At 32.6% G+C, this 72,089-nt stretch overlaps 2 protein-coding genes and 2 long non-coding RNA genes across 5 annotated transcripts in view; 2 read left to right on the plus strand and 2 right to left on the minus strand.

Moving 5' to 3' along the window:
- Positions 1-1,114: 1,114 nt before the first annotated feature.
- Positions 1,115-8,045, plus strand: LOC143081968 (uncharacterized). The gene is made up of 3 exons (XR_012980183.1): positions 1,115-1,197; positions 5,809-5,874; positions 6,274-8,045. It is a non-coding gene; the product is annotated as an uncharacterized LOC143081968 (long non-coding RNA).
- Positions 8,046-10,417: 2,372 nt separating this feature from the next.
- LOC143083685 (DNA-directed RNA polymerase II subunit RPB4-like) lies at positions 10,418-16,903 on the minus strand. The gene is made up of 5 exons (XM_076259966.1): positions 16,774-16,903; positions 14,341-14,398; positions 13,178-13,300; positions 12,600-12,695; positions 10,418-11,338 (listed from the first exon to the last, which is right to left on the minus strand). The coding sequence occupies exons 1-5, from the start codon at positions 16,853-16,855 to the stop codon at positions 11,260-11,262; spliced, it is 438 nt and encodes a 145-aa protein (XP_076116081.1). The 5' UTR covers positions 16,856-16,903; the 3' UTR covers positions 10,418-11,259.
- A 4,926-nt stretch (positions 16,904-21,829) lies between these two features.
- LOC143083686 (uncharacterized) lies at positions 21,830-40,746 on the plus strand. 2 transcript variants are annotated; one of them, XM_076259967.1, is made up of 7 exons: positions 21,830-22,031; positions 24,294-24,389; positions 33,679-33,795; positions 34,994-35,097; positions 36,254-36,866; positions 37,660-37,691; positions 38,555-40,746. In XM_076259967.1, exons 2-7 carry the CDS (start codon positions 24,295-24,297, stop codon positions 38,854-38,856), a joined length of 1,263 nt encoding a protein of 420 aa, XP_076116082.1. In that variant the 5' UTR covers positions 21,830-22,031; position 24,294; the 3' UTR covers positions 38,857-40,746. The 2 variants fall into 2 exon arrangements, with proteins under 2 accessions (XP_076116082.1, XP_076116083.1); XM_076259968.1 differs by having other exon boundaries at positions 36,254-36,862; positions 37,659-37,691.
- A 23,688-nt stretch (positions 40,747-64,434) lies between these two features.
- The window catches only part of LOC143083690 (uncharacterized), a 25,182-nt gene continuing 17,527 nt past the window's right edge, over positions 64,435-72,089 (minus strand). Inside the window, exons 2-3 of the long non-coding RNA XR_012980837.1 lie at positions 68,922-69,005; positions 64,435-66,362 (exon numbers count right to left, since the gene is read on the minus strand). This is a non-coding gene — a long non-coding RNA (uncharacterized LOC143083690). The remainder of the gene's footprint in view (positions 66,363-68,921; positions 69,006-72,089) is intronic.

Consider the following 72,089-nt stretch of genomic DNA (forward strand, 5'->3'; position numbering starts at 1 on the left):
CTACTGTGAGCGTCACTGATAAGTCTTGTGAAGACGAAACGCGCGTCTCGCGTATTAAATTATAAGCCTGGTACCTTTGATTACTATCTATATCAAAAGGCCGACACAACAACTTGTGAAAGTTTATTTCCCTGGTGCAATAAGAGCCCTGTTTCCTGCAATTTTGGTTATTTATGATGCGCTTATTTTCTTTGCATTTTTGGCAAATAAAATGTAAAAATATTCAAAAAGCTAAAATATTCTACTTCAGTGAGTCATTAACCTAAATGGTCGTAAATTTAGGCTTATCTTCATCATGTTCAACGTCAAAATAATTTAGACTTCTAATTTGGTTTTCCGGGAATAACTGATGCTAACACAAGCTTTTAATGTATTGAATGATAAGCTTGGTAGCTTTTATGATTATTAGTAGAAGTAATAAGCAAGCGAATGAGATGCAAGCTTACTACCAATGAACTCTCATTTACTTTCGTACAGTTAAAATAAGTACGTGTTGATGAATTGCGCTCGATTACTTTGATTCACCTTTATTATATTGGTAAATAATATGTGTAGTACAATTAACTATTGGCCCAATTCAAATTTAAAGTTATTTTTGAAAATTGTCGTTAAATATCTATTTACGTTTATCACAGAAACATGAAAAAGGTGCTAACAAACGTTTATACTTTTCCTCCTATGTCTTTTTCTTGAAGTTCAAAGTTCATCTATTTTTAGCACATCACTTCACCAATAAACTTAAATATAATTCAGGAGTGTGTTTTTTGATGGTTTTTTTCCTTCATCATGTAAAACGTCAAAAGAAATTTCAACGGATATATTAAATATGAATGGTTTGTTCAAGGTTTTCTTAATAGTTATCACGTATTTCGCATAAACAGTTGAAATGACTCAAGGGTAAAGCAACTATAGGGTCAAGGGTTTGTATGTAAATACATGTTAAATTTTGTGTTACTTTGATGCCTTTAATTGTCAGTACGTCTTTTTATATTGTGAAAGGTTTTGTCTGTACTTATCCAGAAAAAAATGTTCTTGGATCTTAAATCAAAGAAACACTAAAGTTAAAAACTATCATTTCATTTCGATCATTTATAAAATGTGCTGATTAAATTGTCATGTGACAATATGATATCTCAATCCAAACTGGATTCCTCCTAATATTTGTCATTGAAAGATAAAGAGTCGGAAAGATTTTAGGTTTGTGTGCTATCCTTTGTTTTCCTTTAATTTTCACATCTTTTGTTTAATGTGACATGTTTTATCCATTTGTATTTATTGAACGAACGCTAATGTATAATTTTGATAAAAAAAAAAAAGCCAAACGTGGTATTGCAGTCCTGTGTAGTTCTCATGCAACAACCTTCAGAAGACATGACACCCCAGTATGAAGGGAAAGATAATGTTTTATCAGTAGCGTTCTTATGTTATAAAGTAATTGTCTCTCTGTTTTGTTCAGGTCAACCCTATCAATGCAATTCAAATGGACTAAAAGTACAAAACATATTCTATCATCAAGTATTAGTATATGTAGAATTTCTACTACAGCAAACGTTTATGAATTGTTTAATATGATTTCATATGTTGCATATTAAATGATAATAACATTACAATTTATAGGATTTAATAAATGGTCCAAGAACTCATTTATTGTCCTTTGATTTTTGTTATCTGTAAAATTAAGTCACAAGTGCGGTTGGTATATAATTTACAGATTATTTTCAAACACCTTCCATTTCTTTCATAATTCTTTATATTTTATGCATATAATGTTAAGTGAGGAGTACAAATTTCCCGATAAACGAATTTGTGTTATGAATTTCAAGGTAAAGAAGTGATTTTGTCCACTTCAAATAGTTGAACAATTAGTATGTCTGAAACTGTCAAACTGAATAATATGCCCTCCTTGACACACAATTCTTCTGCCAGATATGAAATTTGAGCATTCAATACTGTACAGTTTGTCAATTTCCTTTGGTGACTAGAATGAAATTGAGAATGGTAATGGAAAATGTGTCAAAGGGACAATAACCCGACCAAATAGCCGAAAGCCACTAATTCGTCTTTAACACTGTAATTAATGCGTTTCCGCCTCCGGATAAATTGTGAACTGGTTCAGGGAAAATGGACGTCTCACTAAACTCGAATACACATACATGAACTAAAAATAAAATACTTTAAAGATTTACAAACGCCAGAGGCTCCTGGCCTGAAACAGGCACAACAATTCGGAGGGTTTAATCATATTTGGTGAGATATCAACCCTCCTTTTATACCTGTAGCCAATGTAGAATAACAAACAAAAAACAGCGATACGAAAAGTAAACCCCAATTTTATAAAAGTCCGAGTTCCATGTCAGTAAAGGTAACAATTTAAAGAAACTAAGCAAATAGACAATTACATATCAATTTAATTAAGAAAGGACTACAAGCAGTTACTGACATGCCAGCTCAAGACCTCAATTAAACTGATTGAAAGTTATGTCTTCATCATATGAAAATCAAGCACAATCCCTCCAAGAAAGGTTCTAGCACCATGCTATAAAAACATATTACAGAAGAACATAACTGTATCATGCCAACAACTGATTTTTATAATAAATTTGTTGATTTCCGATGCAGAGACCCCATGAGTTAATCAATACTTATACCAAAGTATGCCATCTTAAATTACCTGCAAACAGTATCGTAACTTAGCCTTTTTGTATAAATCGTCTAGGTTTGTTTTAATAACCATTTGGTTAGCTTTTGAGGTGAATGCCGACAAATTTGTACGTTGTATAGAAATCTACCAGCAGCTGTATCGGCCAAGTGCAAAAATGAATTTAGACCTTTCTGAGGTAAATTCGTGTAATGAGATGGTCAATAAAAATAGGCAATAATGACCATTTGAAAAAGTAACACGATACGGAAATTGTAAATGACAAAAAAACTATTGTAAAACTATGTCATTGAAACCAGACACCTACATGGCAGTTTATCTTATTTGATCCATTTAAACTTATTAAAGTAGAGTCCATTTGCTTATCGAAGATCTGAATACTTAACCTATTTTCAAGTCATATCTTATGCGAAATGGTCTATATTTTCTGTTGTCTATCTCTTACGTTCATTTTATATCCGCGCCATATATAATAAAGCTATTTTCTTTCCTAGCTGCGTTAATTTTTAAGATACGTTTTTCTATCTTTTTGTTTATGTTTTTTTTTTATAATTACTCTCAACAAGATTCAAAGGGGGTGTAGTGACAAGATAATCCCTAACCTGCATGTTCCCATTCATAATAAGCGTCAGTCTGGAATTTCGTCAGCACTTGGCAATAATCAAATTAATGTCTTTTCCTCTTGTTCATTTAACAGTTTCTATTATATTAATTTACTATTTTTAACACTCCGAATGATTTGGAGATACACAAACTTGACTGATTACAGACCTTGAGGTCAAACTGTCTTTGATATTTAATGTCCGAAGATGCAATTTTATTGACATGCATATACTGCAAATCTCTTGTATTATTGTTTTTATTTAAAAAATTATGGCATTGTTATTTCTACTTAACAAATGACTTACTTTGTCAGTAACAACACCTTCAATTGTTTCTATATTCAGATTCCTGTGCATCTAACAACCAGATGCTCCGCAGGGCGTAGCTTTATACGACCGCAGAGGTTGAACCCGGAACGGTTAGGGCAAGTATGGACACAACATTCAAGCTGGATTCAGCTCTAAATTTGGATTGTGATTAAATAGTTGACACAGCATAGGTTTCTGACACAGAATGAATGTGTTCTAATGAACTTAAAATTTTTGTTTCTCTTAGAGCAATTCACTATGCTGTTGAATATTAATCCTCTCAAAAAAATGTTTGAAGAAATTTTCTTTTTTATTTATGAAATTTCAAATGAGAAAAATTGAACCCAATTTTTTTAATCACATCCCCCTTTCCCTTATTCCAAAACTAATCTCAATTAAAATTTCTAATGGAGTTTGCAACAATAACTACTCATTTAAATACATCATAAAATATTAAGATGTAAAAAACTGCTTGTTATCACTGAATGGTAAAGATTATTTTAATTTATCAGTTGGTAGTAAAAAGTGAATATACATTGTATATTGTATATAACAAATTTTTAAGTTGATTCTGGACAAAGAAAGATAACTCCAATTAAAAAAAAATCTTGCTATTGCACAATATTTTGCAATTAGATATTTCTTGCTTACTATTCTGGACAAAGAAAGATAACTCTAATTAAATTTTTTTTTTATATTTCACAATATTGTGCAATTAGATATTTCTTGCCATTGCGCAATACTGTGCAATTGAAAAGACTTGCTATTGCACAATACTTAATATAATAATTTTAGATCCTGATTTGGACCAACTTGAAAACTGGGCCCATAATAAAAAATCTAAGTACATTTTTGAATTCAGCATATCAAAGAACTTCAAGATTTCAATTTTTGTTAAAATCAGACTAAGTTTAATTTTGGACCCTTTGGACTTTAGTGTAGACCAATTTGAAAACAGGACCAAAAATGAAGAATCTACAAACACAGTTAGATTTGGTATATCAAAGAACCCCATTTATTCAATTTTTGATGAAATCAAACAAAGTTTAATTTTGGACCCCGATTTGGACCAACTTGAAAACTGGGCCAATAATCAAGAATCTAAGTACATTTTTAGATTCAGCATATCAAAGAACCTAACTGATTCATTTTTTGTCAAAATCAAACTAAGTTTAATTTTGGACCCTTTGGACCTTAATGTAGACCAATTTGAAAACGGGACCAAAAGTTAAGAATCTACATACACAGTCATGACAGTTAGATTCAGCATATCAAAGAACCCCAATTATTCAATTTTGATGAAATCAAACAAAAGTTTAATTTTGGACCCTTTGGGCCCCTTATTATGTTGGGACCAAAACTCCCAAAATCAAACCCAACCTTTCTTTGATGGTCATAAACCTTGTGTTTAAATTTCATAGATTTCTATTTACTTATACTAACGTTATGGTGCGAAAACCAAGAAAAATGCTTATTTGGGTCCCTTTTTGGCCCCTAATTCATAAACTGTTGGGACCTAAACTCCCAAAATCAATACCAACCTTCCTTTTGTAGTCATTAACATTGTGTTTAAATTTCATTGATTTCTATTTACTTAAACTAATGTTATTGTGCGAAAACCAAGAATAATGCTTATTTGGGCCCTTTTTTGGCCCCTAATTCCTAAACTGTTGAGACCAAAACTCCCAAAATCAATCCCAACCGTTCTTTTGTGGTCATAAACCTTGTGTCAAAATTTCATAGATTTCTATACACTTAAACTAAAGTTATAGTGCGAAAACCAAGAAAATGCTTATTTGGGCCCTTTTTGGCCCCTAATTCCTAAAATGTTGGGACCAAAACTCCCAAAATCAATACCAACCTTCCTTTTGTGGTCATAAGCCTTGTGTTAAAATTTCATAGATTTCCATTCACTTTTACTAAAGTTAGAGTGCGAAAACTAAAAGTATTCGGACGCCGGACGACGACGACGACGACGCCGACGCCAACGTGATAGCAAAATACGACGAAAATTTTTTCAAAATTTGCGGTCGTATAAAAAGATGTTGTATTTATGTGTTATCTCATCAATATTACCGTAAGCGATAGAAGATGACATGTTGGTTCGATCTAAATAATCGAAATTACCATTGATAAGCAATAATTATACGCTCAAGGTCATTTTTATCGAAATTGTATTGATACTGGTATATACAAGTAGTTCGTAACAATGATATGTGTAGGTTTTTTTTATTTCAGTTTACCAGTAAATGATTTCAAATGAATTCTTGCAAAACCAAAGAGAAACGGTAGACAGTAAAACCGGTAGGTACTTTTTATGTAAATTAGGCATGCGGTATGATTGACAATGAGACAACTCTATACCAAAGTTTAGATGAAGTGGATATGGCAATCAAAGGCTACCCTACCGTATAGTCGGCTATAAAAGGCCGATGTGAAAATATGAATCACTTCAATCGAGATAGCTTACGTTCAAATTTCTAACCAAAAAGGACAGAAATGAACCAACAACAACCCCATCAATTCATTTAACTAAATTCAGAAGTGTAAAATATAAAACAAATAAATTATATATCCTTCAGTAGTTAAGCCTTGAACGTAAATATCAGATTATATTCCGCATTTCTTGAATTTTTCAGTTGCTTGCTTCTATCAAATTTCTAATCAAACTTTAAGATGACATATTTGATTTACTTTTAACAGCAAGATGGCTACAAATACATCTAAATGTGTTATGTGTGACCAACAACATAAAACGCCATTGTCCGAATACTGGTGTATGGAATGTAAGGAGTCACTATGTTCTAGTTGTAAAGAACGCCACAGTCTATCAAAGGAACGATTTGTTCACACCATCGCACCTTTATCACAATTCGTACCTACTATCGTATCTGATTTACACTCTTTTTGTATCGATCACAATGAAAACTACCAACATTATTGTATAAAACACGAATGTCTTATCTGTTACAAATGCATTACGAAACACGGAAAATGCGATCAGGTTATCCCCCTCGAAGAAGTTGTAAGCAATGTTAAAACTTCTGAGCTGTTTCGAGATTTAGAACAAAGTTTAAAAGATGCACTTGAAAACATAAAACGCATTCGTGAAGGTAGAGAGAGCAACTTCAAATCTTTTCAAACCCAGAAGAGAAAGATTTCAATGGAAATCAAAAAAATCAAAGCGCAGATCAATCAACATCTCGACAAATTAGAAGAGGATTTCATAAAAGAACTGAAAAAAGCACATCATAATACTAATGATGAGATTCAGTTAGTTATCGTTTCTTTGAAAGACCAAGAAAAAGAGATGGAACATTGCGACAGGTCTTTACGGTACATGACGAGGTATGCCTCCGATCTCACAACCTTCCTCGGTATGAGGGAAATTCAGTCAAAGGTCACTGATACTGAAACAAGTCTCAGGTCAATGATTGCAAATGAAAGTTTAGACAATGTCAGCATGAAAGTTAAAATCGATGATAAGATACATGACATTCTTTTATCTGTAAAGACATTCGGTTCAATTTCGATTACGAAAAGTCCATCTGCTGAAACCAATATGTTTAATAAAAAGACAAGACAAGCTCAGATATCAGTACCTTACAGAATGCAATCAATTAAGAACCTTTCAGTTGATTTCAAACAGACGTTAGACACGTCATGTGAATGGCTTCGAGGATGCTCTATAACTCAAAAGGGTGTTTTTCTTTTCACGAATTACTTTAATTCCTACAAAAAGTTTATAGCAGTTAACACTCAAGGCAAAACTGAATATACCATCCAGCTATCCGATCCATACAATGCTTTTGATGTAGAATGTATTGATGAGAATACAGTGGCAGTGACAACTGGCAAGTCATACAAATTAAGCCAACTCACTGGCATCAGTATTGTTGATCTTACCAAAAGAAAAGTAATAAAGTTCATTGACTTACCTGGTTTCCCCTATGGTATAACATACGACGGTAAATCATTCATATGCTGTGTAGAAGACAAAGATTTACATGTGATATCACGTTCAGACTACAGCATTACAACAATACCAAATACTACACTACCTCGAAATTCTTACGTCTCATCACGTTCAGGCATGATTTTTTTTACAAATCCGGATTCAAATAAAATATCTTGCTGTTTATATGATGGAACTGCCGTTTGGGAGTTTGATAGAGGAAACTTTCTGCACACACCACGTGGAATCACTGTTGACGACAAGGGAAATGTTTTTGTTGTTGGACAGGACTCGTGTAATTGCATTGTCATATCGCCTGATAGAAAACAGTACAAAGAAATTCTAACCAGGAAAAGTGGTCTCAGTTCACCCAGTTCAATTTTCTTTGACAGGATAAAGAAACAACTTTTAGTGACAAATAATTCGTCCCTGGCAAATGTTTATAACATTTCATATTTTTAAAAACGTTATCAACTTAATAAAGCCATCAGGTAAAATTCACAATAAATGGATTGGGTTATTCAATGTTGGTCTCTTGGAGTGTTTAATTTTGGTATTTGGGCGCTTTGGATGTACGAAAATTTTGAAATTATTTCGATCATTCTATATATTCTTAGAAATAAAGTTTGGTTTTACTACAAAAGAGGGACGAAAGATACCAAAGGGATAGTCAAACTCATAAATCTAAAACAAACTGACAACGCCATGGCTAAAAATGAAAAAAGACAAACAAACAACAGCACACATGACACAACATAGAAAACTAAAGAATAAACAACACGAAACCCACCAAAAAACTAGGGGTGATCTCAGGTGCTCCGGAAGGGTAAGCAGATCCTGATCCACATGTGGCATCCGTCGTGTTGCTTATGTGATAACAAATCCGGTAAATAGCCTAATTCGGTAGGTCACATTCATGAAAGGGAAGGGGATTGTAGTTACGACGTAAGGAACATATCCGATATCATTTGTGAAACGGTTATTCCATAACGGTCAACCTACTCGTGATGGCGTCCGTAAAATTTACGATGGGATGCTTTCAACTTCACCATTTGGAACTCTTGGTTTAATAGCTTCCTTGTGAGCAGCAACCCTCTATCAAGAAAATCATGATAGGAAATGCAAGCACGGGAATATAGTATCAATTGGGAGATATATACCCCGTATGCAGGTGCTGCTGGAATATTGCTACTTAAAAGGAAAGTTCACAATTGGAAAGCTGAAATCATCTCTTTTGTCGTAAAGTTTTGTTTTCAACCGACCTTCATTGTCAATTTCTAGATGTAAGTCAAGATATGAGGCCGACATAACTGTATCTGTAGTATCCTTTATCTCTAGCTCGATGGGATAGATGCGTTCCACATAGTCACCAAATTTTTAATTATTTAGTGAAAGAACATAATCTATATAGCGGAAAGAAGAGTTAAAGGATATTGCTAACTTCTTATCTTTCTTTCTAAGAAGTTCCTGAATTACAAAAGAGGCAGAAAATATCAATTTCATCTTTATAGTCGCGATGACAAGCCGTTGAAAAAACGAAACAAGTCCAGAATACACTACACAGTCAGTAACAATTAAACAACAAATACCCCACTTATAAAAATTTGTTCATAACAGGTTAGGAATTCCTGTTATACTTGTGATACCAATCGTGATGAAAAATCAAAACATGATAACTTTTCAGTTATTTGTAAACGAGTACTTTCTGCATTGAAATTGCATGTAAATGTTGACTTAATCGAATGCATATCTGAATTCAGAATCCTTCAGTTTCTGTACATTCTTGAGTTTTAAATCCTGCCATGAAAATATCATGGTTTTTGTATATAAAAATGAATATGTTGTATGATTGACAATATGACAACTCTTCAGAAGAGACCAAATGAAACATTACAAAAGAGTGTAGCATCTTATAATACGTGAGGTTTTTTTCTCATTGTTCAAGACTGTATATTGAATGTAAGTTGCTTACATCCATGTCATTTGGTTTCTGATTAAGAGTGGTCTCCTTGGTTTTTGGTTTATTTTTCATATTTGCGATTTTTGTCTTATTACCGGTAAAACTTTCATAATATAAAAAAGAAGATGTGGTATGATTGCCAATGAGACAACTGTCCACAAGAGACCAATATGACACAGACATTAACAACTATAGGTCACTGTACGGCCTTCAACAATGAGCAAAGCCCATACCGCATAAGACTACCAGACAACATATGCCTACCATCAATAGGTGATGATGGTGCATGGGCGTTTTTTTAATAAAATAAATTGACTGGTGGCAAGTTAAATGCATGCATACCCCTACTTTTTTAAAGTTGGGATATAATTATTTGAACAAGAAATATGCACTCTGTTAGAATAGGAGATATCAGACATAACAAGAAACCATTGCAACAAGAATTCTATAATAAATTGTTGTGCTATAACACCTCTGTCCACGGTAAAGTGGAGTTTAGGTGACCACAAACATGATTAACTCTGCCTTCTATGTGTGCCTGTCCAAATTCAGGAGTCTGTAATTAAGGGTAAGTCGTTTGTTGCTGTTTTTCATATTTGTTTTTGTGTTTTGGCACATAAATCAGACCGTAAGTTTTTAAGTATAAGTTGATAAACATTTATTCTTTCCGGGTATTTTACATTTGTATTGGTATGTAGTAATGGTTTAGTTCATTGTTGAAGGCCTTACTATGACCTAAAATTGCTTACTTCTTGGTCAATAAGTCTCTGGTGGAGAGTTGACACATTGGTAATCAAACCACATCATTCTTTTTATTTCATAAATTCCATAATGATTATATAAAATGCCATTATAAAACATGATTTTTGTCAGATACAAGCCTCATTAGAGTTTAGGCATAACAAACAGCATGCAAAGTATCAAGTCATATATGATTCTTATACATTTATTTGCAAATTTTACAACAATAGTTTTATAATATTAACATTATGACCTAGATGAGTACAGAAATGATTTTCTTCATTAACACTTTTTATTAAATCATTAGACTGAATAAAAGTTCAAATGTGTTGTCTTTATCTTATGATTAGTTAGATGGTCTTATCTACATATCTGTAGACAAAAGAATAATAGTAAATCCTTGTGGTGACCAAGAAAAAAAATGTACATTTTAAAATAACATAAAAAAAGAGTGCAAAACATGAAAAATGACTGCAAAATATGAAACATTTTTTAACTAATAATCAGAAATAATTAGAAACTATACAAAGTCTTTCTCATATGAAATAATCCCCAGAATCAGTGATTGGAAATCATGACAATTAAAAACATTAATAAATCCTGCACTGGGCACAATATTACACAAAATTACTGTCTTTTTGGGTGACCATTTCAACAAGATATAATTGCCCTTTACATAGTAAGACGTAATTACTAAGGAGTGTAGGAAAGTTTACCAAATTGGAAAGGATCAAAAAAAATTAAATAAGCATTCACTATGACTTTGCATAGTAAGGTTCTTTTAAGTTTAGATTTCATCATTTAACTTTTGCAAGACCCCTTAAAACATTTGCCCATAAGGATTAGGATTGGGGGTCTTTATTTCTGTATTATTAAAATTTATAGCCTCTTTTCTCTATTTTTTTTTTCTCATAATGCAACGGAAATATTTAAAATAAAAAAATAAAGATCTATATACATACAAAAATGACATAAAAAGAAATTTTCTCTGATGTTTCTTTTCAATGAACACAATGAAAAAAACATATATACATTAATATTGAAAGCTCCTTTTAGTCTGAATATCTTCTAGTATGTGTTGTAGTTCTTCATCTTCAAACCTACCCTCCAAACTAAAATAGAAATAGAAAGCTTATATAGTACTGTACATACATATAATAAGATGTGGTATGAGTGCAAATGAGATGACTCTCCATCAAAGTCAGTTTATGAAAGTAAATCATTATAAGTCAAAGTACAGTCTTCATAGAGTCTTAGCTCACACCAAACAGCAAGCTATAAAGGGCCCCAAAAATGACTAGTGTAAAACCATTCAAACAGGAAAACCAACGGACTAATCTATATAAAAAACAAGAAACTAGAAACACTTATAAACCACATCAACAAAGGACAACTACTGAACATTAGATTCCTGAGTTAGGACAGGTGCAAATAATTGCAGCATGTTTTAACATTTTACTAGGTACCAACCTTCACCCTTAACTAAACAAAAGTGTAACATCAAAACATAGAAAGACACACTATGTTTGCTAATAAAATTATTTTAAGGATGTTTGCTACTTGGAATCCTCTGGTTTTGTACATGTGGAGCCATTTACAATTAAAAAAAATCCTGTTTACCCCTCCTTTTCTTTTCATAATTCTAATACTAATAATAATTTAAAAAGCTATTTTTCAAAATCTTATAAAAACCTTGTTATATTTTCATAGTTTTTGAAAGAAAAAAAGGTACCAATGTTAAATGTTTAAACAGTCTCTCATAAAATTTCATTTCTCCAAAACTAATCGCAATATATTAAGCATATGAGTTGGAGATATAATAATTCTAATTTTAACTTTGTATAAAGGGAGGTAATTCCAATTTTAAATATTACTTTTGACAATAACATTGAGATTGTTATAACAAATACTAGATTCATGCATCATGCATAATTGATGTAATTTTCTTTAGAAGAATGGTTATACATATGATTTTGTAATTTGAATATCTGAGTACAATGAAAAATGTCTTGAAAGGTTCATTGGTAAGATGTATGTTTTGTGTATATCAAAAGTAGTGATAAAATCTAGAAACCTGATAACAACCAGTTTAGCCACATAAGGCTTTTGACTGTACATGCTGTATGAATACAATGGTTATCCCAATAATAAAGTTTGGTTATGATATAATATAAAAAGCATGATACAGTGAAACCTGGCTAAACCGAATCCTGCTTAAACCGAAAACCTGTATAAACCAAACATGTTCTAAAGCACCGTCATATCAAATTGTATGCGTTGTGAACCTGATAAAACCGAACATCAGCCAAAACCGAACACAATCTTAATTCCCGAAGAGGTTCGGTTTACACAGGTTTCACTGTATATCCATACCTTGGTATGAGAGACTTGGCTTCTTCAGCATTATCAGGACACAAGTTTGCCAGAGCTGCCAACTCAAACTTGTGTAACTTCTTCTGCATCAACAGACTGAAACAAAACATGCAGAAGTGCAGAGAGAATATATGATTCAAACAAACAAAAAATATACATCATTGTGAAATTCTAAAACAGCATAATTTACACTTATATGCCATATTTTGTTATTTATTCAATAGAAAATTAAGGACACATTTTTTTGTTCAGCTTTTATCTTTTTTATGATAATGTTTTATTTACAGTTTTGATCTCTCAAATGTAATGGTTTCATTTGGGTTTCATTTTCTCAAATAAAATGATTTATTCTGGTTTTTGATCTCTTAAATCTTATCATGCTTATATTTTGTTCTTACTTTAATCCTTCAATGTTTTGTTCCTGAAATTTCAATCTCTCAAATGTAATTTCTAGTTGTGAGATTAAATCTTTCAAACGTGATGTTTAGTTTTTAGTTTTAATCATGTTTATCTCTAAAATGTCATGTTTTGTTATTCCCTTTTATTTTTATTCCAAATCCCCCTTACAGTCCTCTTACCTTCTTACTGCAGTGATAGTCTCTCTATTTTTAAACTTCGAGAATCGGCTAGTGTAATTCAATGTCTTCATAAACACTTCTGATAATTCCTGTTCTTCTTCTGCACTTTCATTCTGTTGTTTCCTGTGTTATAAAGCATATATAGATATAGGCTATTCCATTAAAATATCTATGTGGGAGGGTAGGAAGGGACTTTCAAATATCTCTACAACCAAGAACCATTTTAAAGATAATTTTACATAATGGTAATAGAAGCATACTGAAAAAGACTCATGACCCACACTCAATAATTAAACTTCTCTTTCTACCCTCCCACATGTTTTTAATGGAATAGCCCTAATCAGAGATCTTTTAAAGTTTCAAGTACGGTTCAGGTTATAAATAGAGAATATCATATGGCGTTTTCAATATCGCATCCGTATCAACCCGAGACACCAATATAATCCCAAGAGCTCTGCTCGAGGGATTATATTGGTTGAGGGTTGATACGGTATGTGATATTGAAAAAGCCATATCATATACACTTTATTATATACATATACCTCAAGTAGATGTTTTTATGTGACATGACGTCATACAGATAAGGAGGTTTGAAATGACGTCATACATATTATAGGTTTGACAGGACGTCATACAGATTAGGGTTTTGATAAAGCCTTTGCAACAGTGACTGCAATCGATGACGTGACGTCATACAGATTAAAGGTGTGATAAAGCTTTTGCAACCGTGCTGATATCGATATCATCACAGGTGGCTGATACAGCAAGCTTGCCAATGATTGTATTACACATACAATTTATCTGTATTTACTACTAAGTATATAATAAATAGAAATTATATCAGTCATAAATAAGACATGAAAGTACAGCATATATAAACGAAAATGACTTTAACACTCAAGAAGATTGTTCTGAACCACTTATAGTCTATTTCAAGATCGATTTTCATCAGGGACGTTCAAGACAAAAAAATAAAGTTGAAGGATGCATAAATACATTTGTACAATGTCAATGTACATGTACATAAACACTTGTAGATCTATATAAAAAAAAAAGAATAAAAATATCATGAGTAACCAAATTTACCTATGGTCAACTTTGCCTGAGGAAAGTAAGACATTGAGAGAATAATTACTTAAATAACTCAGACATATTAATCTTACCTATGGTCAAGTAACATCTGCACTTCTGATATCAGTAAAGTTTCTGCATTCTCAAACTCTGTAAAATTATCAATAACTCAGTTATAAAGATGAACCAAATTGATAAGGAAAATTATACAAAAATACAATAAATAGTACAAAAATTCAACACATAGTACAAAAAAAAAACCAATCAGTACACAACACCAAAATGACATGTTTATATTTGATTCGTAAATACAATGAAATAAGAATTAACCCAGTCATTCCAACGGTAATGTTCAGTTATAACTGGTTAGGTCTGTCATCAATTACAGTCAGGGGACTACTTGTACAAGTAATTTTATTTGCACGAAGAAGTATTATTAATATACTTATATAAGTAAACTTGTAAGATACTTATACAAGTGTATTTTATTTCCTTGTACAAGTAAATTATATTTTGGCCTAGTAATGTCCGTTAGACATTCAAATTTTTTTACTTACATGTATACAAGTACATGTACATGATATAAGAAAGTCAGCCTATCTTCATTTCTTGAATTCTTAGAACTTCCTTGCTCTAACAGAATTTTGAATTGTCTGTCCTTTGCAGATGTCTTTACTAATCATTTAGGTGTAATTTCATGAACAATGAAAATCCCATTTTTCTGTAATCTTCAGAACACTTCTCATTTACAAGCCACCAAGGAACAGTTTTTGAAGGTCTTGTACAGATACTTAAGATCTAAAACGTTGTGCAATCAGTTTCTTTATTGAATTAATGAGATGAAGCATTCAACTCTTATCAAAAATTATGAGCAAACCTGAGAAAAATTCTTAAAGGCATGATTTCATTTCTCAAAACTTGAGAACTTTTATGAGATTGTAAAAAATTTTACTTATACAAGTAATTTTTTTAGAAAATTAAGGGGAGATAATTAAACATAATTAACTTTATTTACTTCTTCAAGATAACTGAAAACTGCTGTACCCTTCCAGAGCACCTTAAATCACCCCCAGTTTTTTGTAGGGTTTGTGTTGCTTATATTTAGTCTTGATTTTTCTATGTTGTGTTTAGTGTACTTTTGTTTGTCTGAATATGTTTTTCTTTTTTAGTCAGTTTAAATTTTGGTTTTTAAGTCTGAATGTCTCTCTTTCAATGAGGGGTACATTTCAAGTGATTACACATTTTTTTTTGTAAAGACCCTTCTTGAAGAAGAAAAACTATACATCTATCTTTTATCTTATTGTCAAAACATTTCCATGAATTTTGAATATTCATGTACTTCAATCTTCTTTGTTATCAAAAAAAGAGGACCCTCTCTAAGTTGTTATCAAAGATAAGGATATTTTGACCTATTGGATTCTAACAGTAACTGAAAATTATCTGTTGAAGTCTGATGGTAAAGTGCATCTTACCCTCTTGGAGGTTTGTTCCCAACATGATGATTGCCAAATCAGTTCTGGAAATCTCTGAATTCGACAACGTTAATGAATTCATTAATGAAACATTAACGAATTCTGTAACTTCAGATTTTTTTTTGGTTTTGGCATTTATAAATAAATAATTTAATCTAAGATGTAACCTGTCTTCTGATTTGCAAATGTTGTTTTGTTAATTAGCCCATAGACATAATTTAGTCATGTGACCGTGACGTCATCAACGTTAAATCATGGTTTACTCTGGTTTAAAATAGAGTTTAGAATTAAATTATAAGAAATAACTGTAATATTTTATCTGTCTATTCGAAATAACATAAAAAAATGTGGTGCACACTTTAGAATAACCCGCTACGCCGGTTTTTCAGTCACAATGCACCACATTTTTTATGTTATTTCTTCATAGACAGAAAAAATATTAGTCAATGATTCCTTAATTTAAATAAGAAAATGATAAGGATTTGGAACATTTGACATCCATTTGCGTCAACCAGTAGATAGATTTTTATTTCACCTGGCAGAATTCTAGAAATGTGTCTGTAGTTTGTCTGAAATTGTTCCCAGCATGCAATTTTTTCTTTATAAAATTTTAAATGCCAAAACCAAATAAACACTGAAGGTCCCGAATTCGTTACTGGTTCAGTTAATGAATTTGGTAACTGTTAACGAATTCGTTAACGCTACCAAATTCAGGGGATTTCCAGAACTGAAATTTTTGGTTGTGAAAGACACGAAGTTGGCAGGTTGGATGGTTTTGTTTCATTCAAGTTTTCACCAAGAAACAACAGTATACATTACGTTCGTGCTGCCTATTACATTTAGTCTGTGTATCTATTTGTGGTTTATTTAAAAAAATTTGTGACGTCACTGATGTCATTACGCCATGTAAATAATCATGATAATAAATATTTTTTAGTGTCAGACCATATTTTCAGATATTAGATGTGTAAACAAATGGTACTTTTGTCCATTAGTTACGATGAACCTTAATTCTAAACCAAACAAGGTATAATTATGTATCTTTTTCACAACCTTTAGGAAAGAGTAATTCAGACGCGTCTTCTTCTTCTTGTTCGTTTGGAAGAGGTTGTGTGTGTCCACTGGGAGTCGCCATGTTGATTTATTTGTTGTGCCGTAATACGGGAAACACCAGAAACAACCCGAAAATAAGTTCAACCAAAAACCAATACAGTAAATACAACGACGCAATAAATATTTTGGGTAGGCTTGTTTGGTAAACTTTTCAATTGGAGCGGGCGAATGTGTAAAATATGAAAAAAAATGAACGTTTTCTAAAGGATGATCAACGTTTCAATTAAGCGTTTTTATATTTCAGTAAACACTAAGGGAGCTACCATTTGATTTTTATGAGGGGGGGATGACAATTTATGAAAAAAAGTCAGGACAAACTAATAAAAAAAAAGGCAGGACCGAATAGAGTGAAAAATAAAAAGGCAGGATAGAGATCACAACTTAGAAAAAGGCAGGACAAAATTTTTCATCCTAGCCCCCCCCCCTAAAAATCAAATGGTAGCTCCCTAAATCTTGTTCACCTTTGTTTATCTAAAAATATACAAAAATGTCCATTATGTGATGATTTTGTAGATGTTTCCTCTTTTCTTCTAGTTTCACTTCTTTGGATTTTGAATATAAACATAATCATAGAAGAATGGGTTTGAGCCAACCTCCAAACCATCCCACGAAGTCCCTCTAATGAGGAGGAAGTATAAAATTTGTATTCGTGTATTGTCCACATTTTTGGAACAAATATTTGACATTAATAATTATTGTAATTAGCATTAATAGAGAGAATCAAGACGTTTCGGCCATATACCACCTCGGCCATGTAATAAAAATAATTTCTGTCGTACTTATTTTATATTAAAAGAGAATTTGTGGTATATATTTTCATTTATATAACTTCCAATATAATTTTAACAGTGGCGGATCCAGAAATTTTCATAAGTGGGGGCCCACTGGCTGACCTAAGAGGGTGCCCGCTCCAGTCACGCTTCAGTGATTCCCTATATAAGCAACCAAATTTTTTTCCAAAAAGGGGGGGGGGCCGGCCCCCCCCCCCTAAATCCGCCTCTGTTTAATAGTAATGATGTTAGATTAAAAAAATAACTAAAAAGGTTATGTAGACGATAGTAAAAAATAAACCGATTTGAAGCGAATAAAAATGCATTACTTTGTAGTGTTTTAACCCTGATAACCATTTTATCCAATTTTTTTTGGGGGGGGGGGGTCTTTATATTATATGAGAAGATTGTACTTCGGGGAATGTATAAGGCCACATGTACGGTAAATGGTTTACACTGTCGGGACAGGTGTCAAGACGCCAGGAAATGTAACCTGAATTGTAATGCAATTGTGTGCTTTATGTTTCTTTTTATCGACGGCGATAGGAGGCATCTGCCTACATTACTCTATGTAATCTTCACAATATGACATAAGAAAACCGATGATGACAATCTTGTTATATGGAATGATTGAATAGAATAACAAGTTGGCTGGTTGGTTTATCATGAGACACATCCCTTTGTCAAATATAAGATACCAATTTTATCACTTAGCCAATTAATTCATTGGGAAAGTATATGAACAAAAATTGGCAAGTTATACACTGTTCTTACTATGGACTATACAATGCAAACCAAAGGACGATACCTATGTCATTGGACCTATTGAGATGACTATAGATGATCATTCATGTACACTTTGCGAATTGTTATTAGTCTTCCTTATTAAATACCTACAGGAAAGTAACACCTCCCGAAACGAAATCTGATTTTCATCAGCTGTAGTTAGAGCAAGGAATAAGACAACGAGTACGCAATACTGCTCAACAAACGACAGGTGTCTACATAGTACCGATATACGAGAAGATCTAAATCTCACCAGGTCAAGAAAGGTAGTGAATAGGTTTAACAGAGACTGTTATATATATTATTCCATCCATTGCATATAATCTGCGCAATAGGAAAATTTATACATAAAAAAGAAGATGTGGTATGATTGCCAATGAGACAACTCTCCTCAAGTGACCAAAATGACACAGAAATTAACAACTATAGGTCACCGTACGGCCTTCAACCGTGAGCAAAGCCCATACCGCATAGCCAGCTATAAAAAGTAAAAAAGTTCTTTAACTAACCACGTTTTTGGCACACAGAGCTCGAGGTTTCGACAGAACCATTACATTTGAGTTACTTATCAAATTTTGGAAGATAGGAAGCCTTTGACTCAAATTCTAGTACATTTTTTATTCATGACTCAAATTCTAGTACATTTTTTATTCAACCTTTTTAGACGAATATATTTTGTCAACACATTGACATATTTTCCAGTTTCCTTTTTTCTGATTATTCATGATAAAAATCTTAGATTTTGTCTCCAAATAGTGATTTCTGGTCATGAACTGTGTTACATTTTGTCAGTTTCCGTATAAAATCAAGTTTTTTTGTCAAGTAAAAGTTAAAAAATTTCCGGTTTTCTATTTTCGAAGATTTCATCATAAAATCTTAGTCTATCATCCTCAAAAAATCAATATTTTGTTCGTTTTATTATAGAAATATAATACATTGTTGTACACTATCATGTTTTATATATATATACAATTTTTGTGACTGTATCTTACATTAATTTGTAGTATCCTTTACTATAGATAATTCAGCTGATCTGTAAAAATAACATCTCCATGCCTTATATATCATGTACTGTAATACGACGCTAGATTAAAACTGACGTGGAAAGGTAACTCCCGGCCACCGAAAGCTTCATTTTGAAGCCCAGGTGGTCGTGTGGTCTAGTGGGACGGCTACAGCGCAGGCGATTTGGTGTCACGATATCTCAGTAGCATGGGTTCGAATCCCGGCGAGGGAAGAACAAAAAATTTGTGAAAGCAAATTTACAGATCTAATATTGTTGGGTTGATGTTTAGACGAGTTGTCTATACATAATGTACACAGCCATGTATCACCATCACTGCTGGTGATCCGATGGATAAATCTGTTGTAGAGTTGTCACTGGCTCAGACGTTCTTATAAATATAATTATTTTCTGTGACTGTATCTTACATTAATTTGTAGGATCCTTTACTATAGATAATTCAGCTGATCTGTAAAAATAACATCTCCATGCCTTATATATCATGTACTGTAGTACGACGCTAGATCAAAACGGCCGTGGAAAGGTAACACCCGGCCACCTAAAGCTTTATTTTGAAGCCCAGGTGGTCGTGTGGTCTAGCGGGACGGCTACAGTGCAGGCGATTTGGTGTCACTATATCTCAGTAGCATGGGTTCGAATCCCGGCGAGGGAAGAACAAAAAAAAATTGCGAAAGCAAATTTACAGATCTAACATTGTTGGGTTGATGTTTAGACGAGTTGTATATATACATGTATAAAATCTATATTATATTATATACAGAAATTATAAAGATTGCGTTTGAATTTCATGCAATTGTCCTTTTGTATGGTCTCTAGGGAACGAAAACCCGAAATTCACTCGAACAATCCTTTTACACTTTTAATTATAGAAACTTGATATCATGTTAATAGTAATAGTTTGCTCAAAGTTTTGTCATTCTATGTGAGGACTACGGACAGAAAAGAGACAAAAATGCTTACGGTGTTATCGAGTATAAGTTTGAAACATTAATTGTAAAATAATTTGAATAGGAAGTTGAAACTTGAAGAAGATGTTAAGTGATATTTTCAGTAACTTTCAATAATGTATAAGGGTATAAAACATATTTGGCAGTAATACCAATAAAAAAATATACAAAGAACAGTTTCGAAATTACACGGGTTTAATATCCCGAGGAATGGGGTATCTTAGCTGTATTTGCCAAATACATTTCAGAGTTTTGGTTCATCAAAGCTCTTTAACTTCGTGCTTTATTTTGGCCTTCCAACTTACTATATTCGATAGTCGGTGGTGAGTCTTTTGTGGAAACGTGCGTCTGTCGTACAAAACTACAAGCCTGATATCTTTGGTAATGAGTGCATGTATATGACAAAATATCCTTGTTGATGTTGTATTTTGTTTTTCACATGCTATATGTTGTATATGCTTTGTGAACTTAATAAAAGATTGAAGGACAAATTAATCCCGGGTGATTTAGAAATTGCCCTTCTCAAAGATAATTGGAACTTGTAAAGATTCGGCTCTCTACATTCAGGATGATTAATAGTATATCTAACACCTTCTTTTATCTGATTTCGAGACGATCCGACCATAGGTACTTGGGAACAGGACAATTTTGTTTGCCCTCCCCTTCCACCCCCACCCCCACCCCACCCCCAAGATCTCTCTCTATATGTATAATATACAAGTAACAGATGTGGATAGTTAACATGGCATTGATAGTAAATAGCAAATACTAGTTAATTGTAGTACTAGTATATCTGTATATTTTACAATACAGAAAAACGCATAAATGATAGAAATTGATAGAAAACGAAAAAATAACGGGTTTGAGGGTGAAAAAGGGGAGGGGCCAAAAAAAATTGTCTTGTCCCCAAGTTTCTATGATCTAGACATTTAAGAATAATGCGTTACTCAAACTGAGAATATATGAACGCGTGAACATAAGAAGATGTTCTTAAAATCATTTGTGTTAAAATGGTGTTGTTGGGCTGCTGCCTCAATAACGATTAACCTGTAATCCCCATTTTCATCTTTTTCCAAGGGCACTGGAGTGATTCTCATTATAAAGAAAATTGAAAAAAAAAATAATCGTATTCCGATTACTAGAAAGACTGCAGTGCCGGAGTGTGGAATATCCCACACCTGTGGCGCTATGTACATACAAATGGAGGTCGGACATTATCATTATATATAAAATAAAATATTTGCCACAGTCCAATTACAATAATTTTTATGAATAACAATGAAAAATATCAAATTGGCAAAGGTCCATACGAGGAAGTTAAAAGGATAATTTAGTGCACTGAAGATGTGTGGACAACAGCATGACACAATATACTTAGTCTATCAAATCACAAGTGCCAAGAACGGAACTCATCCTACTTAAAAGGTAAGTACTGTCATGTATATATATGGTAAGTATGAATAAATACAACTCTTTCATCTATAGCTATATATGAGGGATTGTTTTAACAACGCATTATAAAATACACAGGAAAATAATTGTGAAATTTTAGAAGTTTAATTTGAATATAAAGGGATTTTACTATAGGAGCACGTAAAATTAAAGTGTTAAACTTTCAATTTGACTTTAGATAATTTAACTAACGGATTACTTTCTGAAGAAAAAAAGCAGGTATTGTGTAAATTATTAATTTAGGATAGATACTCTGGGTTGTTTTTTACTCTGTTTTACCTTTTTCTTTTTCGTTTACATGATGTTGGGGTTTGTTTTTGGTTTGTTTTGTTGTTTTTTTTTGGGGGGGGGGGTTTGGGGGGGGGTGGAGAAAAAAAATGAGAAGGAGATAGAACACAATGAAAAAAATACACCAATCAATAAACGCTATACAGAACAATTGAGCTACATCCGAACAAATTCTTTCAGATTAGAAATACGCCTTTCGATGTTTTTCGAACATGAGAATATTCATCGATTTAAATTGCAAAGAACATAGATTGAAATATTCATTTTCTGTTTCGCAGTTGCATGAGCTGAAGATACGATAAGACATATGTAAGAGAGGTTAAATGAATTAAATAAATGCATGAGAATGTGTCCCATACCCGTAGCCCTGGGGTTCGAGGGGTTCGGACAAACCCCCCCCCCCCCCCTTGAAAACAAATAAGCACTGTTAAATTCAACGTTCTTTGCGAATTGTGACTGTGAAAGTCGAGTTGGTGAGTCCAAATATCCCCCCTTGGAAATTCCTGGCTACGGACCTGTGTCCAGTGGACACATATGATGCCCCTACTGGCATATAATGTTATAAAAGGAATACCTAGTGAACTGCAGAAGGACAATTGATCCATTTAAGCATTGTGTATAGAAGACGCATTAAATTTTATTTATGCAAACTAAAGTTAGAGAACGGAAACGAAAAAATTCAGCATTTTTAACAATTTATGAAGGCCCATAACTCCAGATCGGATTGGTTTTTGTGGTAATAAGCATTATGTACAATTTCCTACGTTTGGTTGAGACTTATTTCGGGAGGTATATTATACGTACGATCAAGCGCAACAAAACGATTTTTTTTTTTTGCAAAATGATTTCTTTTCATAAAAGGGGGTATTGGATTCGCCCCGTCTAAATCTACCCCTGTATATTATTTTTTTTCTTCCCATTTCAATATAATCAATTTGTGCGTAAGTGATTCACAGATAATGTATTAGAATAATTTAACACACATTTAAACTTATTATACTGCACTTTATATGTTTATTTGAATTTATTCAGTATGATTAGAAAGCGGTGCTTAAAGAATACAAATGAAAGTTCGATTTTTAGCATTATATTGTTCGGCGTTCAATAAATTATAACTACGATTTACATTACATGTTCAAGTACAAAATGTATTTACTGCATTCAAATTCAAAATGTTTTTTAAACCTACAAATTAATAGAAAAAGTATTAATTAGGCAATTATTTTTGTTATAGCAGAAGGTCTTTTACAGTTCAAAGAAATGTAAAAAAAAATTGTAATTATATATTTATCATTTTCATAAACTACCGGAGTTTGAGGAAAACTTGTTAATACTATATTCAAATAATTTCCATGGTAGTTGAAGTTGTTAGGAAGTTTTGATAATTTTGAAATCTTTTATTTTTTTTATATCTCTATTTAATTATTCTTCTTTGAGATAGGAAACTCTGATTTGAATAAAACAGTTGTGCTTCAAGTTTATATTTTTTTTAAATGTGTAGTACTTCTCGAGAGTACTAAATAAAATATATGAGGGTTTGGATGGGGGGGGGGGGTCTGTTATTCTGTAAACATTTAATTTTCACCCCTTTTTTCTCTAATCTTTAAAAAAATAACCCCTTTTTTCTCTAATTTTCAAAAAATTAACCCCTTTTTTCTCTAATCTTCATTTTTTTTGCCCGTTATTCTCTAATCTTCATTTTTTAAGGGCATTATTCTTTAATTATTTAACCCCATCCAAACCCTCATATATTCAATTTTTGATAATTGGAACCAAACTTTAGAAAGTTATATCTACCCCCACCCCCACCCCCTTTTTTGTTTACTCCTCCCCAAATTTTACTTTCCCATTCAGATGTATTAATTGGTACTGTTAAAACCCTTTGTTTTTGTGTTTTCAACATTTAAGGCAAGTTGTGCAACCTAATTTCTTAGCCCGGCTCAAACTTTAATGTATGCACGATAAAGCATTTACGCAGTTGATCGATTTCTTTCTATTTTTAGACATGTTTTTCTCTTCTTAAGAAGTTTTCCCACAAATTTAATATCATACTTGTTGTTTTTACATGCATGTACGTAATTTGACAATCATGATGAATTACAATCAAATATAATTTTATGTTACATGAAATTTCCTCATAATTACGAAATGTACGAAGTCATCTTGTGATGCATATGCACTTTAAATTTACAGAATGCTGGAATCGTTTCCTTTGTTAATAATTCTGTCTATTGTTGGGAATGTTGTCTCGCTTGGGAACGGACCAGGTGTGTGTAGCAGAACAGAACGGTAAGTAAAAGAATAAGCTTGGTCACTTATAAGGTGCTGTAATCAATGTGAAACCAGTATGAACTTAGCGATAGCTAGTCCGAGATTGCTCTGGCGTCTAACGGCTGTTTTACCAGACAATCTGGGGCCGTGGAACTTTTCTGGCAAATCTGCCGTAATACGTCAGAGCAATCTGGGACTAAGTGATAGCAAACTTCAGTAGCTATACGTCACATAGATCTACACTATGTTTGTACCGCAGATAATATAGATTTAAAGTGAAATACATTTATGTAGGTAATTTCTGTGTAAGTTAGGAACTAAACATAACAAAACAATTGAAAAAAAACTATTTTATCATAGGACTATTCATCCATTTACATAAAATACATACTGTTATCATTCTTGTGAATATCATACAATATGATGAAAATATTGAACATATACTTTTAAAAGATATCACTACTATGGCAAGCCGTTCTCGTCAAAACTATGTTTAAACCCTTTTTTCGAAAAAAAAAATACACACTGAGATTTAAAAACCTAAAATAACACACTGAGAAATCGAAATTACACACTGAGATTTAAAAAAAATGAAAAACACACACTGAGAATTCAAAATTACACACTGAGATTTTAAAAAGACACACTGAGATGAAATAAATTGAAAAACACACACTGAGAATTGTTAATTACACACTGAGATTAATATGCAAATTACTAATGAATATTCATGAGATGAATAATTCAAAAGATTAATATCTTGATCTCAAGAACTCTTGTCATTATAATGAAATGCGATTCCTTCAACCAACATTCGTAATAAATTTCAAGACTTAACATCGCTCATATTCATAAGTTTGTTGCCTATAATTCAGATCATTACTACCAGTGTATCGGGATGATTTTTATACGACCGCAAAATTTGAAAAAATTTTCGTCGTATATTGCTATCACGTTGGCGTCGTCGTCGTCGTCGTCGTCGTCCGAATACTTTTAGTTTTCGCACTCTAACTTTAGTAAAAGTGAATAGAAATCTATGAAATTTTAACATAAGGTTTATGGCCACAAAAGGAAGGTTGGGATTGATTTTGGGAGTTTTGGTCCCAACATTTTAGGAATAAGGGGCCAAAAAGGGCCCAAATAAGCATTTTCTTGGTTTTCGCACTATAACTTTAGTTTAAGTTAATAGAAATCTATGAAATTTTGACACAAGGTTTATGACCACAGAAGAAAGGTTGGGATTGATTTTGGGAGTTTTGGTTCCAACAGTTTAGGAATTAGGGGCAAAAAAGGGCCCAAATAAGCATTATTCTTGGTTTTCGCACAATAACTTTAGTTTAAGTAAATAGAAATCTATGAAATTTAAACACAAGGTTTATGACCATAAAAGGAAGGTTGGTATTGATTTTGGGAGTTTTGGTCCCAACAGTTTAGGAATAAAGGGCCCAAAGGGTCCAAATTAAACTTTGTTTGATTTCATCAAAAATTGAATAATTGGGGTTCTTTGGTATGCCGAATCTAACTGTGTATGCAGATTCTTAATTTTTGGTCCCGTTTTCAAATTGGTCTACATTAAGGTCCAAAGGGTCCAAAATTAAACTTAGTTTGATTTTAACAAAAATTGAATCCTGGGGGTTGTTTGATATGCTGAATTTAGAAATATACTTAGATTTTTAATTATTGGCCTAGTTTTCAAGTTGGTCCAAATGGGGGTCCAAAATTAAACTTTGTTCATCAAAAATTGAATAAATGTGTTCTTTGATATGCCAAATCTAACTGTGTATGTAGATTCTTAATTTTTGGTCCAGTTTTCAAATGGTCTACATTAAGGTCCAAAGGGTCCAAAATTAAACTAAGTTTGATTTTAACAAAAATTAAATTCTTGGGCTTATTTGATATGCTTTATCTAAATATGTACTTTGATTTTTGATTATGGGCCCAGTTTTCAAGTTGGTCCAAATCAGGATTCCATATCAAGTATTGTGCAATAGCAAGAAATTTTCAATTGCACAGTATTGCACAATAGCAAGAAATATCTAATTGCACAATATTGTGCAATAGCAATTAATTTTCAATTGGAGTTATCTTTCTTTGTATAGAATAGAAGTTGATAATATATGTTGGAAATTTGCCAGACATGACTATGATGTCATTTTGTATTTTTATTTGCCAATAACTTTATGTAAAGAACTTCATTGGAAATTTGCCAATATAAAATGTTGCTGATGAAGCTTTTTTTCCTTATCTTATCTAAAATGTTTTTAGATAATGTATGTTGGACATTTGCCAGACATGACTATGATGTCATTTTCTATTTTTATTTGCCAATAACTTTATGTAAATAACTTCATTGGAAATTTGCCAATATAAAATGTTGCTGATGAAGTTTTTTTTATTGTTTTATACAATAAACAATGTATATTCACTTTTACTACCAACCAATCTTTACCATTCAGTGATAACAAGCACTTTTTTTACATTTTAATATTTTATGATGTATTTAAAAGAGCAGTTATTGTTGCAAACTCCATTAGAAATTTGAATTGATATCAGTTTTGGAAAAAGGGAAACGGGGATGTGAAAAAAAAGGGGGGGGGTTTAAATTTTTCTCATTTCAGATTTCATAAATAAAAAGAAAATTTCTTCAAACATTTTTTGAGAGGATTAATATTCAACAGCATAGTGAATTGCTCAAAGGCAAAAAAAATATTTTAAGTTCATTAGACCACATTCATTCTGTGTTAGAAACCTATGCTGTGTCAACTATTTAATTTTAGATTTAAAAAGTTTGAAGAAGAAATCTTTAATTGATTTGTAAAATCTTGACATTTGTTTTGTGTAAAAAAAAACATGTAATGTCAAAAATTTGATCACAATCCAAATTCAGAGCTGTATCATGCTTGAATGTTTTGTCCATACTTGCCCCAACTGTTCAGGGTTCGACCTCTGCGGTCGTATAAAGCTGCGCCCTGCGGAGCACCTGGTTTTTACTTAAAACCGTGGGTCCCTTTTCAAAAGTGTTCCAACTGTTTCCCTGGTTTCGCTAGTTAATCTTTTATATTTTGTTACGTTTATATGCTATAATAGACACTTGGGTAAAAATTTCACTGCATTCTTTTGCAGATTGTTCCAATGTTTTCTTATGATTTTAATAAAGTTTTTCACCATTTGGTTATATTTTGTAATAAGAGTAAGTGGGTATTTTTCTTGTTCTTGTATTTCTAAAGTTTTTTTATTAATAATTTGGGACCAAATCGAAGGACTAACGAGTTCTGTCTCTTTGTTGTTTTAAGCTTGTAATAGATTCAGATTAAGTATGCTAATTAGATATGTGCGCATAAAAAGTGCGCATAAATCTCAGTGTGTAATTTTAAATTCTCAGTGTGTACTTTTAAATTCTCAGTGTGTAATTTCAAATTCTCAGTGTGTGTTTTCAGTTTATTTATTCTCAGTGTGTCTTTTTGAAATCTCAGTGTGTAATTTTCAATTCTCAGTGTGTAATTTTCAATTCTCAGTGTGTAATTTTCAATTCTCAGTGTGTAATTTTCAATTCTCAGTGTGCGTTTTGAAGTTTTAAAATCTCATTGTGCTTTGTTGTAATTCTCAGTGTGTAAATTTTTCGAAAAATAGTTTAAACATAGTTTTGACGAGAACGGCTTGCCATACACTACAATGATAAATGTATATAACACAAATATAAACTAAATATCAGAAGTATTAGATGCATGTGGTATGATTGCATTGACGCAACTATCATCAAGAGAGACCGGAGACCAAATGAAATATAAGCACTATTAATGAGGGGGGGGGGGACAGGGGGTACCCTTCTCCTTTCTCCCACCCCTCTTCTCCTTTCTCCTACCCCCGTTCTCCTTTCTTTCATTAGAATAAAACATCTCCTTTTGAGATATTTTTTCTTGAAATATTAGAAAAAAATTTAAAAGGAGAGATATTTTATTTTTTCTCCTTTCTCAAACTTTTTCTCCTTTCTCCCAGCCTTCCTCTCCTTTCTCCTTTCTCCTAACCCCTTTCTCACTGTCTCCCTTACCCCTGTCCTCCCCCTCATTAATATGTACATCTATATGAAAACAATGAGTATGATATATATAGTGACAAAAAAATAAGTAACGTTCGAATTGAATTTTGTGATTGTGGTTTACCATTCATTGATGACGACACGTGCTTTGAATGTCTTCATGCGTCATTCGACAAATAAAATATTCACGTGATACATATAAACCACAATTATATAATATTAAGATTATTGTAAACAATGGATGAAGGTCGTAAGGTACATTGCAGCTTCTAATTGTGTTTCACTTTTACAACTTGTGGTTTGCAACTCGGTTTGCAAAGGCAAAATGAAGAGATTGTGCGCGCATAAAATTTGTTTTAAGTACATCATCTTTTGAGCGAGTGGCAATTCGGGTTATCATAAAATAGAAGTTGTCGTTTGTTATTTTGTTGGGTACGCCAGTATTTACTAGGCGGAGAGGGCTGTTGCTTTTGCTGTTTTTTGTTGGTTTTTTTTAGGGGGGGGGTTAACTGCCAGGTATATTTGGTAATACCTGTTACCTTTTTTTTTCCATTGCTTAATTTCAAATAAAGACATTAGTTTTTCTTTAAATTTGGATTAAGATATCATTATCTTGGTATTACAGGAGGCAGGTGATAGAATAAAAATTTTGTAAAACTGTAGAGTTCTAGAGGATGAATAGCAACACTAGCGGAAGAGCTGGGTGGTGGTACCGAAGGGGGGCATAACTATTTTTAGCTCACCTGGCCCGAAGGGCCAAGTGAGCTTTTCCCATCACTTTGCGTCCGGCGTCCGTCGTCCTGCGTCCGTCGTCGTTAACTTTTACAAAAATCTTCTCCTCTGAAACTACTAAGCCAAATTTAATCAAACTTGGCCACAATCATCATTGGGGTATCTAGTTTAAAAAATGTGTCCGGTGACCCCGCCAACCAACCAAGATGGCCGCCATGGCTAAAAATAGAACATAGGGGTAAAATGCAGTTTTTGGCTTATAACTCAAAAACCAAAGCATTTAGAGCAAATCTGACATGGGGTAAAATTGTTTATCAGGTCAAGATCTATCTGCCCAGAAATTTTCAGATGAATCGGACAACCCGTTGATGGGTTGCTGCCCCTGAATTGGTAATTTTATGGAAATTTTGCTGTTTTTGGTTATTATCTTGAATATTATTATAGATAGAGATAAACTGTAAACAGCAATAATGTTCAGCAAAGTAAGATTTACAAATAAGTCAACATGACCGAAATGGTCAGTTGACCCCTTAAGGAGTTATTGCCCTTTATAGTCAATTTTTAACCATTTTTCGTAAATCTTAGTAATCTTTTACAAAAATCTTCTCCTCTGAAACTACTGGGCTAAATTAATCCAAACTTGGCCACAATCATCTTTGGGGTATGTAGTTCAAAAAATGTGTCCGGTGACCCGGCCATCCAACCAAGATGGCTGCCACGGCTAAATATAGGACATAGGGGTAAAATGCAGTTTTTGGCTTATAACTCAAAAATCAAAGCATTTAGAGCAAATCTGACATGGGGTAAAATTGTTTATCAGGTCAAGATCTATCTGCCCAGAAATTTTCAGATGAATCGGACAACCCGTTGATGGGTTGCTGCCCCTGAATTGGTAATTTTATGGAAATTTTGCTGTTTTTGGTTATTATCTTGAATATTATTATAGATAGAGATAAACTGTAAACAGCAATAATGTTCAGCAAAGTTAGATTTACAAATAAGTCAACATGACCGAAATGGTCAGTTGACCCCTTAAGGAGTTATTGCCCTTTATAGTCAATTTTTAACCATTTTTCGTAAATCTTAGTGATCTTTTACAAAAATCTTCTCCTCTGAAACTACTGGGCTAAATTAATCCAAACTTGGCCACAATCATCTTTGGGGTATGTAGTTTTAAAAATGTGTCCGGTGACCCGGCCATCCAACCAAGATGGCTGCCATGGCTAAATATAGGACATAGGGGTAAAATGCAGTTTTTGGCTTATAACTCAAAAATCAAAGCATTTAGAGCAAATCTGACGGAGTGAAATTGTTTATCATGTCAAGATCTATCTGCCCTGAAATTTTCAGATGGATCCGACAACCGGTTGTTGGGTTGCTGCCCCATAATTGGTAATTTTAAGAAAATTTTGACGTTTTTTGTTATTATCTTGAATATTATTATAGATAGAGATAAACTGTAAACAGCAATAATGTACAGCAAAGTAAGACCTAAAGATAAGTCAAACATGACAAAAATGGTCAGTTGACCCCCTAAGGAGTTATTGTCCTTTATAGTCAATTTTTAACAATTTTCATAAAATTTGTAAATTTTTACTAACATTTTCCACTGAAACTACTGGGCCAAGATCATTATAGATAGAGATAATTGTAAGGAGCAAGAATGTTCAGTAAAGTAAGATGTACAAACACATCACCATCACCTAAACACAATTTTGTCATGAATCCATCTGCTTCCTTTGTTTAATATTCACATATACCAAGGTGAGCGACACAGGCTCTTTAGAGCCTCTAGTTTTACAAGCCCTTCACAATTTTGGCCACAATAGCTGATTGCATATATAAAATTGAAATATATAAATAGAGAATGTGTTCACATATTATGCCCCCGCTTGCATATAACATTTTAATAGATTGTGACACTGTGTTCACTGCTGTACCACTTTAGGACATTTTTACCTGTTATGTTTGTTTGTTTTATTTACACATCGTTGTTAAGGTATGGAATTTGATGCGACTGTCATACAAGTGAGAGGATTAGCGCTATAAAACCAAATTCAATCCACCATTTTCTACATAAGAAAATGCCTGCACCAAGTAAGGAATATGACAGATGTTGTCCATTCGTTTGATGTGTTTGTGCTTTTGATTTTGCCATTTGATTAGGAACTTTCCGTTTTGAATTTTCCTTATAGTTCAGTATTTTTTTTTATTTTACTTTTTGATACCGGTCTTCTGTAAATCATAGAATGAAATTCAAAACAGTGTGGCTGTGATTGACACATTAAATTCATCCATTGACTGGGACAATTTAGGTGAACGTTTGTATGTAACGACCACTGCTCACTATGTACTTTTTATAGACACTTAAACTATGGGGTCACCATAGGTACTCAACACCTTAATAAAGTAATTCGAAATATTAATCAGGAATAACACGATGTTTTGATTTATATCAATTGTATAAATCAAAACATAAAGGTTATTCCTGATTAATTTTTCGAATTATTTTATAATTAAAGGCGTTAAGAAACCTTTGGTGACCCCACAGTTTAAATGTCTATCGTAGGTACGTCGTGAACAGTGGTCGTTACAGACACACGTTCACGTAAATTGTCCCAGTCAGTGGATGAATTTAATGTGTCAATCAATGGCCACAGCCACACTGTTTTGAATCTAAAATCTGACTCAATCAGACAGTCCGGTCGAAACTGAAAACCTGTGTTATCGGAAGTGAACAAATTAATCAGATGCATCTGATTCATGAAGTTAAAGTACTTGTCAAATTTGTTGTTGAGTGCTTGTGTATTTCTTCATTTTCGAAAAAAACATCCCTTTATTTGTTCTTGAGAAAAATGAAAAATAAACCACTAAAACGATTTTTTACACAATGAAAGAAGAAAATTCGTAAGGATTCCGCAGTGTCTACTTTTGCTGTTAATCGCAGGCTCAACAAATATGAGGGAAAATCAATCAAAATATTACTCTCGATACTATCTTTTGATTAATGTAAGAAGCTTCTGTTCAAGTTTGGTAAAAATCCAGGATAGTTTATGAATCTAATAAATGTTTTGAAAACATCCACTGCAGACTGTATGTAATATTAACCGGAGGAAAAACTAAGTCCATTTATAAGTAAAATACGGATAAACAGGTACAAAATTTTAACAAAATTTCATTCTGGATACTAGCTTTTGATTATAAACAAGCTTCTGTCCAAGTGTAGTACAAATCCAGGATAGTAAAAGAAAGTTTAAAAAAAAAAATTAAACCACAGAGTGAATGTACATGTATGGTAACTATCCTGGCAGTCCATTTATAAGTAAAATACGGGAACAAATGGGTTTTTTTTACAAAAAGTGCTTCTGAATTCTATCTTATGATCATAGAAAAAGCTTATGTCCAAGTTTGGTACAAATCCGGAATAGTTTAAGAAAGTGATTTACATTTCAAAAACGTTAACCACAGAGTGAATATTTCTCTCGCCGAAGACGACGACTGAATGTAGGATCGCCATGTCTCGCTTTTTCGACTAAAGTCGAAGGCTCGATAAAAAGTACCAGATAATATAGATAACTGCTTAAAATTTATTTTCGTAAATTGTCGACATTTAATTATTGTTAGTTTTTAAGTCGAATGCTGTTATAATATCACAAAATTGTAGTGAGTTAAACATAAAAAATCAACGAAATATAAAGAATTTTGCTTTGTTTTATTTTAGCAATGCTTTTCGGACGGTTTCGTGCAATTTAGGAACTTCCTTTCTGTTTCCGAGATTTTCTTTGGTGACAAAATAAAAAGATACGTCCACTTGATTTAAACTTTGGTGGATAAGAGTCTCATTTGGCAATCCACTTTTTTTTATATATATAAATGCGTATTTTTTTTATATGTATGGATATAATTTTTCATGCAGATAACGCTAATACATGTACACTTAAAACTAGAACTGAGGACAAATGTGATAGTTTAATATTCCTATCGTCAACTTTCCATTCTTGAGAAGTAACAAACCTGGCTCTTATTTTGAATGGAGTTTTCGTGTTTCAGTTGAATGGATGCATGTCTTTCTCTGTCAACGCACCTGGTCAAACTTTGTTTAGTGTATATTCGCCGTATTTAGACATTCCCCCTCATATTTGTGAAGTTGTTTTTGTTCTTTCTCCATTTTCATAGTTGGAAAAATGAGGGTAAGTAAGAACTGTCCTGTAAAAAGTTGACCCGCAATTCCTCCTTGCAGACATAACGTGGTAAATATGAAAATGTGGATTCATTAATTTTAGTGTGTACGAATATTTCGTGGATTATGGATAAATTGCAATTGTGTGGATATTTGATTTCGTATTTCCCCCTAAGTTTGCATACAAGCTTATGTAAAATTTGTATAAATTAAATTCGTGGTCCCACTATACTCACGAAATCAACGAAATTTGGCATCACACGAATAATGTTGCTGTATTAAAACATGATATATAAATTAAAATTTGATCGATTCCCAGATGCCTCTATAATAACGGAAGTCATTTTTACTTTTTTCAGCCAAACTGTCGATCGAGTTGTGACGAAAGAGGTATATGTTGGAACTACAGAGATACCATGTATTGTCAATAGCTGGCTAGATGAATTATCTTGTATGAACAGAAAAACAAAAACAATGTAGGTATACCGTATACAACGATGTTAGATACACTGAGTTTAAAAATGCCCCTTTGAATTTCTTGTCTGATTACAGATTATCACATGTATTTGTATTTTCCACCTCTTACACGCGAGGTAAATTCCTATCATGCGCGATTCACCAATTCAGAATATAATGCATTCTGAGTAATATTTTTAAAAATGCACACCAAAATCTTTTAATTTATTCTTGGATTCCGAATCGGCGAACTGTTTGACAGGTCGAGTTTCAAATCACGTAGAATTTGTGTTTATATATATAAAATAAGGAAATGTGATACCGTTGCCAATGAAACAACTTCCAGATGATGTAGAAGTTAGCAACTTTAGGTCACCGTATGGCCTTTAACAATGAGCAAAATCAATATCGCACAGTCAGTCAGTATACATTTCAAAATGTGAAACATAAAAACGGCCTTTTTTATGAAATATTAGTAACAATAAACTAAAAAAAAAATAAGAACCGCAACCAACAACACTAATTCTGTAATTCAGTGGTTGTCGTTTGTTTATGTGTTACATATTTGATTTTCGTTCATTTTTTTTTTTTTTTTTTTTTACATAAATAAGGCCGTTAGTTTTCTCATTTGAATTGTTTTACATTGTCTTATCGGGGCCTTATATAGCTGACTATGCGGTATGGGCTTTGCTCATTGTTGAAGGCCGTACGGTGACCTATAGTTGTTAATGTCTGTGTCATTTTGGTCTTTTGTGGATAGTTGTCTCATTGGCAATCATACCACATCTTCTTTTTTATACATATAAAATGTGGTGGGGTTAAACATGTTTGTGACCGCAAATCACCCCCTTATTTAGGACAGTGGTGTAAAACCAGAATAACATAGAAAAACAAACTGATCAAAATTTGACAGGCTAATGATACAGTAGTTGATCTACTTAGACCGGTCGGCAATCGAGGCCCAAAACTAGCTTCGAATTCTCTTTGACCTATAGATCGCTATCGAATGATGGGCTTGCAACGGTAGGGTTGTTCTCTCCATTGCAACATATACAGGTATCTAAGTCACACTTGTTGCCAAGAGCCAAACAGATACAGGACAGGGGTGCATTCTAGCTTGCAATGGTGTTTTATACTGCTTGTATCATTTATCCATGTTAAAATACATTCAATTGCAAGACAATAGTTTTATTTAATACATATAATGTTTTATCGTAGAAACGTTACAGAACATAGAAATGAAACAGTACAGGAAATCGTTCCCATGGTTATAAAGTTTTGTTGTGCAGGATATACCCTCGTGGGTGACAGATGTATACTGCGTAAGTGTATTAAGTTCAGCATATTAAAACATCGCCTAAACACTTTATAGCTCATTTCATTGAGTGTGTAGCTAAAGGAAATATTTTTGGTTAGCTTGCTTCATTTAGAAGTAGACTAGTCCGACAGATAACCAATCTTTCTGCGTGTAGGACTAGGCTACTTTGAAAGGAGGGAACTATACATTACCTTATAAGGACTTCACGGTTCAGCTAGCAAGCAAGCTAACCAAAAATATTCCCTTTAGCTACACACTCAATGAAATCGGCTGCTAAGATTCCAACACCTTAGAATAAATCATTTAACAAAATTATACAGAATATCACATTTTTAGAAACATAATTCATTATAGTAAGGGGACTTTTTCTAAGGGCGGACAGGAGGAGTTTCAAAATGTATTTATCCAGACTTGGTAAAAACTTAAATCAGACATACGACTTTTAATCTTTGCACGCTCTGTCGTTTTCAGTAAATTGTCAATTTTACCTCTATGTTCGTTTGTGTCTTTTTGTGTTTCTTTTCTAACTAAAAATATGGCATATCAAATTAACATGTCTTTTATTTTCCATCTTTTAAAATGCAAATGGAAAATAAAACAAACCAATTTTCACGTCGGGGGTGGGGGTGTAAAGGGCGGATAAGCCTTAACATGTTTCAGGATTCACATTTGAGTCCAAGGCTGTTGCTTCTTTGTCTAAATAAAGACATGTTAACCTCTTTCCGTGACTAATGACCTTTATATACTAATATATACAAGTAATATCTATGTTCCTCTGTGTACAGTTGTATCTACAGCGGTTTAAGTGTATCAGATTTGTATTTTACTAACACTGAGAACAATTGAAGCCTTTTGGAAACTAGACAGAGGCGGATTAAGGGGTTCAATGTACCCCCTCCTTTTTGTGGCAAATTTGGTTTATTATATAGGGAATAACTGAGGCATAACTGGAGCGGATCCCTTTTAGGCAGTCATTGCCCTTTCCCTCTAATGAAAATATCTGAATCCGCCGCCAAAGACTGCTTTATACGTATAAGAACAATGTTACTTTATTTAAAAGATTTCCCACCATTTATTTAAAACAAATATGCATTAAAATTGAAAAACTGCTTTTTGTCGACTTTTACTAATACTTTTCCTTTCTTCTCTTATTAACACAGAAACTACTACAACAACAACAACAACAACGGAGAGAATGACAACCACATCTACAGTTAAAGTAGAAACAACGCAACCACAAACGACCACAATACCAACAACCATAAAACCAACAACCATAAAACCAACAACTCAACCACAAACAACCATTAAATTAACAACACGACCACAAACAACCGTAAAACCAACAACGCAACAACAAACAACCATTAAACTAACAACACAGCCACAGACAACCATAAAACCAACAACAGTAAAACCAGAAATTACGACAATTAAAAAATCCGAAACGACTGTTCCACCAAAATCAACTAAAAGTGTTCTTACAACATCTGAAACCACCATTACTGATATTGCAGCAATAACAGAAAGTAAAGTGACACTTGAAGCAAAAGTTAAACCCAAACCAATCACCAGCGACATAGCAGCCGCAGACAGAACTACACATATTCCAAACGATGAAAAAGACATTAGCCCAGATAGTTCCTCTAAAAGTGTTGATACGAGAGATTTGTTATTATATGTGTCGGCTGCCTGCGGACTGTTGTCTTTTATAACTATGATAGTTGTCGTCGGCATATGTTATCAGAGATCAAAGAGAAACAACAACCGCCGGTAAGTTTATACAATGCTCGGTTTGATTACACAATGTCAGGTAAAAAATCTTCAACATTTATCGGGAGGTTTTGCTAGCCACAAGATCAGGTTCAACCCACCATATTTTTCTGAAAAATGTCCTGTACCAAGTCAAGAATCTGGCCGTTTTTATCAAATAGTCCGTTTCTCTATGTATATTGGCGTTTATTTTATTTGAAGTTCAGTGTTTCTGTGGTTCCGTTGTTTTCCTCTTATAGTTTCTCTCGGTTTTGGTGTGTGACCCGGATTATTTTTCGCTTGACGCTTAACCAGTTTATGACTATAGGACAGCGGTATATTACTCTTGCCTTTATTGATTAAAAAACTAAAAAAATGTTCTACACTTGATAATGAAGAAACAAATATTTGAAAATCATAATGATGAATTTGAATTGTAAGAACAATACTTTGTTTTGTAAGATCGACATTTTCAAGTAGGCGCTTGACTTTTGTCATATTAAAATTCAACGTATGTGGTTCGCGTTAAAGTGTCATTAAAGGTCATTAAAGGTCATTTAATGTATATTACAATAAACATATTACCTATTTATCTAGTTGTAATCCTATAGATATAAGAAGATGTGATATGAGTGCCAATTAGACAACCCCATCCAAGTCACAATTTGTAAAAGAAAACACATTATAGTTCAAAGTACGGTCTTCAGTACAGAGCCTTGGCTCACACAGAACAGTATTAAGCTAATATATATAAAGGGCCGCAATTACTGCTTTATCGTTTATCTATTTATAGAATGTACATTTTATATTTTAGATTCCATAATGATATTCTGTCAATGGAAACGGGTATGTATACATAGTACATTAAAATGTTGTTTTATGTGCCCCTTTTATCATTCAAAATCGATTAAAATATATGTTCCATAGCAATGGGCAAAATAAGTAAGGGAGTATCGGAAATCATAGATGGCGTTCCTTGTTTTCTAGCTTTCATGGTCCCCATAAAGAAGATTATTAAATAGATAAGCGTTTGTTCGTTAAAAAGACATCATGACCCTGCATGATAAATGTTATCTCCTTGAGTGAAGTTGAATAGACGACACACATGGCCCTTAATTAATTATAATAACCACCCAAACAAACACTTTTACCACCAACTCAGTTCGGACAATGGTATTGCTGTAATCATACATACAGACATCTTTATATGGTGCTGGGCTTTCAATTATAACATAATATAAGTGCAATGTGAACATATTCAAACAACCACCTTCTGGAACATCGGTTGTTTACAGATTCACTCGGCGTTTAAAAATTCAGTTGAAAGATCATTGTTTTTTCAATAAAAACATAACTACACTGTCTACTGTTTGATCAACGACTTCTTGTTGTCTAATATTTCATCATTGATTGGCATTTGTTCTGTCTATTAAACCACGCCCTATCGTCTACTAATCATTATAACGCACCATAAAACTTTTATTGAGCTAACCGTTGGGTGGGATGGCTCAACGTGTTACAACATGGATGTTATAAATATAATGAAATCTGGTTTGATTGCCTGTTAGATATGTAAGAAAAATACTAGTAATCCACCAAAGAAACATCTACTGCATTGTACTGGTCACGTACGGGTTAAAATTTTGAGCAATGTTTTGCTTCCAACAACTATACAATTTCGATTAAATGAATTTTCTTTTTTTTATTAGTTCGAGTGAACGGTTTGAATCAAATGCATGGTGTGGAAAATCCAAATTATAAGCAGCAAAATGAATCAGAGTGCGTCGAACCTATAAACTACAGAGAAAAGAAACAAAATTGTAACAACGTGTATACAGAAATGCGCTTAACAGGAGCAAACCAGTACGACGATCTGGTAGGAATCGAGGAAGACCCGTATGACGAACTACCTGACGAATTACCGGGCGATTACCAAGATTGCGATGCGTCACCAAGATTATACAAGACTTCGGTATCTCCAGAAAACCCTTATGATGTTTCAAAGTATTAAATCTTTATGGGGTCAAAACAAGACTAATGAGTTGTACAGGTTTCGTTGGCAGTTTCATGATTGCCGTTAAAGTAAACAATATTATGTGAAAATTATCGTTGTGCGAGATTTTAATAACAAATATTAGTGGTATAACGTACTGTACATTATGATTGGTAACTTGTTGTATGTGTGTGATATACATTACCGTTTGTCTGAATATTTTCGCCATGATCGTGGTCATTATTTCACACATGTTTCACGCGAACATAAATTTTCATCCATTCTCCATTTAAAACTACTTTTGATGCCGTTAAGAAAAAGACTCAAGGTTTAAATTCTCCTTTTAGAGTGTCTGGATAAGGTTTACGGAATAGAGAACTAGTGTCACCCATTCAGACCCTCTTGTATGGTCCAAATCGTGAACAGACCATTGCGCAGATATACGGAATGTATGCTTAATTTCAATACATTTTTTATTTCGTTTTGTTTTGTCAACGAATTTGCGTTCTTTTGTTATATGTATGTAATAACTTTTTGGATGTTAGGACCAGCGAGAGAGAGAGAGATATGTCACCGATTTTGTGTGGATGTTAGGACGAGCGAGCGAAGAGAGAGAGAGAGAGTATGTTGATTCAAAAAAAAAATTGCAATGTTTTGTTATCAGCCACATAAAGCCCATTTGGTCCATGGAATCTATTGTCGTAGTCTGTGTACCGGTAAATCATCATTGCCAAAGGACCACATGGTTGCAATGGCTATATATATATACACACACACGAGTCTAAATTGAAAACTACGTTCATACATTGTATATATATGGGTGCAACGGAAGGTATTGTCTGATATGTCGAAATTTAAATAGACAGAGAAAATCATTCAAAGTAAAAACTTTGAAAATCTAGCAACATTTTCTTTGCTACCAAATCTATCAGCTATCGTTACTACTCGGCAATCTACGCTACGCATTGGCGATGTAGCGATAATGGCCGAGTAGTTCGGATTGGAATCGGACTCTTTGTTTCTCCAATTTATGTTCTTTTTATTCCTTTTGTTACAAATTTAAGGTTATAGACTATTATCCTGAAGTTATAAACATTAGGGTAAATCACACAAAAATGTTTGTTGATTGAAACCACCAATTCCTTACATAAGATATTGCCATAAAAGATTTTGACAAATTTTAAATCAAGATTAAAAGAAAGGCTTTTTTGTATTCTTGTCAAAAAAAATGTTGGTAGGGAGCTGTATATATATATATATGTTTTTAATGTTTCCAGATTTATTGATCGCAAAGAAAGTAATAATAATTATGCCAAACGCATCTTTCTGTCTGATGAGCAATTCATGTTCCTACTAACCTCTACTGTTTGGATAAATTAAAGCAAAAGGTGATCCAAACCCTATCCCGATGACTCTTGAGATTTTGTGTCAGGAGCGTTTTCCTCATTTGGTCGGCCACTAAATTCTTAATCATAATAACAAAAAGCAGTCAGGAAATTAAAAAGATTTACGAAACCGGAAAACAGTGGTTTTTTTCTTACGGACAGAAACATTACGTATACATGATGGTATAAATAAACCAAAGCAAGTAAACAATGGAAAGGCAAATGTGTTCTCAGAATATGTATGTAGTATTCAATGGGCGGTCAAATCAGAAATCGGTCCAAACACAGATTCCCATTGTTGAAGACCCATTGGTGACATTATGCTGGTATCTGCTCTTTGGTCGGGTTATTGTTTCTTTGACACATTCTTTTCATTCTCAATTTTATTACTTTGTTGGGTTTTTTTTACATGTACTTTTGTAAGTTAATATTTTTTTTGTAACGATGTGTTTTGTAACTTGACCAATATTTGTATAATTGAAATAAATAATTAAACATAAAAATAAAATATGTGAATATGAAATGTGTGAAATGACTATGATGGTGTTTGAGGAATATCGTTGTTGAAGGTCAATTCGCGGTCTTCGCAAATAGATCGTGCAAGGAGTACAGCTCTAAATTAATCAAGTCTGTTGTTAATACATTTTAAGAGGCATTTGCTACGAGATATATCAATATCTTAAGTATGATTTTGTAGGTTCAATCATTTATGAAAGTGAAATGATTCACTTTTAGCAGCCAGTATGGTTCAATTTTATCAAAATAAGCTAAGAAATATTGATGATGAATTATTCACTTGCAACCTCATTGAATCCGTATTCATGTGAACTTCAATTTAACACCTTAGCTAAAGATGGATAAAGCATGCCTACTGCGAGTCCGGTTTTTTAAAGGAAAAGAATGTCAACATTGAAAGCGAAACAAAGGGAAATCATCTGATTGACTGATTCGATCCACAAAACATTCTTATACAGGTAAAAACGATGATAAACATATTATTTTGAATCTATAATATGAAATTAAACAAACCTAGAAAACCCAATTGCACGAGTTTTGCGTTCTTTTTATATCTATATTTATGTTTATATTACTTATATGACCATCGGAGGTCAACTCGATAGTTAATTAGATGACTTAATACACACAAAACGAAGCTGCGTATTATCGAGCCCATGCCCTGAAAATTGTTTTCTTTAGACTTTTTATAATTGGGATAATTGTTTTACAAGGTTACTAATAAAATATGAGGATTTGAGTCCAATCAATGAACATGAATTTGACAGCTAGTGCCCCTTTAACAGATATAATCAATCATCCCTCTTTTTTTAAATCTTGATAAAAAAATAATGAAAGGTGCATAAAAACTCTTACAGTGAACTAATTTAAAATAAACAAAAACCATACAATTACAAAAATGGAATTTAGACATACTCGAGGCTTATATTTGTTGTATTACATGTGCAGGAAGTTTAAGTCTGAAATGGAAAGTTCACGGTTTTGATGAAAGTTCAGCTTGTGAAGTTAAATTTTCTATCCCTTTTTCAAAGATTAGCGGGTTTTCGTTGTTCGTTACTATTTTGTTTGTTTACTTTTTAAGGATATTAGATTGACATCGATTTCAAATTACTTAAAAACACGAAACAACTTAATTTTGGATGTAATACGTGTTCTGATTGGCCACTGACAGTGTTTTGTCTATCATCTCTGACATAGACATAATTTTGTCATTTGGCCTTGACGTCATCACCGTATTTTTCATGATTTACTCCGGCTTATAATGGAATTTAGAATTGAATTATAAGGAATGACAAATCTTTTTTCTGTCGATTCGAAATAGCATTAAAATTTGGTACACACATCAAAATAACAGTGTGCACCACATTTATTGTGTTATTTCTTTATAGACAGAAAAAATATTATATTAATTCCTTAAATATTTACAAACATATTTTATATGGTGGAACAACTTGACCTTCACGAAGACAACGGAAATCTACCTCTTATATTTGCAAAGTACATTATACAATAAAGAACTAATATGTCTGTACCGGAAGGACATCTATTCACATGCCATAAAGTGTCAGGCCATATATAAGAGATCTCATTAAATGTTAAAATTATTTTTTGCGTTCTATTGCTACGTTGTTTTTTTTTAAATATATATATTTTCACAAAACAAAGACAATTTTAGAAATTAGCTGGGCAAAGCCCGAGTTTGGTTTTCTGTAATTTGTGGTTAAGTAGAAGAGAGACCGTCTTGACAAAGTCATGGAAACTCAAACCACCACCGGTACATACATAAAGAAAAGATCTGCTTAACTATTTATTAACAGTTATTTCCCTCATTTGGGGGGAGGGGGGCGGATCCGAATCCCTTTGTATTTATGTATTACAGTATTTATATGTGTAATTGAAATGTACACGATTTTTTGAAATAATAAATAAGTTTGAAGTAAGTAGAATAAAAAAGAATACTATATATACTAGAATATACTCTATGGAATGAAGATTATATAATAAACAGTGATTCTATACAGTATATTGCACTGGTCTACATTATAATGACCCCCCCCCCCCCCACTTTTCCCCAAAGAAAACGGTACTTGCAAAGCAAATATGGATAGTTAATTTATAATTGTTTCTGGAGATCCCGAATATAGGTAAACAATTTTTTTGTTTCCATGATTCATAAGTTTATAGGTGTGGATGAAAAATAAATATTCTTGCATACAAGTTTTACCGTGAGATAAGGCAATTAAATGAAGAAGAAAAACTTGACATAATAAATATATATCATACAATTTCTTAAACTAAATATTTTTAAAATGATTGATTGATTTATATTGTTTTCTCTCTAAAAGGATGATATTTAATATGAAGCAGCTCATTTTCATATTTTCTACCTGATATGCAAGTAATATTTGCCGCTAGACGTTTAACATCCATCATTCTCCTTTGATTAAAGGGTAACAACTCTAAAATATAAACGAATCGATTCATAGAATATCTCGCATCAGCGTAATTCTGACATTATTTTTTCTAACATCGAAATTGATTTGCTCTAGTATTACAGTAGTGTCATTGAAACTTATAAAACTATTTTCTGAATTCTCAATTTTTATTGTATTTATTGCCTGGTTTGAATCTTAAAGCAAAGAGTAATATTTTATAAAGAAGAAGACCAAAGTCAACTGTTAGGCAGGCCATTCCTTTAATTTGTTTAATTCGTCCGTCTTGTCACCGTACTAACTTATTTATAAATGAGATAATAGACGATTTACAGGCATGAATATGTTGAACAACACGATCAAAGTGCAGATAACAGTCTAAGGCCACCAATGATTTTTCAACGCAGAAGAAATTCCAGCACCAGGAGGTGGGCCTCAGCTAGCCCCTAGATTAAAATGTGTACCAACTATGTCTAAATGGACGTCATACTAAACACCAAAACATATATATTAACTGAACTAAATTATAAAAAAAAAACAGCAGAGGAAGAGGCTCCTGACTTGAGACAGGCGCAAAAATGCCGCGGGGTTTAACAGGTTTTGTGAGATCTCAACCCTACCCTATACTTCTAGCCAATGTATATATATATTTTTTTAATCACAACAATACGCAAAATTTAAAAGAAGTCCAAATATTTATTTTCTCAATAAGTAACCAATTAAACACAATTGAAATCTATTTTATGATTCTAATAAGTTCGACCCAGGAAATAATTGACACCGGGTACTCATTTCCCTAATTCCGCTTTTCTTTGTGTTATTCCTCACTTCCCAATTTTTTTCCCTCCATTTTTTACAGATCCTCTCACTTTGCCAAAGCAATGCAAATTAAGTGATTTCCTTCCAGTTAAAAATATATACTATAGTTACTGTCCTGGACGTGATCATTGTATGTAATATTTGCCGTTAAACTATAATCCTCAAATATGCATTTGCATACGAACTTGGTTTTATCTGACATATTTTAGAATAACTAAACACATTCCTTCTTGTTTTTCTTAATATATTGGTAGATTAATCATTTAATCATTAAATATCTAAAATACATGTCTAAAATCCTTGAGAACTATGCATGAACTCATTTATCCACCGTTTAAATTAACAAACAAGGGTTTTTTTCTTTTCTTTTCGATAATCCCCAATACACAATTTGGTAGTTTAACAGTTAACTGCCATAATGACCACTGTAATAAGATTTCTTTCAACCCGTATTATATTTCTACAAATCATTTTTATAAGCCGCTTAATTCTAATGAGCGGTGAATCAGTCGCTAGGTTAATTATTTTCCGAATGCACACAAAAAAGTCTTCTAAACATGAACGAGTAATTGTACGTAGTATCGATATTTTCTGTGTAAAGCAATTTCTAAGCCAGGAATAATTTGTATAAACGACAGTAGAATATCAAATATTGGAGTTTTTTGTTTCATTTGGGAAATACCGTTATATTACGGTTTTATTATTATTAATTTCTGAGGAAATCAGATGGATTAATCAAAAATATGGTTTCATACTATATAGCTAATAAACATGAGCATTCGTGACAGCCATAATGAAATAGTTAATTTTCTCTAGCTTAGTAGAATTAGCAATGAGTACTTTGCAGGTTAAGGGAGGATCCGGCCCAGCCGGGAGGACTCTTAAAACTTTGAACAATAAAAACAACTTGGCTACTCTTTACATGAGAAAACAACTGGACCAACTCCGAAGAGAAAACACATTTAGTATTTCACATTTGGACCGTGATAGGTTCGAAACACATGATTTTCTGCAACAGGTCTTACGGAAAGATTCGGACAAACATCCATCTTCAATAAAGTAAGTGCATTTGATTAATTGATTGATAGTTGGTGTTATAACGCCACTTTTCAGCGCCACTTTTTGGCAATTTTGTGGCAGCCAGTTTTAATTGGTGGAAGAAGCCGGAGTGCCCAAAGAAAACAAACGACCGTCGATAGGAAAACTGATAATTCTGATCAATTACGAGTTGAGTCGGGAGCGGGATTCGAACTCGCAACCTCAGTGTTGACTGGCTAGTGATTACAGACAGAAGTAGAACTACATAGACCACTTCGAGACGCTGTCGAAATGTCTGGCTTAGTGGTGCTCACAAATATGGTGTAACCTTGTCTGTACCAATTCAGGAATATAACAATCATTCCGTTGGCTGATAGAGTATAACTTTTGATTTGATATTTCTTAAGTTCATGCACAACGTCCTACGTGGAGCTTTAGTCGTTGCCGGATACATACGTATTTATTTGAGAGATTCTTGTATATCATATTTTTTGTTTTTGTTTATTGTTTTGTATATAAATAAGGTCGTTGGTTTTCTCGTTTGAATTTTTTTACTTTTGTCATTTTTGGTCCGTTTATAGCGTTCTATGCGTTAAGGTTTTTGTTCATTATTGAAGTTCGTGTGATGTTACATGTAACTCCTACTTTATTTGGTCTCTCTACTTCTTTATTTTCATAAGTAACCGATAATGATCAATATAGATCGATAAAAATGTCTTATGCTTATTTTCATTTTTTGCTCAAATCCTAAATTTAGGCGCTCAAATGTCCTAGACTTTGGCACTCAAAAGTCCTTTTTATCGCTCACATGTTCTGCCATTTCGTTCAGATATCCATTGCAGTGTTCTTTTATTAGGAAAGTATCATTTATTTATTTTTTAATTATTCAATGTTATAAACATGTCTACATAGTTAAGTATTCAATCTCAAGGTGACAAATGGTTCAAAAACTTGACCTTTGGATTAGAGTTCAAGTACAGATTAAGTTTTGTATACAAGCTTAAAGTCTGTATAATATAAAACATATATTACTTCATGATTAAACTAATGGAACGTTATTAAAAGGGTTTAGTGGTTTTGCAGTTCACACTCCTCTTAAGGTGGTACCCAACACTTTCACTAAAATTAATTTGGCTCGTTTAATTTTCATAAAATTTTGACAAAGTATTTACTTTGACCCTTTAACCAAAATATATAAATATCAAAAATTTTGAACCAACCATTTTATCAGAAAAAATACACTGGTTATATAGCAGATTGACAAACACCAATTTTGATCATTGAAAAGCTTAATACTCCCTTTACAAGACAACGTTATTAAAACGTTTGGCTGATTTTACAGAGTTAACTCCCTGTAGTGTTAGGTACCACCTTAAGTATAGCTATAGTTAAAATACTAAGTAAAATGTAGTTAAAAGATTTTTTAATTTAGAAAAAATTGATGCAAGCTATTCTTCATTGTAGTTTTAACATGGGTAGGCATTATATTCGTGATTATTTTTGCCCGAGTGATAGTGAGGGCTAAAAATAACGAAATAACACGAATACAATGCCTACCTATGTTAAAACTACAATAAAGTATAGCTTGCATCAAATATTTCGAATCTGAATAGGACAATTAAGATAATTTCTATGTCCGATAAGTATTAGCGTAAAAGCGTTTGTGTAGGCTCTTCCATGAACCTCCCTTTTTTGTTTGTAAAGAAGCAAACGGCTGGCACTGTGATTTTTCAAAGGAAGGGGTTTGAACAGCCAGCATGAACGATTGTCGTATCTAGGTCAAATATGTCAATTCGGAATGCAACACATTACAGTCATAATAAATGAATTAGTAACATCATGTGCACCATTTTTAAGAGTTTGAAAGTGTTTTATAGTTTAGGAAATATATTAAGTGCATGATTATTTGATAAAATTCAGTATTCCGAAGAAGTCAATATACGCATGTGCAAACACATTTTATTGGATTTAGAGCATGGGTTTGTTCACAAAGCGAAAGAAGCACGTCATATTAGAATCAGAAATATAATTGATTGATTGACTGATTGATTGATTGCTTAATTGATTGATTGAAATCTATTGAAATGTTAAAAATTCGTTTAAAATAGATTCACAAGATTTTCAACCGAGGCCTTGGTGTACCTCGAAAGACCCGCGATAACTTGCATGGCTGAACACCGCACCCCTCCCCCCTTTCCGCATGTGGAAATTTCAACCGAGGCCTTGATTGATGATTTTTTTTAATCTCAAAAAGTCCTCCCCGACCAGAACGGCAAGCAAGCAATGTGTCTGGTGTATAGCGGGGATCATCGGATCGTTGGAACACGTGACATTACAAATCGAGTCTGAAGCTAGTCCAGTTGTGGTAAATAAGTATGCATGTATGTCTAATCAACAATATTGCTATCCATCTGATTTATTAAATGTAGAAACATATAGCTTAGCTATTTCAGCCCTGCTGTTCTCTGTTGTTAGATACAAAGACCCATGATTCTGTATTGTGTGTTGTCCTCAACCAAGTCTCTTACCATTGCCATCTCGAGTTATCTCTCTTTTCTTGTGAGAGTATGTTAATTTTTGGTCAGAAATTGCGCATTTTACATGGGAAATATTTAATTCAAATTCAAACAAGAATGTGTCCCCAGTACACGGATGGCCCATTCGATGCATCATTTTCTATGTTCAGTGGACCGTGAAAATAGGAGAATATCTCTTATTTGGCATTAAAATTAGAAGGATCATATCATAGGGAACATGTGTACTAAGTTTCAAGTTGATTGGACTTCAACTTCATCAAAAACTTTAACCTGAAGTGGGACAGACGAACGAACGGACGAACGGACGGACGGACGGACGCACAGACCAGAAAACATATTACCCATAAATGTTTGATATCTATTTCAAATTGACACATAATGTTAAGAAATGCTTAGGATAAAAAATATAAAAGAAAAACATAAAGATTTTTACCTGATGACATTACAATTACGTCATTATATGTACTGTTTTTAAAAAATACAGATTTTATGTAGTTTTCCATCTTTATTTCTGTTATTGAAACATCGTGTTCAGGCAAGAAACAATAAGATAATTTAACAGCCTCTTTATTATTACTTTTGAAATGATCCCACCAAATATAAAGATGTTTCTTGGGTGCGCACATACTTTTTCAATCTAAAAAATACATAAAATTTGATGAAAAACAAGGAAAATCACGAAATTTACCAAAAAAATATGCCAAATAAATCATGATTTGTTGCCATTTAAATTTGTTCAATGTCAAATTTGTTTTGTTTCTCTCAGTACCTTGCACTGTAGCACGGTTATCAGTTATTTAAGAATACATAATATGATAACTTTTAAATTTGCAAAAAACAGTTCAATGATATTTATGCTTTGTATGAAAATTTATTTGTGCATGTCTCCATATTTTATGTCCTTAGGAACAGATCGTTTGTTTTTTTTTTGTTTTTTTTTTTATAAAAACACGTAAAATCTGTAAAGAGAATAATAAAAATAACAAACTCTTAGGAAAATCCAAACCGGAAAGTCCCTTATCAAATTGTAAAATCAAAACTGCAACTGCTGCTAGTAGTATACAAATTATCTTTAAAAACTGATAAGAACATATGTAAATAATTGAACTTTTCGTCGGGATCCCGTCTTTATTTAATGTCTCTCTGTTTAAATTAATCATAACTCCTGTTGTTTGTAATCGTCTTTGCTTTATTATATACTCTTCAATAAGAGGCTAATGAAGTATGTAGAAAACGGTGGATTGCAATGTTGTTTCGAAATGATTTTATGAGCAATCCGTATATACTGAACAAAATTTTGATTTAATGGATAAATATATAATAATTGTCAAAAAATATTTTAATAGTGTATACTTATTGACTAGGTATGAGTTAAATAGTAAGTTTATTGTCCCCGATTTGCAACGATTGCCAAACTCATAGTATGGACCCTGTTATTCTTTGGTTGCTGTTTGTTATGTTTGTTTTGCGTTTAATATTTTTCTATTATTAAATTACATGTATGTTTCATTACAATATGAGTTAAACGATTTATAATTACAAATGATAAATTGATATTTTGTAGGTATTTAGGAAAAGCCGAGATAAAAGATGAATTAAAATTGGACAATATCTTAAACAGTAAATCTGTAAGTCCCGGTCAACCACGTCGTAAACGTCGCCATCGACGGCAAATCAGTCCGAAACCTCCAGCGAAATCACAAATTACACCATTGGTTGAAAAAATTGACGACATTTCTTACGACAAACCAGAAACGCCACGTGATAAAACGCCTAGCCGACTCGAACGTCAGAAAACATTTAGTATTCCCAAGTTAATGTCACAAACTAGTACATGTACCACACTCCCGTCACTAGATAGGAGGGAGTCAGTTTATTTTCAGATAGCATCCGGAAATGCTGCAGATTTAAGTAGCGATTCCTCTGAGGACGAAAGCGAGGAACCAACTCTTGCGGTAAAAACGAAAGATCTGTCAACAAGACGAAGGTCATCATTTGTAGCATGGGTTCAGGAAAACAGTGAGGACCAATCAAATAAAATGCAAGAGAGGTTGCAGCAAATTAAATTGAAAGACAATCCACTTGAACAGAGAAGACTGTCATTTTCCAATTTCCTTAAGAAGCGTTTTAAAGCATCACGGAAATCTGTTACTCCCGCTGAACAATTACAAGACATTTCAGAAGACACTACTCCAGATTGCGCGGACGTTTTTCCGCCATTTAACAATTCGTATCCACTCGATCCGTATACTGACCAAATGAAATCATTGATGCTAAGTAAAACCGGGAGACGTAAACCACCATTGAACGATCGAATAAGTTCGTTTTTTACCCGTATTAGTAATCTAAAAATTCCTGTGTATAATTTTAACAGTCCTGCACCAAAATTAACTGCTCTGGAGAAAAGACGGTACACGCTGTTAACGAAAGGAATAAATGCCGCTTTAGCTATTTCAAGTGACGAGGAAGACTAGGCATCTCGAGATCGTCATCAGACAGGATCCACCATCATATTGGTTACTATAACAATCATATCATATCATTGCTAGCATTGTAAAAAGTTGTTGATCTGAAAATAGAATATTTTGAAAATTGAAATCAATCAAGAAATACATGACAAGAGTTACTGGGAGGGGGCGGAAGGGGGGGGGGGGGCTTCTCAAACATTTTACCGAACTAAGTTTATTGTTACAACACACAATTTGTGGAAATATTCCTTAGTACTTTAGCTTATTTAATGTGTTTTGTTCTTATCCATGTGATAATAATTTAATTTTGGATGTAACGCGTCTTCTGATTGGCTGACGTTTCTTTGTTATGAGCCGGCCATAGACATAATTTAGTCATGTGACCGTGACGTCATCAACGTTTTTTTCATGGTTTTCTACGGTTTAAAATGGATTTAGATTTAAATTATAAGAAATGACTGTAATATTTTTTCTGTCTATTCGAAATAACATAAAAATGTGGTGCACATTGTTAAATAACACGCTACGCGCGTTATTCAGTGTGCACCAAATTTTTTATGTTATTTCTTCACAGACAGAAAAAATATTACAGTCATTCCTTAAATAACAGAAGTTTTTGTATGATGCTTCCATATTTTCCACGAACAAAATTGTCACCAAATTTCGGGAAAGTGTTTTAACTTTCTAAAATACAAAATGTATTAAACTTGACAATATGTTTGGCTGCTGCCTGACTTTTGAATTTTCCAGTTTTCAGGCTGTACTAAGATATTAATGATAGGCCCCTATTAAAGGGGGTTAACGATCTTGACAAGAATACACAATAAAATAAGCAACAAAAATATAAAAAATCAATGAAACACACATCAGAACCAGAAAAAAAAACAAATAATGAAATTGGACAATCAGACAAAAAAGAAAAAAAAAACAACAACCAAATCAAACTTTGTTGGTTTCAGGGCAATGTTTTTTTAAACAAAAGTTTGTGGATTTACGGTTGATTGATTGGATGATTATTTTATAGATTGATTGGTGTTTAACGTCACTTTCAGCGCTACAGTGCTATTTTGTGACGGTCAGTTCTTATTTGCGGAGAAGCCGGAGTGCCCGGAGAGAACCACCAACTTCCGGTAGGAAAACTGACAATCCTAGTCAATAAAGATTGGAGTCGAGCGCACCTGCCACGTTCGAGACCTTTTCGGTAGGAAAACTGACAATCCTAGTCAATAAAGATTGGAGTCGAGCGCACCTGCCACGTTCGAGACCTCAGTGTTGACAGGCTTGTTATACAGTAGTTTTTGGATTTATGCTAAAATGTGAAAGAGTTCTTAAGATTTGTTCGATCCGACACAAGAATTCACATTGAGTTCACTTTATCACCATGTTCGTGCGTGCGCATACTATTATCTTCAGCAGTACCAGGTTTAATATTTGTCACTGATGTTAGGATCATTATTAAAAACGGCAGTTTCAATGTTCATTTTCCTTTTTTCATAACTTCAATTCGATAGTATGAACTAAAATAAAGATCAAATTTTATACAAGGGATGAGGGGGGATAGGAGGGGTCCTGATCCCGAAATCCCGGACTTAAAAAAACGAATTCCCGAGGTCCCGAATTTAAATAAAGTAAATCCCGATGTCCCGAAATCCGAAAAAAACGATTCCCGGATCCCGAAAGGGTCAATCCCGAAATCCCGAGCTTAAAAACACCCGATCCCGGAGTCCCGATAAAGGTCCTATCCCCCCTCAGGGATTCAAAGACAACTGAAATCGCAAATTATGGATATTCTGATCGAAGGCATTGATTTTGTACAAACACAATTATTTTGGCCGTAGCATGTACAAATTTGGAAAAAAATGTGTTTTAAGCATTGTCAAATTCAGGAAAAATAAAATAAATCAAAAACCCAGTATAGTGTTCATTGACCTTCGTGATCAAATGTCCAAATGAATGACCTCAAGGTGTTATTTTTTTCACATTTTCGATCCATACATGTACCGGTTAACTATCTCAAGACATATTTTCAGACTTCCAATTAATACATTATGGAAAACTAAAAACTGAAAAGAAAACGTTTTCTTTAGTCGTTTTCAGAAGTTTGTTTCAACGATATATCAATATGTTTTAAGCAATATTAGTCCAGTATATATTTTGGGACGATTGATCACTTTATGGTAAAAGCATGAAACTTTGCACAGTGTTAGTTATGATGCTTATAAACATTTTTGGATATGAAGCCATTAAAAAAAAATTTCACAATGGCCGCCAACAGTCGTGAAGCAGAGTCCGAAAATATAGTATAATTTATCATTTGAAAATAAAAGCACAAAAACTATGCATATTGCTAGTTATGATGATAATTAATCTTTTCTAAATATGGAACAATAAAAAAATCCCTAATGGCCGCCAATTTTAAAATGGTCGCCAACAGTCATGAGGCAGAGTCCGAAAATATGGTATAATTTATCATTTGAAATAAAAGCACAACACTTTGCAAATTGCTATTTATGACTCTCATTAATCTTTTATGAATATGGAACAATAAAAAATAATTCCAAAATGGCCGATACATTCAAAATGGCCGCCAACAGTCATGAGGCAGAGTAAAAAAAATGGTATAATTGATCAATTGAAAATAAAAGCGCACAACTTTGCTTATTGCTAGTTATGATGAAAATTTAACTTTTCTGATTATGGAACAATCAATAATAATTCCATAATGGCCGCCAAAAGTCTTATTTTTTAGAAACTAAATCGTTTATATCTACAAAGCTATTAACAATCAACAAATATTTGTGCTTTGCAAAACTTTCAGGATTTCAGGTCATCAAATCTTGAATTACATACTTTTTGTTTGTCTTTTTAACTTTTCCGATTCAAACGTCACTGATCAATACGTCATTTGTGGACGAAACACATGTCTGGCATACAGAAGTTTTCAACAAGGAATATATAAACCAATTTACAACCTATAGTTCTTACAACATGGCTACTGAAAAAATGTTCAGGGTTTTAACTGTAGAATATGACAAACCAACTAAATCAAATAATATTGATTTGGCAAATTGCCTCGTTTGCCAAGAAATTATAGATAAAAATTAACTTATAATATGCAAATTTAAATCTAAACGTCTCAACGTTGGGACTGGTTATCAATCTTTAGCTGACAATATTAAAGAGTTTCATGAATTACGATTGTCAATTTTATGCATTAATGTGTGCAATGAAAACTTAGATGAGGGATCTGAAAAAGACATTGTGTTTACACTTGGCTCTGTATTTCAATATTGTGGCATTTTTGTTGGAAAAACGAAATTCTTGTCATATTTTGATAATATGAAAGGGCAATTCAGGAGTTTTTGATCTCGAGAAAAGAATGATAATTGCGAAATGAACTCGTTTGTTTTAGCAGATTCAATGAAATCGAGAAAAGTTATAAATGATTAGATAGCTGTGTAATGACTATTCTTCAAAAACAAACAACAGGCAACGGATTGATTAATTTAAACTTTTTTTATGTTCAAAAAGCTACTATAGCTACTGATAAGAAAAAATATCGGACGAAATATCAGGAAGCTTCGTAACTGGATAGGGGGGTTCCTAGAGTTTAAATTGTATATCCAAACCCCTTTTGGCCTTTTTTTTTTTAAATCACTTGAAAAGAGACGAAAATCAGACTCAATATTCCTACTGGATCTGTGTCACTTTCTTATAGGCTATAACGTCACAGTATCCAAAATTGCACCTATTTTTAGCAAAAATAGCATAAACATCTTGCAAGTTTTCTTCGGGACTAAACAATTTGTATTTTTTATAATTTGACATTATGCATGTCTTTCAAATCGTTAAATATATTTAAATATACACAGAACATTCACAACAAATATAAACAGATGAAGTGTTTACTGGGAAAAATCTATGGGAACGTCGCAATGTGACGTCCACAAAAAGTCATCTTTTAAAAAAGAGCAAATAAAATATGTTACGAGCATCCATTTCTTTAAAAATGAATAATAAGCATGGACTAATGTCAAATTGTTCTAAATATTTGAAGAAATAAAACAAACCATCGGTTAATCGATTTATAAGGATGTGAATTTATGCATGGATGCAATTTGGGTACTCCTCATTATAGAATCATGGACAGTTTGGGGGTATGTTTCAATATGGATTCAAAATTAAATTGGTGGAACCATATAGTAACTAAGAATACATCGACAAAATAAACACAGAATGGAAACTTTTGTTTGGATCATAAATACACTTCGGTGAAAAAAATGTCAAAAAAGGTGCAATTTGGGTACCCTCACGTTAAACACATCATGTTTCAGCATTTCTCTGACAAAAATAAAATATCATTTACATTATATGTCCGATATCCTCTTTTTAATTCGTCTTGTTTTAAATTCATCCTTTAATTTGCATCTCAAATGTAATTTCATGTATTTCTTATGTTCTCTGCATTTAAACATCTTTTTCAAAGCATATCTGAGTTTTTCACTAATGGCTATATAGATAAGAAAGTTTGAAGCACATCCAATGATCATTGAAAGTTTTAAAATTTCCATGAGAAGTTAAAACTGTTTCAAGTTAATGTCAATATGTCCATAGACAATGTTGAGTAAGTGGATCGTTGGTTCACTGTACGGTGAATAAAAAAGTACTATTTGATATGTTGTAAATTTCTCGATGTTATGAAATAAGCATTGTAATGCATCTTCCGAATTATTTAATACTCTACTGCAATATTCGATAACTGCAATATCAGAAACGGACTGATGAATCAATTGTACGATTTCATTTTAAAAAAAAGTCTCAATCACCACAAGGTCGTCCCTTAGATATTCATAATATATTTATTTCAATTGATATTTATAAACCACATTCACCACAAATCGCGGATATTCTTCAGCGACCTTTTCAAAATCAGAAATGAAAACTTCCAGTTCATTAAAAATTATGTTTTGATCATGTTATGGCAGTTCAAAAAAATCATAGACGCAGGACTCTCCTGAGATATAACTCAATCTATCATCAAAACATGCTGAATATTTTATCAACCTTAGTCGAAAGTTTCTGTAAGACAACATTCTGTATGTCCAAATTGGATCTATAAGTACCGAATAGAGTCGAGCAGACATAAAGCCTTGGAACTTCTGCGAGAAAAAAGACCGTCATGACGCACAAATCAATATACAAGATTTTGTTTCAACTCTGGAAGCCGCGGCATGTCCACGGACATGTCTCCGTCGGAACAATATACATATGATATAGCATGTTGATATAAGCATTGTTACTATTGCAACAACCAAAATAACGGAGAACACAATCGGATAGTATGCTAGAATATACTTCTGAATGGTATATTGGGGTGCTGAGACTAAACATACATCTTCCTTCCCACGACTCAGATTATTAAAAATAATCTTGGCACGTTAAAGGCCAGTGTAAACAAAAAGCATGTAGAGCAAACGATGCAAGCTTTCCGTTCATAGATCTGAGTTTTACTCCAAACCAAAGAGACGCTGTTAACAGTATGGACGCAAGGTCGAATGTGTCTCCTAGGTTTGTTAGACATTAATGCATTAAGCAATACGAAAAGTTTAGTACAACTAGCCTTGTTGATTCTTCTTTACCTGTATAAGTATCGTGAGTGGCATCAAAATTGTTAGTATCGTTATAGACATCAAAATTGAAAGTATCGTTAATGGCATCAAAATTGTATTTAACTTTTCTGTCATCAATACTAAAGGTATTACTTCCTATAACTTCATAATGAAAAAAAGTTGTTATTGCAGTCTGACTCCGCCGCATTTGATTAGTAAACAATGAAATAAATAACCAAATTAATCTAAATAAATTACATAAACAACAATTTATCAAAACAAACATCCAGGAAGGGGGCTCTTATCATACAACTACCAATTTAACTTGTAAATGTGACACGAAATTTGATATTCATGAAAATATGTCTCTGGCTGTTCTGTCGTTCCATTTCCTCCATTTTCTAAGGTATATCTCCGTGATTTAAACAACCCATCAGTTTATAAACAATGTCCTGATGATGGGAACGGAGCAATAATTTTTAGAAAGCAAATCGTTGAAGTATTTAACTTTCTTACTTGTCCTTAAAAAAAAAATTATTAGAGCCTTTTGACCAATAGTCAATCTATCCCAAAATGCTTAGAAAATTAATTGCTATAAAAAGCTTATGGAACGTTACCGGGTGGAGGATGTAATTATATTTGATTTACTTACAGTCTGCCAGGTTAATATTGTCTAAAAAAAAAAAAGGTAAAGAAGGGTTTAACTCATCGGTTTTTTTTATATATATATAACCAATGAAAACTTTAAAATATTGTTTATATATTTTATAAATGAAACAACTTATTCTATTGCAATATACCTCTTTTTTGAAACATCGCAAACATTATGGAATTTGAAAAAAAAACCATTTAATGACCAAAAAAGTGAACTTAGAAATAAAAACCCAATAATTTTATATTAAATCTGAAAACAGAAAAACAGAAAAAAATGTCAATTGTAATGCACAATAAGATTTTTGTCAACATTTTACAAATAAATACTAAATATTTAAGTTAAATGTTCAAAATTTCTGATTACATAAAATGTTCATTATATATATATATATATATATATATATATATATATATATATATATCTTGATCATACGCTTCCTTTCAATTAAATCATAAAAAAATAAATGTATGGATTTAACTTATATTTCGTAAAGCTGTTTATTAATTGTTCAAGAGCCCGAAATATCGCCGGAGGAATAGCGTTAAGTCGAGTTATTGAGTGTTGGCAATGCTTTTTGTAACACATATAATATGTTGTACTAATCCTAATTTTTACAATATTTTTTGTACAAATTGTCAGTGTTTTATGAATCGCTTTGACTACATTATATAGTCTTATATTGAGCATTCATGTAAAATACTTTTATACAAAAATACTTTTTAGGGATATCATTTAGGTATAAGGACATGAAGGAGAAAAATAGAAATATAATTTGAACAATTCAGGAGTCCTTGTTTCTAGTTTTAGGACAAGGAAAATAGCACTAAATGTTAAGTTATATTACAGAACGAATCTACTTTTTTTGCACATACGCGATATGTCAATAGACACAAAATAGTTTTCTAAGACAAGTTGTTTGACAATCTTTTACATAAATGTCAATATTTTACTTTTAATGGTATATAAATATGTCAATTGCTTTACAATTGACATCTTCTGACTTTATACTATATTACCTTAGTCGTATTTGGCACAACTTTTTGGAATTTGGGGGTCCTCAATGCTCTTCAACTTTGTATTTGTTTGGCTTTATAACTATTTTGATCTGAGCGTCACTGATAAGTCTTATGAAGACAAAACGCAAGTCTGGCGTATTAAATTATAATCCTGGTACCTTTAACTATTTACGTCACTGGGTCAATGCAACTGCTGGTGGACGTTTCGTCCCCGAGGGTATAACCAGCCCAGTAGTCAGCCCTTTGGTGTTGACATGAATATCAATTATATGGTCATTTTTGATAAATGTCCTGTTACAAAACTTTGAAGTTTTCGAAAACCTAAGGATTTTCTTATTGAAAGGAATAGTTTACTATAGCCGTATTTGGCACAACGTTTTGGAATTTTGGGTGTTCAGTGCTCTTCAACTTTGTATAAGTTTGGCTTTAAAACTTTTTTGATCTGAGCGTCACTGATGAGTCTTATGTAGACGAAACGCGCGTCTGTCATATTAAATTATAACCCTTATACATCTGATAACTTCTTGACCAGGTTCAGTGTTCAAAGATAAGTTTTTGAGTTTTGGTCTTTTTTCCATAATATATGCATTAGGTCAACTACTAATTATATTTTGTGTGTGAAAATATTTTATGATCTTCATGTCAGTCTCGCAATTTTTATTTGACCGTAACCTCATTTTCACGGTTAAATGCTCAGTTTTAAGTTTTTGTGTTTTTGTATGTTTTACTTAAACTATAGGTAATATGTCAACTTTATTTGTTGTATGGAAGAATTGTATACTGTATATGTCTGCCTGATCTTGACCTCATTTTCATGGTTCATTGGTCAATCTTTAGTTTTCTTGGTTAAGTCTGTTTCTTAGAAACTATAAACAATAGGTCAACTATAAGTGTAAGTGTATTGAATGATTGTAAGGTGTACATGTAGTTCTTGTTTGGTTTATATGATCTTGACGACTTGACCTCATTTTGTTGGATCATCTTATGTTTATGTGACAGTTGTACTAGTAATTATTCGCCAAAGCAGGCAACGAACTGATAAATTTGAACTCACTATCAAAAAGCTATCATGTATACCTACTGTTTTCGTATAGTAAATAAATATTTTGGGTGAAATATCAGAACGCTCCGGGAAGTATAACATGTATTTGGTGGGAATCGTTACTAGGGTTAAAACTTTAAACCACTTTTCACCATTTTTTCAAAGGAACGAATATCAAACTAAATAGCAACTAGATATGTGTCATCTTCTTAAAGGATATAAGCACATTATATACACCTGGAAAAAAGTATTGCAACACCAAATTGAAATTGAATTGAAAAAAAACACTCATTATTTTTTTGTGATATAATTTGGTAAAATAGAACTAGTTAAACATTATTTAAGTAACACCTGAATTTAATCAATAAATATCGACTCGATAAGTTTTTATCTGCACATGCAGCTACTGTACCCGTTAACAGCAAAAAAGATGTTTTGATCCTCTTTGTTTTCAGCACTTTAAATAACCAAGTTTTTAAAATTATGTGATTGACACCTTATAATGGGTCCTTGACAACTCTTAACTGCAGCAAGATGGCAGATTATCAGCATAAGAGAAGCAGGGATGTCGCTGTAACAACTGCACGCATTGTTGGTCATCACCATTCCACTAAAGTCGTTTTGAGAATAAAAATCAGGCAATAAACGCTGTAAAATACCTTCCGAGATAATGAAGACCCCCTATACCATTTGCTAGAGAAAATCAAGCATAATGAAGGTTGGTCAGAAGGAAACCCATTGCATACAAGACAATCCTAAAATGAGAGTGGTGGCCATACAAGAGCCTTTTGACAAGAACTGTTCGAGATTAACTCATCGCTACTGGTTACCGTGCGATAATACCATTTCGGAGACCTTTGCTAACGAGCAGACTTACAGTTTTCCGTATCCAATGTAGTGCAGAGCTCGCCAAAGTTGGAAATTAGCATCGTGGAGGAAGATCCAATGTTCAAATGGAATTTGGTTCATCTTCCTTGGTCCGATCGTAGCCCGGCTTTGAACCATATTGAGCTTATATGGGACACTATTGGGCGGAAAGTGAGCGAAAGGACACCCCAATTCAAACACAACATGAAATAAACAATTCCCTTCATCAGAAATGGTTGCTGCTACCTTAGCAACAAATTAGTCGATTTATGGCTGGAATCAGAAGACGTTAAGATGCGGTTATCCGTTTGAATGGAGGCTGCGCACAAAGTACTAATTCTTTGGCGTATAACGATCAACCATGATGTGAACAGTCATCTGAAGATTAATTTTGAAATGTCTGACATTGTAAAGTTCGACTACAGTGAAACTTGTCAAATGCGTTTTTTTGTACAAAAAACACTTCATTTTGTAATCAAAATTGTGGTTATATAAATCATTTTTTTTTTTTAAACATTTTTTGTTCGTTTCAATTCCAATGTTATCGTGAACTATGTTTCAATAATAATATACACATATTTCGTTATATTCCATAAAAAAAAAGAGACTGATTTTTCAAATTTTAAAAAAACAAGGTGTTGCAATACTTTTTTCCATGTGTATATATCAGCAATTCTATCACACAAAAAATAACATGTCCGGTATCCTCTTTTTAAGTTCTTGTTTTGAATTCATCCTCTAATTTGCATAACAGTTGCATATACTCCTATTGTCTGATGTTAACTGCATTTAAACATCTTTTTCAAAGCATCTCTTAGTTTTTCACTCATAGATATATATATAAGAAAGTTTGAAGCGCAGCCAATGATCATTGAAAGTTTTAAAATTTCAATGAGAAGTTTTAAATGTTCCAAGTTAATATCAATATGTCCCCAGATGATATTTAGTAAGTAGTTCATTGGTTCGCTGTACGGTGACAAAATAAGTACTTCAAAACTATAGTTTTTGGGTTTTTTTCGCAAAACAGTGGTACAGATCATGAAAAAGTTGATGATACGTAGATTTGTTATTTGATCTTTTGTCGCAATAAAGTAATGCTGGATAATCAAAGACGAACAAATGGAATATTTTTGACCTTCTTTTCCGACGTAAAGTCTGAATACGAATAAGGGCGTCCATTAGATATTCATTGTAGATTTGTTTAAATTGATCTTTTAATTTCTTTTCCACGAAAAGTCGATAAACACTATCCCAAATCTTAAAAGGGCTGGACAAAACAAATTTCGCCAGATTAACCATCCTTTTTCTATAATGTGATGGCAGTTTATTAAAATCAGAGAGGCAGGACTCTCTTGTAATAAGGAGCAAGCTATCATCAAAACATGATGAATACATTTGAACAGTCTCGGTCGACAGTTTTTGTAAGGCAATATTCTGCATGTCATTACTATATTTATTCTGCATGTCCAAATTGAGGTTATAGGTACTGAATATAGTTGAGTTGACATAAAGCCTTGGGACCTCTGCAAGAAAAAAGACCGTCATTACCCACACAATCAATATGCAAGATTTTTTTTTTCAGCTCTGGAAGCCGCAGCATGTCCACGGGCACGTTTCCGTCGGCACAGTATATATATAATAAAGAATGTTGATATAAGCATTGTTACTACTGCAACAACCAAAATAATGGAGTATATGATCGGATAGTATGCGAGAATATACTTCTGAAGGGCAAGGTGTGGTTCGGATACTAAACATACATCTCCTTCCTTACCACGACTTAGACTTATTACGAATAGTCTTGGCACGTTGACGACCAGAGTAAACAAAAAATACGAACAGCAAACAATGAAAGATTTTCGATTATTGATCTGAATTTTGCTCCATATTGGACATAACACAGCCAGGAGTTTCTGTATCCCAAGAGACGCTGTCAAGAGTATAGACACAAGGTGAAATGTGTCTCCTAGGTTTGTAAGACAAAAATGTATGAGACAATACGGAAACTTCAGTCCAACTAGCCTTTTTAGTTCTTCCATCTCTGTACTAGTATTATTTATGTCATCAATACTATCATTTCCTATCACTTCATAATGAAAATTGAAAAAAGGTTCAAATCCATAGGTACAAAACGCAGTGAGTCCGTCAGCCAGCGCCAATCCTTGCATTACTACCGTTGTAGGTGACCTTATCTTTTTATGAAATAAAGCCACAAAGATGATAATGTTCATCACAATGGAAAGGTACGAAAGTATTGGCCCTACCACAATATTCATCCAAAACGGAGTACGTGAGTACAGTAAAAACAACATGTTGACAAATTGATATTTTACTTAATAGTATAGTACATAAGATATACTTTTATTTATATCAAAATTCAAGATAAGATAACAATTCGTTTGTTTTTAAGTGGCAGAATGTAAGAAGGAGGTGCACAATATATCATTTTGAGAATTTTTCAATGAACCACAATCAGTGGTTTAGGAAGAGTTGAAGACATAAAATCTGTATCCTAAAATAATACAATGGCATAGTCAATGATACAGATGGCGGATGTCATACTCCTTATATAAAAGGACATGGGGTATAGGAAACCACAGACATCATTTATATAAAAAAGTAAATTAGCAGATGTACAAGTACACTATTAAAAATCATAAAAAAGTTTATATGAAATTCATTCTTTTGTTTAAAAGAATTGATCGTCTTTGGTCGTTATGGAAAATGTCCAGACCGCAATGTTCCCTCAGAAACTGTCAAAACTGAAGAAAAAAAATCATTTATAACGAAAAGAAACTTATTTTATCGAATTTGTTTAAATTTATGTACACTAAACTTTAACTCTAAAATTCAAAATAATAAATGAAATTCAAAATATCCATAGTAAAATTTTACAATTGATAACATTTTTTTTCTTTCTTTCTTTTTTTTTTAATTGTTTATTTAGGTTGTTAAAGTTAATATAAAGGATGACAGTTGCTGTTAGAATTGATTTACACTGAATATATACTACTGTACACATGTAACTAGAGGTTAAGCAACAAAAGAGAATCAATCGTGTAAGAATGGCTTGGAGTGTACTCTGAAAGCAATGATTTAGACCTTGTATTTCATATCATCAAACTCTCAAGACGGACGGATGACACACTAAAACGTGGAGTGTACCAGTTAGAAGATGCTGTAGGGTTACAAATGAGAAACTTGTCTACCACAGACCATATGAGGTGGAGTTTAGCAAGTATATTTCACCGTAAAAAGTATTGATCATTTTCTGTTTTGTATCTACCAACAACATTCCCTTTTTCTATAATTTCTATTTAAGTGTTAAAAAACTAATTTGAAAATAGATATGCCCAAACTTAACATTCCGTTGATTATTTGAACTACTGAGGTGATCCCTAAACTTTACAAGCCTAAACTATAAATACATTTCCTCCGTTGAATGTAAGTCATCAGTGAAGCTACTGTAAAGTTTATATATTAATCCTGGTGTTATCTTTAATATTACATGAAGCGGAAACTGTATATCAGTAGATAAGAAGACACTGACAGATTGTTAGATAAACATCTATATAATGTTGTAACATAATATCCGGTAGTAAGAAGGGTCTATCCTGCCATATAAAAATCCATGTATGAGACGTCTTGCTTCGACTTTGAGAGCGGAGAATAGAATCTTTTTGTTTTCAGAAAATGCGTTGAGCATTCATGATTATTAGTCCCCTACAGACGAAGTTTGCACACTTTATTTATTCGTGCTTGAAGATAGCTCATAGACATAATTTTGATTTTGATGGATTTGGCTATTTTGTTAATACTTTTTGGTTATATAGCGCTTCAACTGTTTTGGTTCTTATACATCACTGGCTTTCAAATATTCGTCTTTAGGCGTTCAATGATGAAGGTAAACCTAGAAAAGCACTTAGGACGCATGCACATTATAACGTTTCGTTTTCATTTCTTTTCAAGTGACTGTTGCGTTATCAACGTTTTTTTACATGATTCACTATATTAAATATGGAATCTAGAATTAAATTATAAGGAATGACTGCAACAATTTTTCTGTCTATTCGAAATAACCTGAAAAATGTGGTGCACACTTTTAAATGATCCGCTTCGCAGGTTATTTAGTGTGCACCTCATTTTTGTTTATGTTATTTCTCCATAGACAGAAAAAAAGTACAGTCATTCCTTAAATAAAATGCAGGGGAAATCAGGAGTTTTTAATTTCGAGAGAGAAATGAATGATAATAGCGAGAAAAAAAATCGTGTCAAAGCAGATCCGATGAAATGGAGAAAAGATTTATATGATTAGAAAGCAGTGTGATTATAATGACTATTCGTCAAAGACAAAAAAAGACAACAAATTGAATAGTTCAAAATATATGTATATATATTATCAAAAACCTATTATAACTACTGGTAAGAAAAAGTATCGGATGAAATATCAGGAAGCTTCGAGCAGTATCATATGTTACTGGAAAGGGGGCGTTCCTGAGGTTAAAACTCTAAACTACAAACACCATTTGTTCAAATCATTTCCGAAGTTTTTTTAATAGTTACTAGAAAGGAACGAGAAACTAACAAAAACACAGTAATTAAAACTAAATCTGTGTTATCTTATTAAGGGGTATATACAATTTATGTTTCAGCATTTCTTTGGCAATAAAAAAATATAATTTATATTTAATGTCGAATATACTTTTTTTAAGTTGTTTTTTTAAATTCATCCTCTAATTTGCATCTCAGTCATTCAGTTGCATCCACTCGTTTTTATGCCCCACCTACGATAGTAGAGCACATTATGTTTTCTGTTCTGTGCGTCCGTTCGGTCGTCCGTTCGTTCGTCCGTCCGTTTGTCCCGCTTCAGGTTAAAGTTTTTGGTCAAGGTAGTTTTTCATGGAATTGAAGTCCAATCAACTTGAAACTTCGTACACATGTTCCCTATGATACGAGCTGTCTAATGTTAATGACAAATTATAGTTTTTATCTCAATTTCACGGTCCAATGAACATAGAAAATGATAGTGGGAGTGGGGCATGGACTACGGACACATTCTTGTTTTCTTATGTTCTCTGCATTAAAAAGTCCTTTTCAAAGCATCTCTGAGTTTTTCACTCATGACTATGTAGATAAGAAAGTTTGCAGCACAGCCAATGATCATTGAAGTTTTTAAAATTTCAATGAGAAGTTTTAATAATTGCTCCACCTAAGAATCATGCAGAGGGTGATACAGTGATAGTTGTCAAATTGACTTTTTTGGGCTTCATATGTTCTATTTGATAAGAAACTGAAAAAAATAACAAATACACATGTGTTGTACATTTGGTTGCTATAGTTACGGTGGCATCATAACAACCCTTTAATTTCAGTCCTAAAACCTTTAAAATTTCTGTTTTTCATCACAGATTTTTTTATAAACTGCTAATTAATGTCGATAAAACAAATAAATGTACTCATAGTCCAACATTTGTTCTAAAAATTAAAGTTGATAAACAGAAGTTGCAACTATGGCAACTCTTGTTTCCATGGCAACCAATTGTTGCAGTTTTTCATTTTCTTAAAAGGAGTGAAAATTACGTTTTTCAAATTCTGTTTTCTTCCAAAAGCAGGGTTCTATGGATAATCTGTTCGTTTGCATTTGTTCATTTGACCTTTGTCTATAACATATCAAAAATAATCGTTTGTAGCCTCCTTTAGATTTAAAAAAAAAAAAAGGTTTTTTTTGTCTCATGTTTTTTTTTCGCATTTTTTTTTCTTACAATAAGCTCAATTATTTTCATGTATTTATAGCACAATTCATTTGATTGTGTCTTTTTAGCTTGTATAACACCTAAATATTGAAACAAAGTAAAGTAAACAGTTACTTATTTATCATTATCGTCAAATCAAACTACCAGTTTCCATGGAAACAGAACACACCGATTTTGAGAATTACACTTTTTTGATAAATGTATGCTTTATAATAATAAAATTTTAATCAAGCATTTATTTTTTTTTAATTTTTCTCCATGTAATACATTGTAACATCAAATTATTCAAAACAATGAAATAAAGTTGAAAAAGGAAATTTGGTCGTCATGGAGTCAAATGGCTAGATTTACAAAATCTTCGTTTCAAATCACTTAAACAATATTTGTTCAAACTATTATTTTCTGTACAAAATCATTGTAAGGAGCAAAAATATGAAATATTGATGCTATACTTAAATCTTTCAAACAACCCTTTGAAGATATTTGTCAATCAATATAGTAGTAATGGTTCAAGATAAAGCTCAACACTGTTTCTAAAAAGGACGACAAATTGGTTGCTCTATAGGATCAGAATACACATGTATCTCATCAACTAAATATTTTTTAAAGATCAATGACAATGAGCCATTGCGGTCAAGGTCAGACAGACAAGTACATCTTACAATTGTTTACTTCAGTACATTAAAGTAGTTATATCTTGTTTTGCTTATGATGATTGAAAAACATATCAAAACACAAAACTTAACATTGACCAATGAATCATGAAAATGAGGTCAAGAGCAGATCAAAGTACCTGCTAGGTATGTTTTTTCCCTTTTCCTTGACAACATTTTCATGTTTTTTATGGTTTTGTTGAAACATGAAAATGTTGTCAAGGAAAAGGGACACCTGACAGAAGGAAATTTCTTAGCATAAGGTATCTGCATAAAAGGTTTGAAGCATCCATGTCTTCTCCCCTCTAAAATATAAAGCTTTCTACAATAGTTTACACTGCTGCAGCCAGATAGTAATCAGTAAAACTTTAAGTCTCCCATATATAGAGCTCTATTTTCACAGGCAATACAAAAATCAGTCAGCATTATTTTCTTTATAATTCTACAAAATTTTTGTTTTTACAAATAGTCAATAAAGTCTTTTCCTTAAAAAATGCAGACACACACAAGCCAATTCAGTCCCTTCTAAACAAACCACTTGAAGGATTAGAGCAACAAGTGTATGGCCCAGTCCTTAATGTCAGATCAAAACTTCTTCAGGCTATAATTCATCCAAAATGGTAGTATGTCCACTGTCTTATTGATATCTTATAAAATGCTCATTCCAAGACATTATGTGACTGTGATAGCTCTATGTCTGTTATTTAACTCAATATGTATGTCCTCTAGAAAATCTACAAAACAGAAATGAAAATATTATAATACATGCAAATTATTAATGGTACATGTATGATCATGTTTAAAATATTTGTAAGAATAAAAATCATAGAAATCAAATGTCATACTTATAAACGCCTGTTTACTCAACAAGCATGTGACGTCAAAACTTGAAACCGTTAAATTTTGTTTAAATGCTTTGGGAGAGGAACAAATGAAAGTAGACAGTCAGCAGTTATGAATAAATAAAGGCAACAGTAGTATACCGCTGTTCAAAACTCATAAATCCATGGACAAAAAACAAAATCGGGGTAACAAACCAAAACCGAGCGAAACGCATTAAATATAAGAGGAGAACAACGACACAACATCGAAACGCAACACACACAGAAACAGACCAATCATCAGACAAAACACCACGAGAATAACAAATGTAACATGAAAACCAAATACATGAATTTGGGATAGACAAGTACCGTGCCACGTCTTATCTCAATATCTCAAAAATAAGAGAAAACACAAACGACTCAACGTTAAAATGCAACACAAAGAGAAACGAACAATATATAACAATGACCATCTTCCTGACTTGGTACAGGACACTTTTAAAGGGGAATAAAAGTGGTGGGTTGAACCTGGTTTTAAGGCATGCCAAACCTCGCACTTTAATGGCAAAGTTAAATATAACATTGAAATGACAACATAATATTACAGGACTACAATACAAATAAATAGGAGAACATATTAGACACAGAAAAACATGATTAATAGATAACAAAAAGTATCAGGTTTAAAATTCAATACGCCAAAAACGCGCCTTGCCCACACAAGACTCACCAGTGACGCCCAGATATAAAAGATCGAAAGTGAAAAAAGTACAAAGTTGTACAGCACTGAAGATCAAAAGTTGAAAAGGTTTCGCAAAATACGGCATTGTTTTTATGCCCGGGATAAGAACATTCTTACTATATAGAACAATTCATGCTATTGCAAACAGTAAATTTTATCAAATGAATATGAAAGAGATATACACAAAGAAACTAAAGTATTAACTAATTACAGAAAACTAAACCTGAATACATAACGCCTAGATATAAAAGATCGAACGTGAAAAAGGTACAAAGTTGTACAGCACTGAAGATTAAAAGTTGAAAAGGTTTTGACAAATACGGCATTGTTTTTATGCACGGGATAAGAACATCCTTATTATATAGAATACTTAATGCTATTGCAAACAGTAAATGTTAACAAATGAATATGAAAGAGATATACATAATGAAACTGAAATATTAACTAATTACAGAAAACTAAACCCAAGTTTATCACAAAATAGACACACATCCGAATCAGTCCAAGCGTCAACGTAATTAAAAAAATTGTGACGTCACATACGATGGCGAAAAGGCAGAAACGTTATGCCACATTTGAATTTATGAAATTTAGAAACAGCATGACGTCACATATGAAAAACTATCATTCAAAAATGAGATAGAATTAGGATTGATTTAGAACTAAATACTGATAATTCATTTAAACAAAATGCATATTGCAATACTTATTAATAGCAATTAACTGTAATATATATATGTCCAGTTTGTTATGAATCCAACTTCAAACGTAAATAATCGTACAAAATTTAATATAATTAATAAAGAGGAGGTGGTTAATTTTTCTATACGTCATACCTAAATATATAATAAGAAGACGTCAACACATTTGACAAAATCTGATGAGAATTACAAATATAACATTAAACATGTAAACTAAATACATGAATTTGGGATAAACAAGTACAGAAACACGTCTTATAGTAATGCGAATTCACATTCAGCAAAACGGTCACAATCGGGAATAAGTCACGTTTGGTAATTAAAAGATTAGACGACATAATGACAAACCACAATCTACCATGTGGTAAAAATGTCCTTAGCTAGTTTGGTTAAAGAGACATTATATGGATCAACCAATTCGTGATGGTGTCCATAAAATTTACGGAGTGTCAATTTTAATCTGTCCTCCTCATAACTTTGTTGGAGCAGTTTCTGCGTAAGGAGCACACTCCTGTATATGAAGTCCGTATAGTGTGAACAAGCACGTGAATAACGTAGTGATGTCCACTGTAATATATAACAAACAATAAATTTGATAAATAGTAAATATATTTTTCTATATTTATCTGATTCAAGTTTTCAACAACAAAAATTGACTCTTTAAAGTGTTGTAGTTGTAATATGTATTTTAAGTTATGCTAATTTTAAGTTTTCATTTATTGACAACCTTGTGTACCTGTGTACCGGAATACAGTGATTTTCACCATTTCACGAAAATCTATCCAAAGTTACAAGCACATTATGATATAGAGTTACAAGTGCTATATATACATGTATTGAACTTTTTCAGCCTAGTTGTAATGTACTTTTACATAATGTGTGTATAGAAATCAAAAGGATCAGTTCAGTTAACAAAAGTGGCACAATCTACTAACAGTTCTCTTTTTGAAATGTTTTTTTTTTTTGACAACCAAGTTGTCTGATATAATCATATCTTTAAAAAAATATTTTCTATTGGTTTATTACCATGTATACAATGTATCAATTTCTTCATAGTTTAAATTTCTGCTCTAGTAACTTTAAATGACACTGGATGACTGTAGAAGGTACCTTAAAAACAGATTAATAATAAATATTCATAAGATTTTTAAATTAACTAAACAAACAAAAATTAATTAGATATAGAATATAGAGTTTAGTATGGCTTTCATTATCACTGATCTAGTATATATATTTGTTTAGGGACCAGTTGAAGGACATCTCTGGGTGCGGGAATTTCTCACTGCATTGAAGACCTACTGTTGACCTTCTGTCTGTTCTATCATGAGTCTATGGTCGGGTTGTTGTCTCTTTGACACATTCTCCATTTCCATTCTCAATTTTAACCTTCATGTCTTTTCTCAAAACAGATTTTTGTATATATATTGGCTTAATTAGGAATAGGAAAAAAAGTGAAATACAAATGCAATTCCAAGATTCCTAAAAGTGAGTCTGGCAACAGTAATTATAAAGAGTAATATAGAGTCAGTGATGTCCACTGTAATATATAACAAACAAAAAACAGTAAAAACAATGTATGTATAATTTCAGTTGCTCACTCTGACATATTAAAAAAATATAGCTTCACAATGCAAAGGCATCATGACATAGTAATCCAGATATTGAAGATTTCTGAAACTTTCATGCAATCCAAGTCCTGGTCTTTCATTGCCTTTGTGGAGTTGCATCCATAAATCACCAATATTCAACTACATGTAAATGACAAAAAAAATATAACATAAAAAATAACAAGAAAGCACACAAATAACACACTTACATTGACTTATAAATCCTTTAAAAGCAGCCTTAAAAGTCTGTAATACATATAATTCAGTGCATGTGGTTGTCCTTTGTTTATGTTGTTTATGTACATGTACTAACTAAATGTTGTATATACATCATGTATATATCATTATATAAAAAAAATGAATATAAATCAGACCGTTTAATAGTTTTCTGTTCGGAATGCTTTACATTTGTTATTTCTGGGTTATTTATATCTCACTATACAGTATGGATTAACTCATTGTTGAAGGATGTATAGTGTTAATGACAGTAGCATAGAAAGTATGTGACTGTCAATTGATCTCTAGCATTTCTACCTGTTATCATGTAATAATGAATGCTTTCATTGCTATCGGGTCCGTTCGCCCTAATAACATTTTCACCCTGGGTTCATTCGCCCATAAAATCTGTTAGCCCTACTCAAAAAAATAATATTGAGGGCATTGAAGTTGAATAAAGATATTTTTATTCTTTAAATTTATGAAAACTCTATCATGGAAATATTTTAAAGCTGATGGGTTGTTTTGGATCAATTACTGATCAATGACATAACAAATCAAAGGAAAAATAATCAATTGGTTTCGGCTATACAAATATTAGAGTAATTTTTCAACAAACTTTCAACATATTCTGTTAACATAATAAACAAAGAAACTAGAAAACCTTTTGGAAAAAAAACCAGGGCGAATTGACCCTGGGCGAACAGGTATCAGGGCGAACAGGTACTAGGGCGAACGTGAATCAGGGCAAACGGCAATCATTCCAAATCTTCCTATTTGGATATTTCAAATATTTAGCATGTTTAGGTTTACTTAATATTAATAAAATAAAAATAAATAATTTAACTGAACATGCAAACTGTAATGACTACATGTCTAGCATTTCACTGGGACCAGCAACTTGAAAGCTATTGGTCACATACATGTACATGGAACCCAGTAAACACTTGAACAAATACTAAATTGAGTTATTGCCCCTCCCCCTTTCCAAAAACTAAAAATCCTATTTTATCATTGTACTTGTATTCCACATTTAATAAAAAAAAAAAAGTATTTTGTATTCCTTCAGGCTCCTTTGGCTATGAAAAGGCCTGACTGTCTGTATTTTGTCTTCATCCTTATGTCAAGTTTCCATATGTAACTTTTAATTACCATGATTACCCTGTTGAAACTCTATACCAAGGTTGTAACAGTGTGGTGTATAAACTCTCAGTGAAATATAAGTAGTAAACATCCATTCTCTGTGGGATAACACTATAAACAATAAAATTGAGAAAGGAAATGGGGAATGTGTCAAAGCGACAATAACCCGACCACAGAGCAGAAAACAGGCGGAGGCCACCAACGGGTCTTCAATGCAGCGAAAAACTCCCACACCCGTAGGTGTCCCACAGCTGGCCCACCAAAAAACATGTATACTAGTATAGTGATAATGTACGTCATACTAAACTCCGAATTATACACAAGAAACTAAAATTAAAATTCATACAAGACTAACAATGGCCAGAGGCTCCTGACTTCGGACAGGCGCAAAATTGCGGCAGGGTTAAACATGGTTATGAGATCTCAACCCTCCCCTTTTACCTCTAGCCAATGTAGAAAAGTAAACGCATAACAATACGCACATTCAAATTCAGTTCAAGAGAAGTCCGAGTCCGATGTCAGAAGATGTAACAATAGAAAATAAATAAAATGACGATAATACATAAATAACAACAGACTACTAGCAGTTAACTGACTTGCCAGCTCCAGAACTCAAATAAACTGATTGAAAGATTATGTCTTCATCATATGAATATTAGGCACAATCCCTCCCGTTAGAGGTTTAGTATCATACTATCATAAAATATATGAGAACAAAATTCGTGTCATGCCAAGAACTGTTTTTCAAATAATTTTTTTAGTTCCGATGCAAAAACCCTATAAGTAAATCAATATTAAAGCCAAAATATGCAATCTTTAATGAACTGACAACAGTATCGTAACTATATCCCTTCTTAATAAGTCCGCTTAAAGGTTTTGTAAACTTTTGAGGTGAATACTAACATTTTTGTGCTTTGTAAAGAATATTATCACAAAATATTGGATGTGAAATTCCTGAACGTATAAGTCTGCTTTCTTCAGTTGTTATATAAAGTCGAGTTATTGAGTGTTGGCAATGCTTTTTGTAACAAATATGTTGTGTACAAATTGTTATGTTGTACTAATCCTAATTATCAGTGTATTATGCATCGCTTTGACTTCATCATACTGTCTCATACTGAGCATTGATATATAATACTTTTTAGGGATATCATTTTGGATTAAGGAGAAAAATAAAAATAGAATTTGAACCATTCATGTGTCCATGTTTCTAGTTTTAGGACAAGGA

Source organism: Mytilus galloprovincialis, chromosome 7 (assembly GCF_965363235.1).
Source record: "Mytilus galloprovincialis chromosome 7, xbMytGall1.hap1.1, whole genome shotgun sequence".
Lineage (NCBI taxonomy): Eukaryota > Metazoa > Mollusca > Bivalvia > Mytilida > Mytilidae > Mytilus > Mytilus galloprovincialis.

Excerpts from the sequence above, each read along its gene's own strand:
- LOC143083685 (XM_076259966.1), bottom strand. The coding sequence starts at position 16,855 with ATGGCGACTCCCAGTGGACACACACAACCTCTTCCAAACGAACAAGAA. Across the intron at positions 14,399-16,773 it reads TGAATTACTCTTTCCTAAAG|AGTTTGAGAATGCAGAAACT; the intron begins GTTGTGAAAAAG and ends ATAATTTTACAG. Across the intron at positions 11,339-12,599 it reads GCCAAGTCTCTCATACCAAG|TTTGGAGGGTAGGTTTGAAG; the intron begins GTATGGATATAC and ends TTTCTATTTTAG.
- LOC143083686 (XM_076259967.1), top strand. The coding sequence starts at position 24,295 with ATGCTGGAATCGTTTCCTTTGTTAATAATTCTGTCTATTGTTGGGAAT. Across the intron at positions 24,390-33,678 it reads GTGTGTAGCAGAACAGAACG|CCAAACTGTCGATCGAGTTG; the intron begins GTAAGTAAAAGA and ends TACTTTTTTCAG. Across the intron at positions 37,692-38,554 it reads TATTCTGTCAATGGAAACGG|TTCGAGTGAACGGTTTGAAT; the intron begins GTATGTATACAT and ends TTTTTTTATTAG.